Below are 50,835 nucleotides of genomic sequence, written 5' to 3' on the forward strand. Positions count from 1 at the left end.
TACCAAAGTGCTACCTGGCCTTTGGAAAAGCAAAGAAATCACTAATTTGTTTAAATATGTTGCCATTACTGAATATAAATTTATTTTCCACAACTTTCCCCATGGAAGTTGAAAGAAAGAAATCTTACCACTCACAATTGAATATCATTTATGAAAAGTGCGGCCAAGCTATCAGCTGTGGTTGTAATGACCTTGTCACTTTGATTGAGCCCCTGTTTACCTCTCATGTCCTCCCCCAAGATTTCCCAGTCAGTTTTTATTCTTGGGATTCCAGTTTCCACCAGGTCAGATTACTGTGTGAATTGTCACACTATTCTGCCCATGCTATTTGTTTTCCTTCAACGCATCAACTCAAATATTTCAATTTTCTTCCATAATTTTTATACAATTTAGTGGGCATCTACTTGTCTTTTCTGCCAAGAAAAAGTGTCCATGAGTTGGAAATGAGCAAAAGGGATTACTGGGATTACTGTGTGTCCTTACAGAGAAGGCCTGGGCATGGTCCAGTGGACCCTGTGGGGGTTATCTGATTTTATACAGGTGTGGACCGCTGATTATCTTTCTATTAATCAGGCTGCTTTATAACTCTCTCAGGGTTGTCAAAAAACTGGTAGTAACACAAATGATTCTTGTCCAAAGCAAAGGAAATAAAGTTTACCCAGTGAAGATACAATTCAATTCTGCCTTATAGAAAAGATTGATCCCAAACATAAAATGCTATTGCTCTGTAAGAAAAGAACCAGCTTTACATCTATTAGCAAATTAATTTAAGCACTCTCAGCTTCATGTTTATTCTCATTTGAACTAGCTTTAATATCAGACTTTCCTGCATTAATTGATGCGTTGAACAACATCTTTCATTTTATATTCACATGAGTGCCGTATTATTAACTTTTGAAAATTACATTGTAACATTCTGACCATTTGGGAAATGGAGGATATTTACATTGAAGAAACACAAAAGATTTTAAATTGAATATTAAGCATCCTCCTTAAAAACCCTTTCAACTATTTTTAACAACTCAGGCTCCAACCTCTAACCATGTTGTCAGACTCAGATGCTTTTGTTTATCTGCTCTCCCCATCCCAATGCCAGGCATTTTCCTACGTGTACACTGTTCCTCATTAGCAAAGAGACTTACAGAATTACTTTCCAAAACAAATACTGATCTTTCCTAAGAAGAATCCTAGTGCCAACTTTATTTGGAAAATATCTTCATAAGGAAGACTGAAGGAGATTGAAAAAAGAAAATAAACCTTTATACCAACTGGCTTTTCAGAGATGAAAAATCTGAGGCCCAGAATTAATTTGCTCAAATATGTCCAACTATTTAGTTAACTCATTATTAGAGAAACATGTTTTTTCCACCAGTATGTAATACTATTTTACACTGAACTAGACAACTCAAATTAAGCCCATCAGGCGTGGCTAATTGGTTGAGCTTCAACCTATGAACCAGGAGGTCACTGTTTGATTCCCGGTCAGGGCACATGCGTGGGTTGCAGGCTTGATCCCCAATAAGGGGCATGCAGGAAGCAGCCAATCAATGATTCTCTCTCATCATTGATTTTTCTATCTCTCTCTCCCTCTTCCTTCCTCTCTGAAATCAATAAAAATATATTTTTAAAAAATTCAATTAAGTACTAAAATGGAGTGATTTCAGTCTCATTAAAACATTTGTAATAGGATGGAGGGGTTAATCAAGTAACTCATAAATTAAATTTGATCCAATTGTAATTGGTTCTTCAGAACTGGAAATCTTCCTAGGGAAAAAAAATATCATACATGTTCACATTAATAAGATGTATAATTTAAACACTGTGACTTTACTATAAACAATTGTATAAAACATTATTGTTGCAATATTATTTGGGGAGATAAATATCTATACTGGAAGAAACTTCCAAAATTTGTCTTGAATGTATTCCTTTAGAAAAAAAAAAATAGGCTTATTTTCAGGTTGATGGAGAAAATAGAAACAGTTATACTGATTTTGAAAGAAGCTTCTAGTAATTTTCAAAGGCCTTACAAAATAAAATAAATATTAATAATATACCTTATAAAATAATTAGAAGAAAATGCAAATATAACAACTAATTTATTCATTCAATTCCACAAATAGTTGAATGGCTTACTTGTTTTCTTCAGAAATAAAACACAAAATAAAATAGTTGAACATATGGTATATGCAATAATGATAAATGCTAATAGGAAAAATAAAGCTGGAGCCCTAGCTGGTTTGGCTCAGTGGATGGAGCGTTGGCCTGCAGACTGAAGGGTCCCGGGTTTGATTCCAGTCAAGGGCATGTACCTTGGTTGCAAGCACATCCCCAATAGGAGGTGTGCAGGAGGCAGCTGATTGATGTTTCTCTCTCATCGATGTTTCTCTCTATCCCTCTCCCTTCCTCTCTGTAAAAAGTCAATAAAATATATTTTTTAAAAAAACAAAAAACTAAAGAACATATTAATTTAAAAAAAAAGAAAAAAGAAAAATAAAGCTGGAAAAGGGTAAGAGGTACTAGAGGCAAATTTTGATAGCGTTGGTCAAAGATGGTTTCATCTACAACAAAACTTAAACAAGCATGCAAAATACTTAGTGACAAAGACTCCCTTTAAGATCAGGAATAAAAGAAGATGCCTACTATAATCACTGCTAATCAAAATTGTTCTTGAATTCTCCAGAATCTTAGACTATAAAGAGAAGTTGTATATATAAAATAAATATTTTTAAAAATCACGTTTTATATAACAAATGTATAGTAGCAACAAAACATATGCCATACTCATAAATAAATCCAACAGGTGGAAAATCTCTGTAAATAATATTATAAAACATGTTAAGAGACATTAAAGTAAACCTAAATAAAATGGGGGATTAAACCATTTTCCTGGGTAGGAAAACTTTCTATCCTAAGGAAGGCACTTCTTCCTAAATTGATCTAGAGATTCAATGTAATTCTGATCAATATCTCCAAAGGTTATTTTGGGACAATTGTCAACTTCATTCTAAAAATGTGTACAGAAGAGCTTAGGACCAAGATCAAAACATAACTGAAGAAGAAAAGCAAGTTGAAGAAACTTCCCCTACCAGATATGAGGCTTTATTATAAAGTTATAATTGAGACAGTATGGTATTAGAACCAAGAGTCCAGAAATAGACCCACACAGATAATATAATAAAGTTGGCACTGCAGAACTATAGTAAAGGTTCTGCAGGGAATCGTTCCGAAATAATTTCGTATATCCATATGGAAGAAATGAAATTTGGCTCCTAGTTCATACCATATAAAAATTCAATTTCAGATTAATTAAAGATTTATAAGGCAAAATACATAACTTTTGAAAGATTATATAAAAGAATATCTTCGTGACCTCAGGGTAAAAAGTGATTTCTTAAGCAAGACCTAAAAATCAGTAACCTTAAGGAAGATTAAAAAATTAAGAACTTTTGTTCATCAACTGACACCATTAAAAGAGTGAAGAAAATAAGTTACAAATTGAACAAGATATATGGACTATCTTTAACCGATAATGGATTGGCATCCAGAATATATACAGTATCCTATATAATAAAGAGGTAATATGCAAATTGACCCTCACACCCTCACATCACAAGATGGCCACCCCACGTTGTCACAAGATGGCCAGCAGGGGAGAGCAGTTGGGGGGCACCAGGCCTGCAAGGGGGGGGGGAAGTTGGGAGTGATCAGGCCAGTAGGGGAGCAATTAGGTGTCAATCAGGCTGGCAGGGGAGTGGTTAGAGGGTGATCAGGCTGGCAGGCAGGTGAGTGGTTAGGAGCCAGCAGTCCCGGATTGTGAGAGGGATGTCTGACTGCCGGTTTAGGCCCTAACCCTAAACCGGCAGTCAGACATCCCTCAAGGGGTCCCAGATTGGAGAGGGTGCAAGCTGGGCTGAGAGACATCCTCCCCCACCCCCACCCCAAGTGCAAGAATTTCATGCACCGGGCTTCTAGTGAATCAATAAGAAAAAGACAAACAGACCAACTGAAAAATAGTCAAAGGAATGGAAAAGTAAATGAAGAAAGAAGCACAAAAGGCCATTGGACATTAGCTAATAAGTTTGGACATGTGCATATACAATGACATAATACTTCCACTATATATACTCTAAAGCAATATATTACAAACTGTGTGTTGTAATCCCCTCATTTAAAAATAGAATAGAATTGAATAGAAAAGTCAGAATGTATTGCAATTAGTAAGGGTAAGCTTTGTTTTGTGAAATTTTTTTCATACATTACTTATGTGTGTGTTAACTAAACTGTAAAGAAAAATATATTTTTACTGTGTATCTTGGACAAAAATGAATAGCACTGTCTACAGAAAATCTTACATATGTGCACCAGGAGACAAGTAGAAAAATGTTTATTACTGCACTAGTATGTTAGCTTACGATAGTAAAAACCTAGGAGCAGCACAAATATTCATTTCCAGTAAAATTCATTTCCGGATAAATAAAATGTGGTATATTTATGTAACTCAACATAGTACATTAGTGAAAATACATAATCTACTACAAATATCAGCATGCATGAATCTCAAAAATAGAAAGATTTTTTAAAAAGCAAGCCCCAGAAGCATACATACTGTATGGTACCACCTATGTATGATTCAAAAATAAGAAAAAGTAAATGTAGTGTTTAGGATCACCCAGTGTGCTTCTGTAGCAAAACTAGGTGATGAAACTACAAAGAAAACCATAGGAATTATTCAGACAAAAGCCACATGGTGGTAACTTAGGGTCAGGGTGGGGACGGAGGAGATGCAATCAAGGCGGAGCCCTGGAGGTCTTCTAAGGTGCTTATCAAGTTTCATTTCCCAACTTGAGTGGTGAGTACATAAGTATTCATTTTGTTATGATTCTTAAGTTTGTATATATCTGATTTATACAACTATACATACCAACGATGCATACCATATACGTATATAATGTGATGTATATCACAATTAAAATTTGAAAATTTAGAATAAATGTTAGCTACTGTTATTTTACTTAATGTATACCTCGCCCAATTAAAGTTTAATATTAGAAGAAAACCTAGCACCATGACCAATGCATATAATGTTTCAATGACTACATAATTTATTTTTAAAATATTTTAAAACTTAACAAAAAGTGGAAAATAATCAGTATTGCTGAAACTATTAAGCCTCTGTCAGGCCAGCCAATGTCTCCAAAAATTCAGTAATATAGGATCATGCCGGGTTTACTTCAGTATTTAATTAAGGCCAACCCATTGGTATCCAGGCCCACCATCACTCTAAAATATGCTCTCTAGAGAGATACTTGGGAACTTAAAAAAAATAATTAAATGAATAATTTTAAGAATTGGAAAATAATGGAGGCGGGGATCAACCTGAATCCCTGGATTGAGTATTTAAATAATTATACCCAGAATATGGCATACTCTGAAATCACCAAAAAGAACCAGGAAATGTGGGCTGACATGAGAAGATGCTCCTGAAATTATGGTGAAGCAAGAGAAGTTGCAGAGCAGTTTATATGTCATAATACCATTTGTATATGTATATCATATATATATATATATATATATATATATATGTACACACATATGTATGTGTATATATGTATGTATATATAGTGTAATACCAACTGTTAAATAATGACAATAATATGGAGTAATCCATTTTCTAGTATGAAATAAAAGAAAATCAGATGGTGGCAGAGACTTCAGTCTAGTAACAATCATGAACAACTAGCAAAGTACTTTCTGATCATTAAAGAGCTGGTTCTAGTCTGTGAAGAAATAGTTGTTTGTTGTGCCAGGCTTGTAAGTGCTGACCCACATATTTTTCAAAAATAGCAATAGGGACTCTACTGACCATCTTGGAATTCGTTATTAGTAGATAATGAATTGTCCCTCCCTCTCGCCCTCACACAGAGAGGATGCTCTTCTTACATTATTATGTTGACACTTGAATGAACTCTGATTTGATCTGTTTGCCCTAAGGTACCCTGGGTGAGTTTATAGTCCTGAAGATATCAATAAAAATAAGGTTTAGCTGCACCCTATTCCATTTGTACTTTCAATTTAGCTCACATATCTATATATATAAAAGCCTAAGCAACCGTCCGACCGTCCCATCAGTAGCTATGACGCACACTGACCACCAGGGGGCAGATGCTCAATGCAGGAGCTACTGAGCTGCAGTGACTTGGCAGCTGTGGTTCTCAGGTGACGCACCCGGAACCAGAGAGGAGGGAGCCCAGTTCCAGGGTACATCACCGAGAACTGCCCTCTTGCAATCTGGGACCCCTCAGGGGATGTTGGAGAGCTGGTTTCAGTTTTGGCCTGATCCTCACAGGCCAGGTCGAGGGACCCGACCGGTGCAAGGTCTTCTAGTGTTAAAATAATTTACTTGGAAATAAAATGTAGCAAAGTAAAATTATTAAGACTTTTCTCTCCTTCTCTTATACATTCAGCTTTAGGAATCAAAGATAACATTTCAGATACAGTCAATTCCATGATTTTGACATAAAGTTGAAGCACTGAAAAAATGTTTTTAAAACAAAATTCTTATAAGTAAAGTATTTGATGACTAGTCCCAATAAACCAAGATTACATTTGGGATTAGAAGGTTGACTGTTCCAAACTGTTCACCAAATTTATAGGCCTATACTTTTTATATTGAGATTATCACCAGCCTTTCTTCCACCCCTTGCAACTGAGGACAGAAAGTTATACATTAACTATAAAGTCTAGTGGCTTGCTTCTAAATGTCAAAAGGTCTAACTCAAGGCAGACATGGGCATGAACTGCAATTGTCATAAATAGCACCACTGAGCCCTCTCTCTTATTGTTTTTTTCTTGCTTCACTTCACTCTCCATTTTCTAATAGTAATTCTTCTCACCTACTTCTTCTCTAAGGTGGGTAAATAGGCGAAGCTCCAAAAATACCTATGAAATGGATCTAATCTATTCAAATCTTTTTTTCTGTTTTTCCTGCGCTATTATTGGTTTTTCCAACACAGCTTTGAGTGACAGCCTTACCAGCCCTCCACCAGTGTCTCTGAAACTCAAATGTTCCTGCATTCTATTCACACCTTGCAATCCACATGAGCTAATTTTCTAGATTAGACATACCATTAGGGAAGGTACTAATTTAGTGCGCATAATATCCGTGGTGCAATGAGCTCACACCCTGTGTGTGTTGGTGGTGGTAAGGGGAAGCCCCTGGGAAATGATCCCAGTGGAGATGAAGGAACTGAGGCAGAGTAGAGTATTGATGAATGATCAAGATTGTAAGGTAAGATGGAGGCATCACTCTTTTCATAGTCCCTTTTCCTCTGCCAAGAGTTGTAGCATAGGCAATACCCAGATCTTGGTAACAATAGCTGGAAACTATAGTAATACATGCAATAAAGATGGAGTGTATTAGATCAGTAAACAAGTCTCTTACTCAATCTCATAGGCTGGACTAGATAAGTGGTGCAAAGTCAAAATGCTTTGAGATTATTAAGTAAATCTATTTCTGTCTACAAATCCAATAATAAGATACATTTCTAATTCTAATGGCATTATGAATGATAGCACCACATTTCAGTGATTTGTGACAAGATATAGTAAGGAGATCTCAAATTATTCCAGTTTTATATTCCTGTTTATTTTGTCAATTGCATTCATCTTTATCGACATTTTTTAATAATAAAGAGAGCAGGGAGCTGGTTTGATTGACAGCCATTCTTGGTGCAGGATTTCCTCTGTCTGTTAAACATGCATCTCACTCTTTACAATGCATCTCTAGGACAAGGCAGTCAGAAAGCAAGAAAACAACTTTCATCATTAGTGAACTTGCTGGCAACTTTAGCAGATGTTAGAGAGTAAAGGAGCCATTGATATTGAGCCTAACTTTTTAAATGGGAAAGTTTGAAATGTAATGTAGTTTTCTATACAGGTTGCATTAAGGTAATTGGCAGAACGTAAATTAAAAATGCAATGCAGCCCAGCTGGCGTGGCTCAGTGGTTGAGTGTCAACCTATGAACGTGGAGGTCACGGTTCAATTCCTGGTCAGGGCACATGTCCGGGTTGCGGGCTCAATCCCCAATGGGAGGCGTGCAGGAGGCAGCCGATCCATGATTCTCTCTCATCATTGATGTTTCTATCTCTCTCTTTCTCTCCCTTCCTTTCTGAAATCAATAAAAAAAAATCTTTTTAAAAAATGCAGTGCAAAATGGATGCATATCCAATGTCTGCAAGATTGTCTAAACCAAGTGCAAATGCATTGCTTTCAAATATGGTATTAATGGAAACAAAGCACAAAGAAGCCACTATTTTTGTTTTTCAGCAAAGTTGCTTCATTATTATGCAACTGCTTTCTTTTTTTATTAAATGGTGAGTTCATTGAATTCTCCAAAAGATGGATTTTTACTGTTGCATTGAGTGGAAAGCATGATTTTAAATATGCTCACTGGAAACATGCACCAATGTCCAAAATGTTTTTAGTAATCATACAAATAGTGATATTGTGCATCATATTGAACAGGTATTATATTTACTTCTTTAGTTAAAACTAGGGATATCTGGAGAGATTATAAGTCAAGAGCATCCTATGTAATAAAGACGGAATATGCAAATTGACTATAACTCCACAACAAAGATGGTGGTGCTCACAGCCAATAAGGAGGGAATATGCAAATTGACATGACAAGGCGAGAGGCGGAAGGTGACTCCGGGCCAGAGCAAAGGCGGAAAGGCGGCTCTGGGCTGGAGTGAAGGCGGTGCCAGTAGCCAGGGGAAGGATGGCCTATTCTTGCCAAATCTTTGTGCATTGGGCCTCTAGTCTATATATAAAAAGCCAGCGACCGGAATTCTGGAACAACCAGAACAGTCGGTTGCTATGATGCCCACTGCGGCCAGTGAATGGCCCGTCTTGGGTGGGGCTGGCGACCAACTTCCCACAACCCCTCCCCCCAGCTGGCCCCACACCCAATGGGCCCCCACCACCACGATCAGCCCACAGCCCCTTCCCCCAGTCGGCCCTACCCCTGATTGCCCCCTTTACCCCAATAGGGGACAGAGCAGGCTGGCCAACATCCTACAGCCCCTCCCCCAGCCCAGTCCCACCCCAGATTGGCCCTCCCCACCCCGATTAGGGGCAGGGCTGGCTGGACCCCACCCATGCACGAATTCATGCACTGGGCCTCTAGTTTACGTATATAAAAGGCTAAATGACCCACCGTATGTCTGTCTAACTCTCCAACTGACCGACCAGCCAGTACATATAACATGCACTGGCAATCCTATATAATAAAAGGCTAATATGCAAGTAGACTGAATGGCGGAAAAACCCAAACAACTGAACAACTGAACAACCGGTCGCTATGATGTGTGCTGACCACCAGGGGGTGTGTGCAGAACATGGCTGGCATTGCCCGCAGCAGGATGGTAGAGCAGGTGAACAGGGGTGCCAGACCAAGTTGGGGTGCTGGTTGCTGTCATCGGGGCAAGTCTCTGGTGGTTACTGAAAATTCTTTGCTCCCTCGTGCTGCGGTCCTGCCCAGTGCTCACACTTGCTGCTGGCACAGCCCTGCTCGCATCCACTGCCAGCGCCAGAGCCGCCGCTCACACCTACTGCCAGCACTGGCCCCGCTTGCACCCACTGCTGGTGCCCGGCGTCAGTCCCAATCACTCGGCATCATCAGCAGTTGCAAGCAGCGGCTGCCAGCCCTGATTGTCCCTGAGGGCTTCTCCACCTCCCCCTGCAATTGGGGCAGCAGCCACCGCTCACACCCACTGACAGCACCGGCCCAAATCGCTCTGTGCCGCAGGTGCGAGCATGGCCAGCATCATTAGCACGTGGGAGTAGCGGGAGCGAGAATGCCAGCAGACAGGAGACTGGGGGCAGTGGCAGGAGGAGAGAGGCGGGGGCTTGGAGGATGGGCCAAGACCCACCCCTGTGCCTACCGCAGCCTCTCGGCCCACATTTCCTTTCAAGGTGAACGAATTTGTTCACTGGGCCCCTAGTTTAAAAATAAATGTTGACTCTCACATGCACAATACATATAAAGCTCTCTCTGGTACTAATCGCACTCATGTGTTTTGATCTGTCATCGTCAATCGTGAATTTGGTTGTTTTTGTTGACATTCTGAAGCTGAAAGAAAGTGGCATCATCGACAGAATATGTCTGAAGACCATTAATAAATCACAAAGACAAATTCTAGACAGAGTAGGAATATTCCTACCTGAACCCATTTTTGGACATGGTCAGTTATATGTTGCTCTCTCTCGAGTTCGAAGAACGTGTGACATTAAAGTTAAAATTGTAAATACTTCATCACAAGGGAAATTAGTCAAGCACTCTGAAAGTGTTTTCACTCTTAATGTGGTATACAGGGAGATATTAGAATAAGTTAATCAATTTATCAGTCATTGTTTTTATCCATGTTTTTATATCATGTCTTTGTTGTTGTTATATCATGTTGTTATTGTTTATTTATTAATCAATTTATATATTATTTTCATATACATTTTACTAACTTCTTTCATCTCTGACACTTCTATTATAGAAAAAGGGCAAATAGCAATATTAAAATATTTCTTCTAATTAATTTCCTTCAAATCCGTGCACCAGACCACTGTTTCTTCATAAAGTAACTCAGTATTTAAATCAATTGTAAGCATTATTTTTTTTAATTTTATTTTATTGTTTGAAGTATTACAAATAGTAATACATATGTCTCCTTTTTTTCCCCATTGACCTCCCCCTGGCCTCCCCTACACCCCGGCACATGCCCTCACCCCAACTCCCAGTGTCTTGCATCATTGGTTATGCTTATATGCATGCATACAAGTCCTTTAGTTGATCTCTTACCCCCCCAACCCTCATAAGCATTATTTTTTAAAAATTTAGAAGTATAATATATATGTATATACAGTATATACATATACATACACATACACACATTTATACATTTTTTTCTTGTTAACTAAACAACTGTCTATTTTCTTTTTTAGAGAGGGGAGGGAGGGAGAGAGAGAGAGAAAAACATAGATGTGAGAGAGAGACATCTAATGGTTGCCTCCTGTACACAGCCCCGGTTGGGTTCAGTTCTCGGGCCAACGCTCTAACCACTAAACAACCAGCCAGGGCAGTAACTTTCTTAATAAGCAACTTAAGTAAGCCTTAAATGAGCAAATTTCTTCAATGAGCAATTTTCTTAAATGCTTTTGAAGTTAGGTTCAAACCTGGAAGATACTATTTAATTACTTAATTTAATATTTATTGTATTTACCCCAATTATGCATCTGTAGCTCACTGAATGCCAATGATGTGCTACAGAAAACAATGAAAGCCTTGTACCTCTCTGTGGGTTACTCACGTGTGAATTTCCCAAAGTTTATTAAAGACTAACCATGCCTGGCCAGCGTGGCTTAATGATTGAGCGTTGACCTATGAACCAAGAGGTCACAGTTCGATTCCCATTCAGGGCACATGCCCGAGTTGCAGGCTTGATCCCCAGTGTGGGGTGTGCAGGAGGAAGCCGATCAATGATTCTCTTTCATCACTGATGTTTCTAGCTTTTTCTCCCTCTCCCTTCCTCTCTGAAATAAATAAAAATATTTTTTTAAAAAGGACTAGCCACTTACAGACTCAGGTAAGTCATATTTCCTCTCAAAATTAAAAAGGTGCTTTGACTTTTTCAGAACTCCCACTAGCATCACTCATTAAGCTTTTATTACTGCCTTTTTTTTTCTCAATAAAATGAAATTCATTTTACTTTAAGAACTTTTCTTTACTTTGATATTTTCCTTCATAGTTTTTTTTATATTAATATATGTCCTTTCTCTATAAAATGATAATGAAAGTGAATGGTGGTTGGTTATTTTCTCATATCTTTCTTGTATGTAAGTTTCCCCAACATTTTTTTTCTTGGTGTAGACATTTTACTACTCTGGCCAATGGGAAACATTGCTCTGCAGCCTTCCTTGACCTTTGTAGTTCATTTATTGTATTTTCACAAATTTCTGTGACATTGTGATCTTGCCTGAGCCTCCACACTGAACTGCATGCTTTTCGAGAGCCCTGAAGGTCACATTCACCTCCATGTTCTACCTAGAATCCAGCATTACACTTAGAGCGGTCTCCGTGGGTGATAGTTGACTCAAATCCTCATGTAGGACCATTGTGATGATATTTTACAGAAAAGATAGTCTTACAATTTTACTAGAAATGTCTTGTAAAGCAAAGGTCGTGGAAGGTATCTTTTCTGGTTCCTGTGCTAACCACTGAAATTAGGTTTCAAATTATATTGATGGCCATAGATGAATGCTGTTACTAATACTCACAATATCCAAAATTGTTTTATCTAATCTGTATGTGATCCATTTAGTGGATAATAAATATTAGCAGGTGGTGTAGAGCTCTATTTCTGAATTTTTTATTGTAAAAAAATCAAATTTACTGAAAAATTGCACAAGTAGTACAATGAACCAATAGCAAGAAGAGACAATTGCTGACATTCTGTCATATTTTCTTTGTCCGTGTTTCTGTGTGTATACTATATGTTACTTTTTCTGAATATTACTTTTTCTGAATCATTCAAAAGTAATTTGGAGCTTTGTAACCCCTAAATACTTTAGCATCTATCTCCAAAGAATGGGGTGTCCTCTTATAGAACCACAGTAGAAAAATCGAATTCAGGAAATTTTACACTATTACAAGACTGATATACAACACATATTCAAATTCCATCAGTTGTCCCAAGAATGTCTCCTATAGCATTTTTTTTCTGTTTGGATTCAGGATCCATTTCAATACTACATATTGCATTTACTTGTCTTTTTAGTCTCCTTTAACTTATCAGTACCTCAGTCTTCCTTTTTCTTTTGTGACACATCTTTTTAAAAGTATAGGCCAATTCAATTTGGGTTTGTCTATTTACTCATATCTGGATTCAGATTCTGCATCATGGGCTGGCAGAGATGCTAAGTAAGTCATTTGGATCCTTCTCAGATGATCACATTAGGAGGCATGAGACATCAGTTTATGCTAATACTGATGATGCTGACTTGGATCACTTGGTTAACATGGTGTCTGACAGGTCCTGGTACTGTTTTATCTTTTATCTTTTCATATTTTGGAACCTGTAAGGAGAACTTCCAAATGAACCTCCTCCACTCCTAAATAGAAACTAGTCTGTTTGATCCAATCTGTTATTTTCAGAATATACTCTTCAATTCAGTTCAGTTCTATCCTCTGTCCCCATCACTTCCCAAACCACTCTGTCAATGCCAACAGTGATGGTCCGATTGTTCTTTTTTCCATCTTTCTTCACCAGTTCTCAGCAGCTTTGAACATTGTTGAGCGTTCCTTTTTTCTAGAAATACCTCCTCCTTTGATAGCCTCCTGCTTTTCTGCTACTCATTTTCATTATCTGTCTTCTCCACAAACTCTGCCCCCCGCACTTGATCATTAAACATTCATCATAAAGTCTGTATTCTTCTCACTCTATAATCTCTATACAAACTCATTTATGCACATGGCTTTCATTCCCATTTGAACATAGTTAACTCACAGGTTTATATCTCTAACCCTAAGCCCCTTTTCTGCCTACTTCATAGCTCTACTTACAATCATGAAGGTGCCTCAAACTCAAAATATCTAAAACCAAAGTATAATCTCCTCCCTCAAACCTCCCATTTCCCCTACTGTCCCTTGTATCAACTAAGGACATCCTATATAATAAAAGCCTAATCTGCAAATCGACCTAACGATGGAATGACTGGTGGAACGACCAGTTGCTATGACGTGCACTGACCACCAAGGGGCAGACGCTCAATGCAGGAGCTGCCCACAGCCCACAGGATCCTGGCCAACCAAGGCAGTGGGGACCCCCTAATCACCCCACCAGTTGCCCTGAAGAGGGAGACGACCAACGGTGGTGGTGGCACCACAATTGAGGGCAGGGCCAGTCAGCAAGCGGGTCAGCACCACCCCCACCCAATTGCCCTGCCCGACAGGAGGTGGGGCCGGCAAGCCAGTGGCGCCTGGCCAGTCAAGTCAGGTGCCATTAGGAGCTCCCTGATTGCTCCACTGGTCACCCCACAGATTGGCCCTGATTACCAGCCAGGCCTAGGGACCCTAACCATGAACAAATTTCATGCATGGGGCCTCTAGTCTATATTATTAAAAGCCTAACTGACTTAATGACTGAACGACTGAAAGACTGGTCGCTATGACACACACTGACCACCAGGGGGCAGACACTCAATGCAGCAGCTACCCCTTGGTGGTCAGTGCACTCCCACAGTGGGAGTGCTGCTCAGCTGACCAATGGGTGCCAGACGCATGGCTCATGGCTGGTGAGTGCCGCTGCAGCGGCGCAAGCCTCTCCCAATTGGGACTGACCGGGCATGAGCCCCTGGCAGGTGCAGTGGGGCCGGGATGAGCAGGAGCAGCAGGCAGGAGCAGCAGGTGGCATTGGACTGCTGGTTTCAGCCCAATCCCCACAGGCCAGGCCAAGGGACCCCACTGGTGCACGAATCAGTGTATTGGACCTCTAGTCTATACCATAAAAGGCCTGTAGTTGTGACACCATCATGGTGTCATGACCAACTACTGGACTCACCAGGAGGTGCATTGATGGGTCTCGCGGTGGCCGCGGTGGGTGGGACTTTGGAGCATTGTGGAGCACCAGCAGCATCTGAGGAGTGTCGCTGGCTGCCGGCAGCATCCACAGAGCATGTGAGGCTTCACAGGGCAGCAGACATGGAAGGTTAGGCCTAGGGCACCCTACATGCGCATGATTTAATCGTGCGCTGGGCCTCTAGTATTCAATAAAAACCCATGAGCCATTTTGATACTGCTTTCTTCATTACCCACCTAATCCAATTCAGTAAAAACTTCCATTGACATAACTGAGCAAATCTATTTCTCCCTAAAGCCACAGCCACCACTTTAAGTCCATAACTCCAAAACAGCATGATTTATTTCCTGGGCGAGTGTATTAGATGCTTGACTATCTCCCTGCATCGACTCTTGCCACTGCATCCCATTCCCTATTTTCCAAACAGGGCCCAGAATTCTCTTTTCAAATAGTCTCTCCCCTCTCCCACACACACATTCAGATATACACAAACTCAAACAGACACACTCGGTCTGTACTTAAAACCTCTGATGTCCTTCACTGATTTCAGGATGAAGAGCTACATCCCTATTTTAGCATGGTTTAAAAGAGTTGCAAAAATAACACCTACCTACCTTCCCTAATTAACCAAAAGCCCCCTTTGGCCTCATTCTCTTTATATATCAGTCAAATTAACCTGCTTCCATTTTCAGAAAGGTACCATTTTTATTCTTTATCCATAGAATTGACACATGCTCTCTCCTTGACCTAGTCAATTTCTATCCATGACACAGAACTTAGCTTAAATCTTACTTCTTCTCTGAATCCTCCTTGACTCATGAGATTCTATCGTACATTCTCACTGCACCAAGTATTTTTTATTCTCCATTTTATGTCTTTATTTATGTGATTATTTGAGTGTCTAACTTTAATTGTATTTTATTATATTTATTGATTTGAGAGAGAGAGATTTCTTGTTCCACTTACTTACACATTCACTGGTTGATTCTTGTATGTGCCCTGACTGGGGATTGAACTGGCAAACTTAGCGTATTGGGATGATGCTCTAACCAACTGAGTTATTTGACCAGGATGAGTGTCTAACTTTTAAACACTGAGTTCCATGAAGACAAGGATCTACTCTTTTTTGGCTCATTATTTATCCCTAACACTTTGCTCAGTGTCTGCCATATGGTAGATATTCAATAATAAATAAATGTATACAATTTATTGAATTTATTTTTTATCAAACACTTATTTAGTGTTTACTAATAGGACCAGGCACCATTCTAAGTACTTTTAGAATGTTACATTATATAACACACTAGAGGCCCAGTGCATGAAATTCGTGCATGGGGGGTTGTGTCCCTCAGTTCAGCCTGCACCCTCTCCAATCTGGAACCCCTTGAGGGATGTCCGACTGCCGTTTAGGCCCGATCCTACCAGGCAGTCAGACATCCCTCTCACAATACAGGACTGCTGGCTCCCAACTGCTCACCTGTCTGCCTTCCTGATTGCCCCTAACCACTTCTGCCTGCCAGCCTGATCACCCCCTAACCACTCCCCTGCCAGCCTGATTGATGCCTAACTGCTCCCCTGCCAGCCTGGTCATCCCTATCTGCCCTCCCCTGCAGGCCTGGTGACTCCCAACTGCCCTCCCTTGCAGGCCTGGTTCCTCCCAACTGCCCTCCCCTGCTGGCCATCTTGTGGTGGCCATCTTGTGTCCACATGGGGGCAGCCATTTTGTGTGTTGGAGTAATGGTCAATTTGCATATTACTCCTTTATTAGATAGAATAGAGGCCTGGTGTATGGGTGGGGGCCAGCTGGTTTGCCCTGAAGGGTGTCCTGGATCAGGGTGGGGGTTCCCTTGGGTGTGGGGCAGCCTTGGCGAGGGGCCTGTGGTGGTTGCAGGCCGGCCACGCCCCCTGGTGACCCAAGGGTAGCCCCTGGTATCTGGGATTTATTTATCTTCTATAATTGAAACTTTGTAGCCTTGAGTGGAGGCCTTGGCCAGCCAGGGTGTGCAGAAAGCTTGGCTTCCTCCATCGCCAGGGAAACCCAAGCTTCCTGTTTGCTCTGTGGCTGCAGCCATTTTTGTTGGGATTTATTTCTTCTATAATTGAAACTTTGTAGCCTTGAGTGGAGGCCTGGGCTGGCCAGGGTGTGTGGAAAGCTTGGCTTCATCCATCGCCGGGGGCAACCCAAGCCTCCTGTTTGCTCCGTGGCTGCAGCCATCTTGGTTGGGTTGACTTGCATACTCGCTCCTGATTGGCTGGTGGGCGTGGCTTGTGGGTGTAGCAGAGTGATGGTTAATTTGCATATCACTCTTTTATTAGATAGGATGTGTCCTATTAGCCTCCTTTTCAAGCACTTTCAGCTGTGTATTTTGGACTGCATTTTAATCAATACTACATCAAATTTATGATATAAAGTACACATTTTAAATTATCAGGGTTTGTTTCTGAGCCCTTATAAAGGTGAGTCTTCAGGGGGTTTTTTGTGAACTCTATATACCACTCTAAAATGTGTCACCTAATATCCAAATTGTAATGTAGAGAGAGAGATGACATACTCTGCAAAGTTAATGGCAATGTCTTCACCTTGATGTGGACCCATTTGTGAAATGTCCCTTTTAAAATAAATATCTGATAATGCTTTCCAATCTAACTCTTTACTTAGCTGATTGCTATATAAATATATTAAGAATATTAACTATATTCTTTTTCCCCCTTTTATGGTCTTGAGCATTACTTAATCTCTTTTAAAGAGATGGATAGTATCTCTTTTTTTAATATATTTTTATCGATTTCAGAGAGGAAGGGAGAGGGAGAGAGAGATAGAAACATCAATGATGATGAGAGAGAGTCATTGATCGTTTGCCTCCTGCATGCCCCCTATTGGAGATCAAGGCCACAACCCGCAACCTAGGCATGTGCTCTTGACTAGAATCAAACCTGGGACCCTTCAGTTTGCAGGCCAATGCTCTATCCACTGAGCCAAACCAGCTAGGGCAAGAATAGTTTATTTGTTTTTGTTGTGTAAGCAGGTTAGGGAAAATGCTCATTTTGAATATGCTCTGCACACATTAGCAGGTCTGGCAAGAATCTTAAATTATGAAGGGAATTTGTTAATGAATTCATAGCAGCCTAAATTATTTTTGCAAGGTCTTGAAGAACTAAAAAGTTGTTAGGGGACAAAAGAAAACAAATGTAATCGGATATTTTAAAGAGTTGATTGAAGCAATTCACATAAAATAAGTCACAAAAATAGCTTATAACATAGCAGAAAACAATGGAAGAAATGGATAATAGGTAACATGTCTCTACCAAAGAAAGTTCATGAGTCATAAAATGGATTAGATTTTTAAGGGGATATCTAATTTTTTATAAAGTCACCATATCTATAAGATGTGATATATTCTAAGTCCCTCTCTGGTAGAGATTTACCTAAGATGCTGATAGCATATTTATATACTTCCTGTATAAATATCTTTTTAAAATGTGTCTTTTAGGTTGTCTGGAGAGTACCAGTTATACCCGGGGGGGGGGGGGGAGGGCAGGGGGCAATAATAAAGCAAAAATCAATCCTTAAACCCAAGGGTAAATAATCAAGATCTCAACACATGCTGCTAGTAAAACAGCCTACAAATCTATCAATAGCCTGACTGAAGATTAATCAAGTATCAGACCAACTCATTTCATGGCCCATGCGGAGTTATTTTGAATATGCAGACATAAAATAGGTATCATGAAAACTCACAAAAACATTTCTACTGTTGCCCACTGTTTTGCTTTCATAGCAAAATGTTTTTTAAAATTCATTTGTTTTTAGAAATTAAAGAAGAGCATCTTTCAACTACTACTTAAAAGACAAAAGACTTTTGATGGGAGCCCCATTGCCATCTAGAGAAGATCACTAAAATATCCTTTCCAACTTAAAAAAAAAATGACAATTTATAGTAATTCTTTCTTACTCTACATTTTTCCAACTAGATTTAATTTATTGGCAAGTTTGCACTTCCTGAATGGTTTCTGTAATTGACAACATTGACCAGTGAATGGAGACAGCAGAGAGGAAATCATAAGATAAGAAATTAGAGACAGGAAGTGAGGACAGCACTTGGGTAATTTTACTTGTCCCATCACAACAAGAAGCTCCCGCCCTGGATCTGAAGCATCTCTTTCACTGACAAGGATGAAGGACCTCAACAGGCAGATGACTGGCTGTGACTTACACCTGCATTTGGGTGTGGTTTGAAATTACTGAATAATTACTGTGCAATGACTCGCTGGAAGGCTTGAAACTCTTTGCTCTTCAACCTCAACTAACACAGCAATGACTTTAAATCTATGGACAGTCAGTCCTCATAAAAGAAGAGAGGATTGATTGGAATCAAAGGGAAGATTTTGCTGAGATACCAAAAAGAAAAAAGACAATTTTCCTTGTCAGTTTTACTAATCAAACATGAAGGAACTCTCTCTGACCTGGAATTTTGCATCTTTTAACACAGGCTTCTTCTAGTTTAAAAAGACAGTGTTCATTTTGATTTTAAAGCATAATCACTATTTACATTAATTCTAAGAAGGAAATTGGCCGCCTAATTATAATATTGATGTTTTCTTTGTCTAATTGGGTAGGTCAAGGCACTAATTTGATTCCCAGCTGTGGTATGTTTTTATAGACTTTGGTGAACTTTAATTGCTTAAAAATATGGGATTATAAGACCATGAGCCTTCAGTAGAATCCTGTTTAGCCCCATATGCTTTCAAACTTGACAATATGCTGTCCATTTCCTGAGAATCCTTCATTCCAAATGGCCCTGAGGGTGAGAGAGAAGGAAATAACACATATGGCTCACATAGCTCAAGTCCATTAAGATTTTTTGCTGTTGACAGCACCTAATGAATTATTGTCAGGAAAAAATGTTGTCAATAAGCCCATTCTTCCATAATAATAAAATTGAAATACAAAGACATTACAGCTCAATGCCCTGTAGTCTTATTGTGAAAGTTAGATTATTTTTAAATGATGCTCCTGATCCCATAGCCAGCCTTACAATAAGTGTAAATGGAAACTTTAGACGGGGCGGCAGCTGGGAGTGGGGCAGGCTGCAGCTAGCTGATCAAGTTTCCTGAGTGATATGATAAAAGACCAAATTTGCTTCCTGCTGAAGCTGGTAGCAGCCTGTGACTAAATAACCCCTCCCAGAGTCTGTCCTACACTCCCAATGCAAGTGGGGACTGTCACTCTCCTCTTCACTCCTCCAGTGCCATCCTCGGGTTGCAAGGACTGGGGGTGTCAGCCCTTCGTGGTCTAGTTGAAACCATGAAGGGTAATCAGAGCTGGGAAGAGAATCAAATCACACTTTTACTGCTGGATTACAGCTTGGGTTTCTGGAAGTCACTCATCACGACCACCCCTACACAGGCATTCAGATTCCCCCAGCACAGCCATGGTTGTCCTGAAAGTATAACTGTCCTCCTCATCTCAGTTCCTGCAGTTCATCCCCCCAAAACCACCCAGAACCTATAATGACCAGCACTAGGTCAGGTCAATGATTCTGATTCCTTCCTGTTACCCAGGTCAGAACTCTAGCACAAAGTCCTGTTTGATAGTCAAGCATTGGTTCTTTCTTTGGTCATAAAGGCATGGACTCAAATCCTACCTCTGCCACTTGAGATTGGCGGTTACATACCAAATTGAATTTTATTAGAACCAATGCACACATAGCCATTTAAAATTTTTCTTTTAATATGAGGTATTTTGATACAGGTTTTGTAGCTAAATGCTGACACGTGAACAACTTGATAGAAAAAGATTTTTGTCTGTTCTTATGTTCAAGTAATTCCTCTTTTTAGGTGATTGGCACATGTCAACATTACATTTTAACTTTTCAATGGCTCTGGTTGCTGTATGGAAGGAGCAGCCAGTTACAAGGCTACTCCAGGAAAGAGATGGAAGTGCCTTGGATGAGTCTGGTAGATGGAGATAAATACAATAGTGTTATCAATGATTTTGAACCTATTTTCAAGGTGGAGTCAGCAAGACCTGCTGATGGAATAGAAGTGAGAATGACAAAAAAAAGTTACCTACAACAGCCCTCTTGTGGAAGGAATAGAGCCGAGGCCCACACAGCAGCCCATCAGCAGCCTTGGCAGTCGTGGGGGCTGTTAAGAACAGAGCAACTCTGAAAAAGCAGGCAGCAGAATAGCCCTACCAGGAGAATGCCATCACTTGGAGCTTCCCAGAAAGATCTGATGGAGGGGCAGAGAGGTCAGAACGTGGGGCCTGGTGTCTTTATAGTGAATGGGATGGGGGCTCTACTCATTTTCATTGGACCCTGTGGTGTTCAGAAGCTGGCTTGCACACGTGATTATTAAATATTGAAGAATTTTGTGAGTCCCATCAATAGCATGAAATTGCCCAATGTTGGCAATACTTACACCACAGAAGCTAGCAAATACTACATATCAGGGATCGTCTCCCACCCTTTTGCCTTTTTCCCAGCCAATGCTGGCCTTTAAATGCTGACCAGCACACCTCTGCCAGCACCCCACAAGCTGGAAGACCTCAGAACACTGGCAGATATTTCACTGACACAATCAACTCACATTGTTCTCTCTTCCAGGGAAGCACAGAATGTGACTAATTCTCCAAAATTTACAAGCTTTTGGAAAATACTTTGAAATGCAATGTCTACTTGTCCTACCAACCAAAATTCCTAATTCCTAATGATGTTTTCCGGAAGATAATATTAAAATGATCTTTTGTTTGATGGCACATATTGTATAGGAAATATTTGGATCACAAGAAAAGCTGACCCAATATTTAAAACACCACCCAAAACTAGATGATAAAAGAAGGTGCTCAGTATCCAAGTAATCAAAAGAACTACCTTTATTTTAATTTATTCTGCTGATAAATATTTTATAATATTTATGTGACCCAATCCTATTCTAATTGAATTACTAAAATAGCAGTATGTCATTGATAATATAAAAATGGAATATAATTGAATGCTTTAATTATAAAAATTGCCCCTGTGAAAGGCATCCTTCTTGCTCCAGGGGGGCTAAGACAGACACCCTTATTGCTAGAGTTAAAGAATCCAGAAGCAAAAAGTTTATATAAACAAACCTCACTACTCTTTTACTAATTAACTTATACACAAGCCCAAACTGTTTACATTCCTCACTAATGAGCAACCTGAACCTAAATTCCACTGTCCTGTCATTTCTTCACAGATTCATTGTTTCTCTGTCTAAAAAGTATAAAAAGCTGTGTGGTTCATCATTTCAAAGAGCATCATCTATGATTTCCACAATGTGTGCATATTAAATTGATTTTTCTTCTATTAATCTGGCCTTGGGTCAATTCTATTATTAGTCCAGCCATAAGAACTCAAGAAGGGGCGGAAGAAATTTCCTTTCCCCCAAAAAAAGCCAAAAGAAGAAAATTAAATCTAGAATTATAGCTCCTAGAGATAATCACTGTTTACAATGAGAGATCAGGATCAGCAAACTACAGTTCAGGAACTAAATTTAGCTGTACCCACTCGTTAAATGTTGTAGATGGCTGTTTTTGCACTATAGCTACTGAGCTGCGTAGTCACAACAGAAACCAAATGGCCCCCAAAACCTAAAATATTAACTATCTGGCCCTTTACAGAAAAAGATTGCTGACCTCCAGTTTTTTCTCAATATAGAGTTACAATCTGAAATCAAAAGACAGTGATATCTTACATATTCCTAATAACCTGCTTTCTTCTCCCACTTCCATTATATAGCGGATGCCCTTCCATGTCACTGAAATGATATATTGCATTATTTTTGACAGTTGTGTAAGCATCCATTGTCATGATATAACAAAATTTGTTTAGGTTGTTTCCTATTATATTTTAGGTAATAAATATCCTTCAATCTAACCCTCTCCTCTTACCTCTAATTATTTCCTTAGAGTAATTTTATTTTTATTGATTTCAGAGAGGAAGGCAGAGGGAGAGAGAGATAGAAACATCAATAAGAGAAAAACATCGATTGGCTGCCCACCGCATGCCCTGCATTGGGGATCAAGCCCACAACCTAAGCATGTGCCCGTGACCTCCTGGTTCATAGGTTGATGCTCAACCACTAAGCCACACCAGCCGGGTCCTTAGAAGTAATTTTATAATTGTAGAATTGTTGGATCAAAACTAGACATTCTAAAGTTTTAAGATTTGATAAGTTTTGCAAATTTACCCTATGAAGAGGTTTTCTCTATGTATCTCACAACCTTGCTCTGAATTTTACTGTAAATGTTAAGAGGGATGCATATTTTCCAGGTAAAAATTCTCCAAAAGTTCTTCCATAATATTAGGAATAAATGTTCTTTAATATATGTCTTTATAAAGTACCCTTGTGAGATAAAAGCAGATAAGATTGATATTCTTCTCTTAGATATCAAATTTTAGTCATAGATGTACATTTTTAAAGTATGTGAGAGAAAGCTGTAATACTGGCTATTTCAGAAAGCAGCTACAATGACTAATTTTTCTAATCCTCAGCTTTTGCACTTATTATATAGGATAATAAAATAGATTACCTGAGATTATTATAATAATTGAAATAATCAAATAATGTGCATAAGAAGAAGGTATAAAATTCTATAAAATGCAGAGTTATTATTTCAGAAGTAAGACCTGATGTTTAAATTATTTCAACAAGTTGTTTTTTATTACATTTTATTTTTAGGTAGTAAAATTTAATTGATACTAAGATTTTTTAAAAAATAAAGCATATGTGTAACTGAATGGGATAAATTTCCCCTATCTCTGTTTTCCTTCAGAGGAAAATTTCCATGTGTAAGGTTGCAAGGCTACTTGATAATTCTCTGTGGAAAAATGCATGATAATTACAGGGCCTAGAGGTGGAATTCAAGGGGTAGCCACAGCCTCTTCTACCCACTACCTACCCCTTCTTTCTTCATTAGGACACTAGGCTTGCTTGATTGCTTGGCCACCTCACCACTCAGTCCTTTTCTGTCTCCTTTTTTTTTTTTTTTTAATTGATTTCAGAGAGGAAGGGAGAGGGAAAGAGAGAAACATCAATGATGAGAGAGAATCATCGATCAGCTGCCTCCTGCACACTCCCCACTGGGGATCGAGCCTACAACCCAGGCATGTGCACTGACCAGGAATCAAACTGGAGACCTCCTGATTTCATGGGTTGATGCTCAACCACAATGGCTGGGTGGATGAGCTGCTTTCCAACCATCATGTCTTCCAGCTCATCGGCATTAAACTTAGCAAAGCCCCACAGATGTGGGTCTTCTGGCAGCCAGGGAACTTGAACTTAGCTCTGTGTAGGGCCTCCATCTCTTGCTCCTTGGTTTACAGCTTGGTGCAGATGGACACGATGACTTGGCCAAGGTGGACCCTGGCCACTGTGCCCCGGGGCTTTCCAAAGGCACCCTGCATGCCTGTCTGGAGCCTGTCAGCCCCAGGACAGGCCAACATCTTGTTAATGCGGATGATGTGGAAGAGGTGGAACGCACTGGATGTGAAAGCCATCTTAGCCACAGTTTTTCACCACGTGCTGGTTGGCACAAATACGGGCAGCCTCCAGAGCTTTGGAGTAGAGCTGCTCATATTCATTGGACACCATGTGGCTACAGAGTGGGAACTCATCCACTTTTGCCTTCCTCCGCTCCAGGTCAAGATGCGGATCTTGGCATCAGGGACACTTCGGCGGAAGTGAGACTTTGGGTACAGCTGGGTCTCACAATAGCCTAACACCGGGTAGAGTGGCAGCCGATGGTGACACCAGGATCTTCAGTGGCACACCCAAGGGAATTTGTTTTTTAGTTATTCTGTCTGCCTCTTGTCAGACATTCATGGGACCAGCTATCTCACCTCCTTCTCAGGAAGGCCCACCTACTTAAAATTGCAACCCCCACTCCTGACTCTTTATTTTTTTATCTTCTGTTTGTCATTTTCTATAGCACTTATCTTCTAACAAATTATACAATTTACTTATGTTCATTGTTTATTAAGTGCTCCACCTCCACCCCACAGAATGTAAGTTCCATTTGGAGAGGGATCTTTGTTTTGTTCAATAGATTAAAAGAATTAATAAATAGCTACCTCCTCAGTAGATAACTATGAGACATATCAAAATAATTAAAACAAAATTAAAGATTTAGGGAGAAAATGTAGAGTAAAATAAAGAAAATTAGGTAAATGACATTTTTTAAAGACTCCATGCTATAGATTACTTAAATCTCAAAAAGAAACTTATTATAAACAAGTAAAGAAAGAGATGGATAAATAAGTAAAACAGGCTCCTAGCCGGCTAGAAATCAGAAATATAGTATTCCCAAAGAATGAATGTATACAAGGGTTGCATAGATTATGACAAAGCAGTTTTAGTAAGTCTTAGTGAAGAGGCAATTTTTGTGTATGTAAACTTCTAAATCATGTTATTTATTTTTTATTTTTTATTTATTAATTGACCAGCAATTGGTGTCTTAAAAGTTCAGCAATATCTAGATAAGTAGCCAGAATCTAGCTGCAGTGTACTTCATTTATTTAAGGCCTGCTTCGAGTTTTTTTATGAGACTGATAACACTGAAATAATTCGAACATGAAAGTGTTAGGACATATTAGAAGCTCGATGTGGAAATCTGTAAACAGAGATAAATAAATATGTGAAGATCTTGGAAGCAACTCTGGCATTTGTATTCCTTTACTCCAAGACACCATCTCTGTTTTTAGTTGTGTTAGTGCCCTCTAGTGGTCAGAGTGGTATATGCGTTTTGTAAGTCATTCCTGCCTTCAAAACACATCACTGATGACATTCCCAAAAGAGAAAAAAAAAAAAAAGAATAAGCCTAGCAATAGAATCATCAATTTTTTTTAATGCTGCCCTCAGGATAAAAGAACATATAGAAAAAAAAAGAAAATTAATCATGCATCACTATTAACATAAAAGTTTTGTACATTAATGGAATTTCAAAATTTTGAAGAAAGAAGACTTTTCAGGTCAAAGATGGAATTGAGAATGTTGTAAAAGCTATGGACCCACTTACCGAAAAAAATACATGTGCAGGTATAATTCAGGAGTTCATGTAGCACCTGAAACTTGCATTCCAATGTAAAGGCTTGGGGTTTATCTAACTCTATACATGTTCCAAGCTCCTCAAGACAAAATACCTAGCTTAAATGTTGAGTTTAAGTCTCAGGTTGGAGAAAGATATGTACAGTATGACAAAATGAAAAATGAGGCTATATAGTTATTATGTACACAGAGTAAAAATATACAAACTATGGGAATGATGAACATTGATTTCATGGTAGTGGTTACTTCTCAGAGCAAGGGAGATAATTGGATGAGGAGAAAATAAAGATGGTTATAGTTATATCTGTAGGATAACATTTCTTCAGAAATTATTCAAGCATATAAATGGCATAATATTATTTTAATAAAGCTAGGTTAGTATATATTTAGATAATGGATTTCCATAATTTTGTTTTCCTATTCTTTTCTATATATTTGATATACTTCTCAATTTTAAAAAGTTAAGTTTAAAAATTAAAACTATTATATCTTAGTAATAAATTATCTAATTTCACTGTCATGTAAAAAAGGTTGATTTAAAAAAAAAAAAAAAAACATGCCAATGGCCCTAGCTGATTTGGCTCAGTGAATAGAGCATCGGCCTGCAGACTGAAGGGTCTCAGGTTCAATTTTGGTCAAGGGTACATGCCCAGGTTTCGGGCTCGATCCCCATTAGGAGACGTGCAGGAGGCAGCCGATCAATGATTCTCTCTCATCATTGATGTTTCTGCCTCTCTCTCCCTCTCCCTTTCTCTCTGAAACCAAGAAAAATATATTTAAAAAACAAACAAACATGCCAATGTAAGTTCAAATTCTGAGAAACATTTAATTCTACATTGTATAAAATCGACCTGAGTATATTTTAAAATATAAGCTAAATATTAATATTATAAAGGAAACCATTATTCTTTTCACAGAGCCCTTAAGTAGAAAGCCTTTATTTTTATGGTTATAATTTTATTTCTTGATAGAGAACGAGAGAAAAGGGGAAATTCTTCTGAAACTAATGTTATATTGGAACAAAACTTATTATCGATCCATATTCATTCTACTATAAAATATAATGAGAGTTTAGATAAGGTATGATTCTCTTTGGGGATTTCATATATAACAAAGTCAGCATGAAGCCGACTTTGTCATCGCCTGAGAGTCTGAACCTAATAGCCGATTAATTGATTCATGTCTGCAGCTGCACTGCTGCATAGCATCCCAGCGCTCTCAGATGCATCTCATCACAATGCGAGCCTTATGCCTCCCTTGATTTAAATGGAACGCTGGAGGAATGAGGCGGCACAGGCGACATGGAAGGCTGGTAGAGAAGAGCATCAGCGCTGGTGCACCTCTCAATGGATAGAGCTGAAAGGCCCTAGACATGCTTGGGGAGGTCAACCATGGCCTTGGCATGAACCACCTGTTGGACAATATACACCATTGGCCTCTGGGGTCAGATCTAGGCTCCCTGCCCTGCATTCTTAAGGAAAAGCAATGTTAATTTAAGAGGATCTTTGTGGGGCCATGGTGCTGAGGGGGTGGGGGAGAATCTCCAGTGGCAAGGTAAGCAATGGACACAAGACCTTATGCTTCTTTGGCAATGTTCTCCAGCTAGATTTGTTTTCTTAGAGGTCCTGTCCTTTCTGACTTATCTCATTCAAATGACCTCCCCACCAGCTGCTGCTCTAGAAAGAGAGGTAGGCCCTGCTTCCCACCTTCTAATTAACTCCTTCAACCTCTTCTCACCTCCCACCCAAACTCCACTTCCTGTCTTGGGAAAAGAAGACCTGATTTAGGATAAAGCATTAGACCACTTCAGTTTAGGTCTTAGGGAGAAAAATTATCCCACTTGTCCCTCTTTTTTCTTTGGGTTTATTTTATTTATTTATTTATTTATTTATTTATTTGCTTGTTTACCTATTTTTTGCCACTGGAGTAAGAAGATCTGGGGGAACTATTGGCAGTTAGGCCTTTGACAAAAGACACATAGGAATGTTTTCAGCCCTGTGTAGTGCAGCACAATGGAACCAACCCCAAATACTAATCGCCAGTATTCATGGGCTTGGCCTCCTCCTCCGTGCATGTATCCCCTGTGGAGAATACAATAGAGGTGGTGGTGACCACAATAGGTGGCTATTTAGAGATTTGGTGATCTTGAGTATGGCCTAATATCAACTCAGAAATGGCTGACATACACTCTTGGAACAGTTTGGAATGGAGTGAGGGGAAAGTAGAATTAAGGCAAAAAGAAGATGGAGATATCCTGTATGCTACCACCACCTTAAGGCATGGACCCAGCAATGTGGCTTTCCCCAAATCAATGATATTTCTGAAGCATTTACATTACCCTGAATATTTGGATATTTTGAGCTATTTTTTACCTTGTTTACGTTTAAGCTACCCCCCAAAGCAAATGCCATCCATCCTAAATGATTTGTTTTTAAATCAGTCTTGTCTTTAAAATATTTCTACAGACAACGGGGTGGTGAATATCAATATAATAGGTAAATATTCAGCTTTAGACCAGAAGAAGCAGCATATTTCCCCATCAAATTAAGAGAAAAAAAGCAAATAATCTTTTCTCAGTCATGTTGAATGAGATTCATTGTAGAATTTCCTTCTCATGAGGCAAAGCTCGACATTCAACAATTCATAAATTTCAGAGGTAAATGAACATGTTGCAGTTAAATTGGAGGGCATGATCCATGTTGCCATAGAAGATCATTAATGTGGTCAAGGTCCTGATGCCTCATTGATCCTGTACCCTTACGTGGCTACTAAAGATCTACTTGATAGGTGTAGCGCATTAGCCCTGGACTTCTAGAGTTGCCCTTTGATAAATTTGTAAGTTTTCAGGGTGTAACATTTTATTTGGGGTGGATAAAGATGGTTAGTGAGAAGAGTTTGGTCTCTGAATACAGGCAAACCTGAATTTGAATCCTAGTTTTCCTAATCCCTGATTATGTAATCTTGCTCCAGGCCTGGCACATAGCAGACGTTTTTTGTTTCCTCTGAAACAAGTCTGTATTGGTTTCCTACTGTGGTTGTAACAAATTACCACAAGCTTGGGGGCTTAAAACTACAAAAATGTGTTATCATTCTGGAGGTCAGAAGTTCTGAAATCAAGGTGTTAGTGTTAGCAAGCTTGTTTTTCTCCTGAGTCTCTAGAGGTAAATCTGTTTCCTTGCCAGCTCATAACCCGACTACTACTGCATATTAGACACTAAGTAATAAAAAGAAAAATCTCCTAAGGTTCTCCTGGCCAAGCTGTCTCGGCATTTTATTGTAAACACAAATAACCACATTATTCTTCTATTGTGTCTATTTTCAAAGTTTTCGGTCTCAGAACCTTTTTATACTCTTAATAAATATTGAAGACCAGGAACAACGGTAGTTTAAGGAGGAGATACCTATTGGTATTTGTCACATTCAAAATTAAGACTGGGATTACAAAAAATACATGGGAATATAGTATAAGCACATGCTCCATTAGCTGTCAGAACAATGATATCATCACACTCCATGGAGGCACTGGAAACTTTGCTCTTGAAAGAATGAGATTCATAAAAGAAAATAAGCCCTGGCTGGGTAGCTCAGTTAGTGAGAGCGTCATCCCAATATGCCAAGGTTTTGGGTTTGACCCCCAGTCAGGGCACCCACAAGAATCAACCAGTAAATGCACAACTAAGTGGAACAACAAATCAATGTTTCTCTCTAAGTAATTAATTAATTAATTAATTAAAAAGTTGGTTAAAGAAGAAAATAATAGCTTAGTATTATTATGAAAAGAATTTTGCCCTTGCAACCCCCAAAGGAGTCTTAGGGGCTCCCTGCTGTTCTAGAAGATATCCCTTGATATATGCCAATATCCAAGTTCTGACAGAGCAAAATAAAGATTTCAGGAGGCATAAGCAGATATAGTCAAAAGTTTTTCCCTGTCACAGATGAAGAAGTGCAGCATATTATATTAAAAAACAGTGAACCAAAATAGCTAACTATAGACATTTCCAGATTGAGTTCAATAACACTAAAGCAAACAAATACTCAAAAAATGAATACAAATTCTCTCTCATCATTGATGTTTCTATCTCTCTCTCCCTCTCCCTTCCTCTCTGAAATCAATAAAAATATATTTTTTAAAAATGAATACAACTTTTACATAATCATAGCTTTCTGTCATCTGGGGCATCTTCAGGCCAGTGAATGATGGGAGAGAAGCAGCAACAGCTGCAGAAATGCCGGTTCCCCACCTTTTGAAGCAATTGCCATGCTTACTATGCCAAGAATAGCATGGCAGCTAATGTTGCCTTCTTCTGGTTGAAAAGACCAAACAAGTGCCCCTCCCTCTCCCCCCATCTCCTGCAGGCTGTGGGCTGCATCCATTCCCTGGAGTGTCAGAATCAACCAGTGGGGAAGCAAGAAGAAGCTTTGAAATGTTGAATAAATTTTAAATCATGAGGTGACCTTAAGTATCACTGTGTTGACCTGGGAGAAAATGAATTCTATTTAGTTGGCTGCACAAGCCATAGCAAAGTACTGGGTCTCAGCAATTACACTGGGTTCTAACAAGTTTTTTAAACTTCGTTGTTGTGACCATGATAGTCATAGGCAATGCAAGAACTATTAACTGTTTCATCCATATAGGTATAAAACACTCAGAAATATTTTCCCCTGGTAGAGCCCCTGACATTGGTTGAAGTGATCACATGAAATCACAGCCAGCTGAACCTTGGGGACACATGCCTCAGAGTTTATAAATATAGGAATAACATCAGGACACTATGTGGGATAGATCTCGGTGCCACACTGATATAATTATGGCCTGCAGCCCTTCTCAAGGGGAGCTGGAGGTGAGGTAAAGAAGTAAGCCTTTTTCCTCTCCCTAATCAGATTCCTAGCCCAAGCCAAGCACCAGTGTGGGGCTTGAAGATGAGCAGAGGAACCCACAGCAGCGATAAAGTATGGTCTGCACACCCTGCAGTCCTGGGAATTGTTCATTATTGGTTCATGGCAAGATAAGTACAGAAATTGAGAGTAAGGATTTAAAACTTTTAGAAAATTAGACAATTGTCTGTTGGTTAAAACTATTAAAAATCGGTGGTTTTATTTTGTGCCTTTATTTTCACTTTTCCATGATTCTAGTACTTCAATTTTATTGAATTTTATAAAGGTATTAGTCTGCAATAAATCAGTGGTAGAATGGGATAGAAGTCTGGTCTATCATCAAAGACAATTTGTAAAATGTTGATCTAGAAGTTAAGATCTGTTGATTGAAATATAATAAGTAATCTTTTATGCAAAAGTATTGACTCCATATAGATATGATCATTTTAAATTTTTTCTCCAATTTGATTAATCTCAGTAAAGCACTTAAGTTCAAACTTAATGTCATGATTTAGATTTGACAACTTCAGGGCTATATATTAAACTAATTAGAAGTCATAGTGCTCATTGGATACATCTATTTAATACTAGAGGCCCAGTGCACGAAATTCATGCATGGGGGGGGGAGCTTGTCCCTCAGCCCATCCTGCACCCTCTCCAATCTGGGACCCCTTGAGGGATGTCCGACTGCCCGGTGGGATCGGGCCTAAATGGGTGGTCGGACATCTCTCGGGATAGGGCCTAAACGGGCGGTCAGACATCCCTCTCACAATCTAGGACTGCTGGCTCCCAACCGCTCACCTGCCTCTGCCTGAATGCCCTTAACCGCTTCTGCCTGCCAGCCTGATCACCCCCTAACCACTCTCCTGCCAGCCTGATCGGCGCCTAACTGCTCCTCAGCTGGCTTGATTGCCCCTAACTGCCCTCCCCTGCCAGCCTGGTCACTCTTAACTTCCCTCCCCAGCCAGTCTGGTCGCCCTTAACTGCCCTCCCTTGCTGGCCTGATCATCCACAACTGCCCTCTCTTGCAGGCCTTGTCTCCCCCATCTGCCCTCCTCTGCCAGCCTGGTCACCCCCTACTGCCCTCCTCTGCTGGCCTGGTCACCCCTAACTGTCCACAACTGCCCTCCCCTGCTGGCCATCTTGTGGCAGCCATCTTGTGTCCACATGGGGGCAGTCATCTTTGACCACATGGGGGCGGCCATCTTGTGTCTTGAAGTGACGGTCAATTTGCATACTACTCTTTTATTAGATAGGATCATTTCTTCTGCCTGGCTCAATGGTTTCTAGGCTTCCATGAAGCAACACTATTTAATTAAATACCAACAACATACCTGTTTCATGTGATGCTACATTCCATAAGCAATAATAAAAATGCTATTAAAAATCAAGAGAAATGACTCATCGAGGTGTATGAAACAATTTAATTGAGAATATGGGTCAGAAGACTTAATTTTTTTAAAAGCGCTTTTTTCCTTTGGGTTTGTGCTATCTTTATGGTTCTATGCAAGTTTTTAACATCTAATACAGATCTCAGAGTGCTATTATTTGAAGCTCACAGTTGAAAATGCTTGTTTACAAGTGTTTATCTTGCCAAACAGATAAACATTGAGGTGCTCTGTAATGGGCTTTTGTTTTGAGTTTATCCATTGATTTGTAAAATTCAGAGGGAGCAGATCCCCTGTGTAGGTTTTTAAATTTGCAAGCACCAGAGTTCAATCAATTCCAATTGTTGGAGTGGGACCAACATCCTTAGATGAAAGAAAACATTACTTGATAACTCCTTTTATCTTTTTTAAGCTGAGAAAAGCAGCCATCTCATTCAAATGCCAACTTCCCAATGAGAAGCACACATTTTCTGCTTTATCTCCAACATAAGGCAGAAAGAAGATGAGAATACAGCAAGCAGGAGAATATTACATTGTGTCTGAACATCTGATAGCCTTACACATCAGAAACAGATCTCAAATTGAAGGCTTTGCACCTTTTAATGGACTTATTCCTTTAATCATAGAAACCAAGGTTTTATATTGCTTCTCCCATATTGAGAGTATTAAAGATTTTATTATACCCTTTTCCTGATTATAAAAGAAATACATGTTCACTATAGGAATGTGTAATAAGAAAGCAAAAATCATCCATAGGCTTACCACATATAGAGATAAATGTTATTAATACTTATTTGTATTTCTTTCCTTTTTTTTCCCTATGGATATTCATACATTTTTTTCCTATATAGCTGAGATCATTATATGTATATCATATCATATCAGTGTGTATTTTATTCTTTCATGTACTATTAAAATATAAATATTTTCCAAAGTCAATACAAATTATTTGGGTACATAATTTCTAGTGATTGCATAATATTATATTGTATTGAATTTATAATGCATATGAGCATTCTTCTATTGTTGAACATTTAATTTTTTACAGAGGTTAGAAGATGGTTTCAAATTTGTTTCAATTCCTGGCTGGCTCTGCCCTTATTAGCTACATGACCTTAATCAAGTTACTTAATCTCTCTCAACAGCAATTTTCTCATCTATACAAATTAGGACAATAATACAAGCTACTTTATAGGGTTGCAATAGTAAACAAGATGATGCATATAAAAGAGCTAACCACAATGCCTGGCTTTCCTCAAGAATTGTTAATTATTTTAATACTGGAGGCCCAGTGCACGAAATTCATGCGCTTGGGGGTCCCTCAGCCAGGCCTGTGCCCTCTGGCAGTCTGGGAGCCCTTGCGGAATGTCCAACTGACGGCTTACACCCACCACAGGGAGCGGGCCTAAGGCATCAGTCAGACATCCTTAGCGCTGCCGTGGAGGCAGGAGAGGCTCCTGCCACCACTGTTGCACTCATCAGCCGTGAGCCTGGCTTCTGGCTGAGCGGTGCTCCCCCTGTGGGAGTGTACTGACCACCAGGGGCAGCTCCTGCATTGAGCGTCTTCCCTCTGGTGGTCAGTGTGTGTCATAGCGACTGGTCATTCCGCCGTTTGGTCTATTTGCATATTAGCCTTTTATTACATAGGATTGTGATGAACATTTTAAGTCATATAGCTTTGATCTAGCATGTTTTAGTTAATTTAGACATATGCCAAGTACACTAAGCATAGACTATGAGTATATTTTAAAGAGTATTTTTCAGTTTTGAATACAACCAAGAGAAATAAGTGAACAGTGACTGCACTTTATCATAACATGTTAGATAACTGTAAACAACCTAGTAAGACAATGTGGTTAAGTTAATGGATTTAAATGCTGCAAGAGCGAAAATGCCTCCTTCACTTGTAATTATTCGCATGTTCCTCAGGTGAATAATAGAAAGATGACCAAGGGTTAAAAATGGAAAGATGACTATTTGGTTCACTTGGTAAAAGAATTTTATGTCCATTAAAAAGGGGGTTATGGATTTAAAAGGATTATAAAATATTCCTTTAAGAAATTGTTCAGTATTAAAAGCCTCATGGCTAGAAGGATGATGCCATGAGGTTAATATTCTTTTTATTATTTCTCTTACTTTTAAATTTTACAAATAAACCAAATGTTGTGCTTGTCGTTTAAGGTTTTATATTTGCTGTACCATAAATAATCATTTCTTAAGTTTACTGTTACTTGTGACCAATTAGCTCAGCCTGTTAGTTACTGTGCTAACGAGGCCAAGGCCTCAGATCTGATCCCCAAATGATAAAGCTGGTCTTACAAACTCATGCTGTGTCATTCATCACAAGAGAAATCTAATGGTTAGTAAGAAGCTGGGTGAAGCAGCACAAATCCATCAGCTTCAAAATAACTCCAGTTATACCCCCCAAATTTCATAGGTTGATAGCATTCTTTATCATGCATTGGGGGCTATAGAAACATGTCAAACCCAGAGCTAACTATAGCCAATGACTTTTTTTGTAGCTAATGAAAGATAAAAAGAAGGTTGATCATAAATTTCACAGAATGCTTTAGTTTTAATAAACCATTCACCAAAATGTGAACAACTAGGCTTCTCTTATACAGAAAAATTATTTTTGCTCTATCAATACTTATAAATTGGAGTGCTATCTGATGCTGATGCTGAGCAACCCTTGGCTTATATTTAATTCACTCTGACTTATTTGGCTTATCCGGGGACTGTCAATTCCCTGTCATTAAAACAGTTCTAAGAGTGTTAAAGCCCTTCTTCTTTGCCATAAGCTTTCAATGTCTTTAAAAGATCATAGTCTCTTTTTTAATTTTTTGAGGTAACTCCATACTGCTTTCCAGATCTAGTGTTTCCACTTCTTGGAATTTATCCCAAGAAACCCAAAATACTAATTTGAAAGTGTAGCCTGGCCAGCATGGTTCAGTGGCTGAGTTTTGACCCATGAACCAGGAGGTCTGTTTGATTCCTGGTCAGCGGACATGTCCAGATTGAGGGCTCAGTCCCTAGTGTGGGGCATGCAGGAGGTAGCCAATCAATGACTCTCTCTCATCATTGATGTTTCTATCTCTCTCTCCCTCTCCCTTCCTCTCTGAAATAAATTTTTAAAAAAAGAAAGAAAGAATACATATACATATACCCTTATGTTCATTGCAGCATTATTTACAATAGTCAAGATTTAGAAGCAGCCCAAGTGTCCATCAGAAAATGAGTGGATAAAAAAAACGGCAGTACATTTACACAACGGAATACTACTGTACCATAAAAAGGAAGAAAAATTCACCCTTTGCCACAGCAGGGATGGACCTGAAATGTTCACGTAACATTACACTAAGTGAAATAAGCCAGTCAGAGGAAGTTAAGAACCATATGATTTCACCCATATGTGGAATCTAATGAACAAACTGAACTACCAAGCAAAATAGAGAGCAGGCAGACAGCTCTGGTGGGGGAAGGGGTATGTGATGGGTGGGATGAAGGGATTGAGCAGAAAAGGAAAAAAAGAGAGGGAACTCATGGACATGGACAACAGTGTGGTGACTGAATGTGGGAAAGGGTTGTTGGAGGTGGAAGAGGGCATAGGGCAGTGGTTCTCAACCTTTCTAATGCCGCGACCCTTTAATACAGTTCCTCATGTTGTGGTGACCCCCAACCATAAAATTATTTTCGTTGCTACTTCATAACTGTAATTTTGCTACTGTTATGAATCGTAATGTAAATATCTGTGTTTTCCGACGGTCATAGGCGACCCACAGGTTGAGAACCCCTGCTGTAGAGCCTAAGACCATCGGAAAACACAGATATTTACATTACGATTCATTAACAGTAGCAAAATTACAGTTATGAAGTAGCAACGAAAATAATTTTATGGTTGGGGGTCACCACAACATGAGGAACTGTATTAAAGGGTCGCGGCATTAGAAAGGTTGAGAACCACTGGCATAGGAGGAATAAGTGGTGATAGAAAAAAAATTTTAAACACACAAAAAACATATCCCCTCTCAGTACTTAAGAAGTCAGAATTTGTGTTTTATCTGATAAAGGCAGAGAAAGGAAAGAGAGAGAAATTATTTGTTTAATGTCATCAAATATTCTTATCCCCTTACCTCCTATCAAGTATTGTTATTGATTGATGTCCTATATAAAATTCAACAGGATTCCATATCAAAAGCAGCAGGTCCTCTAGAGTCTATTCGTTACTTAGTTTTTGCCAAAATCTATTCTCTCTTAAAAAGATTTTTTTCTTTAAAGCAACATTTTGCATGCATTCAAATGAGAAAGACTTCTCTCAGAGGCTTTACGGCTACTTATTCCATTATTTCATTATGGGAGATAAAATAAGCTAATAAAATCATCTCGTTATAAATAAAATTTACAGTACATTAAATGGCAAAAAGGCTATATATAGAGGAAATTGTGCAAAAAGGGGACAGAAAGTATGAGAGGATGTGAAGGGGATTTGTAAACATCTGAGTAACTAACTCCTTCTTCTCCCTCAAGTCTTTCCTTAAATATCATCCTCTTAGCCCTAACTGGTTTGGCTCGGTGGATAGAGCGCTGGCCTGCAGACCAAAGGGTCCCAGGTTTTATTCCAGTCAAGGCCATGTACCTTGGTTGCAGGCTCCTCCCAGATCCGGGCCCTGGCTGGGGCTCATATAAGAGGCAACCAATCAATGTGTTTCTCTCACATCAGTATTTCTGTCTGTCTTTCCCTCTTTCTTCCACTCTCTCTAAAAATCAATGGAAAAATATCCTCAGGTGAGGATTAAAAAACGTATGTATTTACATATTCCTCTCAGTGAGGCCTGCCCCGATCACTGAAATGCATCATTTTGACCCTCTGTCATGTGTTCTACTTTCTTCATAAGATTTAGGGTCAAATTTATGTCTTTATTAAATGTATCCCTTATTACCTGCCTCCCCTTACTTCATGAGGGCAGGATTTTTTTTCCTGGTTAATCCACTATTACACCCCAAGATTCTAGAGCAGTGTGTGGCACAGTGACTGCTCAGTAAACATATACTGAGTGAATGAAAAGTGAGTCAGGGATGGCCTCTATGAAAAGCTGACAATGAGGAAAGATGAGGTTGTTAAGGGAGGAAGGCTTGCAGGTGGAGGCATGCCCAGGAGGTTGAAGAAGCAGCCAAGAGCCCACCAGGGTTGCAATGAAACAAACAAGAGGGGGAACAGTGGAAGAGGACAGGGAAGAAGGGGCAGATGGCATAGGGTCTGTAGGTCATTACAAGTACTTCGACTTTTACTCAGAGTAAGAGAAAATGCCACTGGAAGTTTTAGAGCGGAGTTGAATCATGATTGTAATCATGATTGTATATGTTTTAAAAGGACTTTTCTGTCTGGCCCCTCCGTTGAGAATAGACTGCAGGGACAAGAGCAGAAATGGAAAAAAAAAAAAAAGAAGAAGAAGAAGAAGTCAGAAGGCTGTTGTAATAACCCAGGAGGCAGGTGACAATTACTTGGCGAGATTGGTGGTCATAAAAAGATAAAAAGTGGTTAGATTCTTTGGGGGAGGGGGGATGATGGGGGATGTTGAGTCCCACTATGATTTTGATGGTCAAAACAGTTCAAATTTTTTACCTTCATTTATTTCCCAAATTCCCAGCAGTTTATGCTGCAGACTTACCTTGAGGCTTTGTGAGTCTCCTAACAGCTACACTCTCAGTATAACTACCCCAGAACCTTTCTGAAAAAAGGGTTCAATATATATACATTATAATATATGCATATTATATGTTACACACATATATTTTTTTTAGGTAAAGTTTGTTTGTCTTGGAGAGCTGCATATATTGGAGCAGATCTCAAATCCGAGAGTGACTTACCCACAGCCCTTGGGAACCGTGACAGGAAGAGTGAACGCCAAGGGTTTGCCTGAAGCTGTAGGTCTAGTTATCCACTCAGCCATTAGTAGTCAGCTTCAAATCCCATTCCTTGTCATCAAAAGCTGTTTAAAAAAAAAATGATTTTTCAAAGGCAATTTAGGTGACATACAAACTTTAACACGTCATGAAACGGGCAGTCTCCTTTTGGAGAACTGCACAGGGGGCAGGATGCAGGGAGCTTCTATAGGCTAGAGAATAAAGAACAAGGAAAAGACAAATAGGCTCTGCAGTGGTCGGCAAACTGCGGCTCGCAAGCCACATGTGGCTCTTTGGCCCCTTGAGTGTGGCTCTTCCACAAAATACCACGTGCGGGCGCGCATGTACAGTGCGATTGAAACTTCGTGGCCCATCGGGGGCATAGGCTACCAAGGAGACAGACTGAACCTCACATCACCCTGCTTGGCCCCAGAGGATAACTGGTTAGCCAGAGACGGGTAAGATTCCTCAGGGAAGGAACAACCTAAGACAGGCACAGTCACAGAGGGGCCATCAGGAGAGAACTTGGGGGGTCAACAGTGGTGGGGTACAGACCCTCACCCCCCCCAACCTTGCAGGGGCCTGAACCCTCACCCCGTCTGAGGGAGGTCTCCGGCCCCCATGGCTGCTTTGCTTCCCACGCCCAGCTCAGATCGGGACACAGGTGACAGACAGTGACTTGGCCCAGCTCAGATTGGGACCCAGGTACAGACAGAGACTTGGCTGACAGCAGCTGCCCTATATCTAATCCAGCCTAGCACCAGGAATTCTCAGGGCCTACTCAAGAATGCAAATAATCCTTTCCACTAATATTTACAGGATAAACTAAGATTGTTGGTAGAGTATTAAATTTGACAGTAAAATAATAATCAAGTTTTCAGATTAATTTAAATAGGCTATTTGAAATAAGTGAATATTCAAGAAAATTTAATTGTACTGGACAAAAAGCTGTTCCTAAAGTGGTAACTAAAATTTCTATTGGTAGTTCATCTCATGGTAAAACTCCTGAACATGCAAAGAACCTAAAGCAGTCATATTTTTGTGCAAAAAAATTAAAATTTAAAGTTATCAAGACTGCATTATAAAATTTACAAATGCCTCCATTAATCAAAAAAAGGGGGGATAGAAGGGTAATATCATGTAAGGAAAATATCCTATAAGTAAATTACATCTAGAAAATTTTTACTTTACAAAATTAATTTTCATTTGTAATGCTAACAGCAAGACACCCATGAAAAACACACATGGTGTCTAAATAAGACAAAGGAAAATCGTTTGGGCAAAAATAAAAAGGATCCCAAATCAATTATATAGAAAAGATTCCTTTATTAACTTTTGGTCGAGAATATGTTTGTATATTTTCAGAAAACAACTCCAAGACCATGTGGATTCCTGCAACAGAGAGGAATCCACAGGTCCGATCCAACTACGAAAACAAGAGGAGAAACAGTCCAGAGATGGAAGACGCTGAAGACACCCTGCCACGCTAGCAGTCAGCAGCTGTGTGATGCAGCAGGTTGCCTACGACCAAACCAGAGAGAGTCGGACCTGCATTGCCACCATGTGCCCACCATCCAGATATCATTGCTGACATGTACACATAAGGAACTGTTTGACATTGAAACGGGGACTCAGAACTGCTGGACATTGAAATTGAGACTCAAACATTTTTTGTTATTATATGTTTATTTCTAGTCTGCAGAAGCAAGATTTTTTAAAGGAAAGAAATGGGGAAAAAATAGATACAGAGGCAAAGAAGCATTGAACAGACTGTCAAACTACAGCGGGAAGGCAGGGGATGTTGCGGGGGGAGGGGACCATAAGAGATCAACCGAAGGACTTGTAAGCATGCATATAAGCATAACCAATGGATACAAGACACTGGGGGTCCTGGGGGCAGGTAAAGGCATGTACTGGGAGGTAGAGGAGGCCAGGGGGAGGTCAATGGGGAAAATAAAAAGGAGACATATGTACTACTATTTGTAATACTTCAAACAATTAAAAAAATTAATTAAATTTAATTTAAAAAAAAAAGAAAAGAAACTTCGTGGCCCATGTGCAAAAGTCGGTTTTCGACTCTCAAAAGAAATTTCAATCATTGTACTATTGATATTTGGCTTTGTTGACTGAGTTTGCTGACCACTGCTCTAAGGGATTGGCCGAGGCCTCAGAGTCAACCTTGTTTGAGGCAGAAAAAGAATGAGAAGTCCTCACCGTCCATAGATTCTTGAAAACAGCAATGTAAGGAAACCAATTATTCCAACTGATGTAAACAAGAGTTAAGGTCCCACAACACATTCCTGGTCACAAAAACATCAGCCAACTTCTAAATAAAGACCCTAAACACTTCTAATATTAAACATTGAAGTAAACGTGAGTTATGCATACATGTAAGAAAGATTAATTAAAACAAGTCGGATAAATCTCTTCCAGTACACTTATTTCAATTCAGAGTTTTTGGGACACCCCACCCCCCTCACATGATGTCCTCTACACACACACTTCTCCTCTCTCTGTCTGTCTCTCTCAGGCAGGGACAATGTAGACAGTCATTCACCTCACAGGCACTTCTTTGGGACATGGAGGAATCCCAAGGCCCTGGAGAAAACCAACACCGACGTGAGGGGAATGTGCAAACTCCACAGATAATGACCCGCCAGAAATCAATTTGTTTTTCTCATCAATGTTATGAAAAATTGTTACAGACAGACAGACATGAGCAGAGCAAGGACGATACCACGTACAGAAACTCACCAAGGCAGAAAATCCCGGATGCCTAGCAAGGGGCAACCTGGGAAAACAAGAACCTCGCCTCCAAGGACCAGCTGCATTGACTAATGACCTGCCCAATACCAACCAATCAGTGGAGACCAGACCCTGAAAGAGCACACCTGGAAAGCTGCTGAGTATCCTATGGAGACCCTCCCCTGAGACCTCCCCTAAGATTCCCACCTGCAAGAGAGAGATAAATATTCACAGGATGAAGGACCCAGTGCAGACTCTCTGTCAGGGGAGCACACCAGGCCATTCCCTTCCCCCTTCTTCCCTCTAAGAGACCCCACAAGACTTACAACCAGGGAAGCAATGGGCAGCTCATCAGGGGCCTGGACCTGTCTCCAAGGCTCCCTGTTCCCTGACTTCCCAGTGAGCTAGGGCAGCCCAGCCTGGGCTCTCCTGTGGCTTCTTCTATGCCCTTCCTTGTTTCACTGCCCTAAGTACATTTTTGCTGTGGCCAATAAATTCGTACTTACTTTGCTACACTTTGTCTCTTGATTGAAATCTTTCCTTCAAGAAGATAAGAACCGAGGTTTCATCGTCTCCCTGATAACAAAATGACACTATTCAAGGAGCCCAGCATTGCCAAGTCGGCTGACTGGCTATATTGTGTTTCTGGTTAAGCAGGGCCTTTACGGGGACAGAGGACACGAACATTATCTGACTTTCAATGTTCTGACTTGGCACTCTGGGCAGGGCAGCTCCATCTTGGGCCTAGGAAGGTATTGCCACACAGAATAGCACATTATACCCAGAAATGGCAGCTTAAAACCATAAACACCTATTACCTCACAGCTTCCAGCAGCAGGGTACCTGGGTGCTGGCTCAGGGTGTCTGGGAAGTTATAGTCAGACTGTCTGTCCGCTGAGGCTGTGGACCTCTGAAGGCAGCACTGCGGCTGGAGAAGGAGACCCCACTTCAGTGCCTGGCCACTCAGCCTCACCATAGGGCTGCTCCCGACATGGCTGCTCGCCTCCCGATCTAGTGACCAAGAGGCAGGAAAAGCAAGGGTCCGAGGTGGAAGCTGTCCTGTCACCTCTGCAGTTTGTGTGGGTCACAGAGACCAGCCCTGCTACAGTGTGAGATGGGACCACACAAAGGTGGGAAGATTGGAAGGTAGGCATCATTGGGGACTATTTTGGAGGCTGAGTACCACAAATCTTTTTGTCAATTTCCAAGATTTTCTGCACAGTAACTTCCTGTGTACCACCAAGAGGGTTGATAAGGGAGGAAGGATTTTCTGCCAAGTTACTGACACATTTTGCATTTAATGTTGGCACTATCTTGACTTTACTAGGTGTCATTGAAAAGCTTTTGAGTGTTTTGTTTTTTTTTGCCTGAAAAATATTTGCTTATCTTATGTTCCCAATGCCAACCCAGTGCAAGTTACATAGTGGGTATTCTATAAATGCTTGTTGCATGAGTAAATCTTTCAAATGATCTAATCAAGTTCCTTCATTTTGATATTAGCCCATGGTTTCTCAGCCCCACAAAAGCCCTAGTGCCAAAGCGATCATACTTCCTATGTGTGGCAAATTGGCAGGGGGGAAATACATTAAGACAAGAAAGAGGTGGTCCTTCTTAACACATTAAGCACCCTGTCAGTCACCCATGACTGACACTATACTTTTAGTCCAGAAGACAAAACAGGCTGGGCACTTAACGTGTTAAGGATGCAGCATAAGGGTGGAGAGTATATCACCTCCACAGTGCTACTGAGCAATGTTGCAAATTCCTGTTCCAGCAAAATATCTTCTCCTTTAACACTAATCACCACTATTACCTGATCAGAAATGGGGTATTGTTTTTTGTTGTTGTTTTTGGGGGTTTTTTTTTAAAGGAAAAAAAAAATGCTTTAGAAAAGGGAAGGAAACCATAGGGTCCTTCCTTAACTTTGCTAATGAATTAGGGATCATCTGGTAAACATCACTTTAAGATTTCAAATGAGAACTGGCCCTAAGGCAATAAGGTACAAGAAAAACGCACTTTAGTATGAAATACGAGGAGGGAGAATTAGGAAGACAAGACCAAGACTAAGAAGAGTATAGACCACTGTACTGCTTTCTTTAAGACTATCAACGCATACATAAATATGAACACATACCCACATATAAACTTGGATTATTTATATACAATATTTCCTGAAGTGTATAATACACTTTCTTTTTCATATTATCATTTTCTAAAATTGGAATCCAACTTAAAATTAATGTGGCGTGTTATCCCTCTCCTACTCAACAATAAAAAACGATTTCGGTCAAGGGCACGTACCTTGGTTGCAGGTTCCTCCTCTCCAGCCCGGGTCCTGGTTGGGGCTCATACAGGAGGCAACCAATCTATGTGTTTCTCTCATTTCGATGTTTCTCTCTGTCTTTCCCTCTCTCTTCTACTCTCCTAAAAATGAATGGAAAAATATCCTCAGATGAGGAAATAAATAAATAAATAAAACCAATGGTTTACTTTAGAGTTGAAAAAATTCAGACATTGCTCCTTTTAGGCTGCAACTTATGCTCCCAGAAGAGTATCTTTTATTCTTAGCTCTCTCAGTATGTATTAGACTGAGCACAGACTTTAGAGTGGGGAAACACAATTCCAACTCTACCGCGTGCTAGCACTGTGACCTTGAGCTTCTACAGGTCATCACATTCTGCATCTGAAAAATGGGGTTAAGAATAGAATTTCCCTCATCTTATCTAATAAAAGAGTAATATGCAAATTAACCATCACTCCGCTACACCCATAAGCCACACTCACCAGCCAATCAGGAGCGAGTATGGAAATTAACCCAACCAAGATGGCTGCGGCCACAGAGAGAGAGCAGGAGGCTTGGGTTTCCCCAGCAATAGAGGAGGCCAAGCTTTCTGCCTGCCCTGGCCTGCCTTGGCCTCCACTCAAGGCTACAAAGTTTCAATTATAGAAGATAAATAAATCCCAGATACCAGGGCCTCCTCTTGGGTCGCCGGGGGCGTGGCCAGCCTGCAAACCACCACAGGCCCCTCACCCAAGCTGTCCCATACCCCAAGGGAACCCCCACCCTGATCCGGGACACCCTTCAGGACAAACCAGCTGGCCCCCAACCATGCACCAGGCCTCTATCCTATCTAATCCTATATAATAAAAGAATAATATGCAAAATGACCATCACTCCAACATACAAGATAGCTGCCCCCATGTGGTCAAAGATGACTGCCCCCATGTGGACACAAGATGGCCACCACAAGATGGCCAGCAGGGGAGGACAGTTGGGAGGGACCAGATATGCAAGGGAGGGCAGTTGTGGGCAATCAGGTCAGCAGGGGAGGGCAGTTTGGAGGGACCAGGCCTGCCAGGGAGGGCAGTTGGGGATGATCAAGCCTGCAGGGGAGGGCAGTTAGGGGTGACCAGGCTGGCAGAGAAGGGAAGCTGGGAGCAACCGGGCCTGCAGGGAAGGGCAGTTGGGGGGGACCAGGCCTGCAGGGGAGGGCAGTTAGGGGTGACCAGGCCTGCAGGGGAGGGCAGTTAGGGGCAAACAGGCTGGCAGGGGAGCAATTAGGCATCAATCAGGCTGGCAGGGGAGTGGTTAGGGAGTGATCAGGCTGGCAGGCAGAAGCAGTTAGGGGCAATCAGGAAGGCAGGCAAGCGAGCAGTTGGGAGCCAGCAGTCCTGGATTGTGAGAGGGATGTTCAACTGCCCGTTTAGGCCCGATCCCGGTAGGATCAGGCCTAAATGGGCAGTCGGACATCCCTCGAGGGGTCCCAGATTGGAGAGGGTGCAGGCTGTGCTGAGGGACACACCCCCCATGCATGAATTTTGTGCACCAGGCCTCTAGTTGCATCATAATGAAAATAAATGAGAAGAGCAACTCATTAAGTGAAAAGCATAACTAGTTGGTTATCTACAAATGTAGATGGTTATCTTTGAGATTCTGCCTGGATGCTGATGACCCAAGGAACAACCTCTGCTGCTCCCTAGTGGTGGCATCTTCTCCTGGAGCACTGTCTAGAAATAAATTGTCTTTGCTTTCCTCACTCTTTGAAGAGATGCTTTTCCTTGGATATACTTAATGTTTTATATGGAACAACTGCATGAACTCATTGAATAATGAATATTTATAGAGAATAATCTAAAGAGAAAATGGTTTAAGTATTCTTCTGCAATTGCACTTCCTTGAACTTCTCTGCCCTCATTAAGCTTAAATGTCCTGAGTGCCCTCCTTTTATTCATTCCTGTCCCTTGCCCTTCCCACCTTTGCAAGTATGAATTTGGGGAGGGGGAGGGGAGAAGCAAGCCTATACATGAGTTTATGCCATGAGCACTTTGTTCACTCACATTTATATTGTTACACATAATTTCTCTGAGCCCTTTCTAGTTTGCATTATCCTTAAAAATGAAAACTAATAATTTTACTTAAAGATAGCTTTATCTAGATTATTTTCACTTTTAGACAAGTTAAAAAAATTTTTTGAGAACAAAAATTATGCTTTTTTTAAATGTTATTTCAAGGACATATCTGTGCCCTGTACTCTCTTTGCTATTATATCCATGTTGAATCAATGGTGCTTCCAAAAAAAGCAAATAAAGGAGGTTTTCTTAAATGTTCATTGAAAACCCAGCATCAAAAAGCCCAAATAGATTATGTTTTGGGTTTCATAAAATTTAAACTGAAAAATTACATTTATTTATAGTTGATATTTAATGACAAAAAAAGTGATAATAAATTATAACAATGCTTTTCTGAAATAATTCTGCTGCTTGGAAATCTTTTGTTATGCAGATTCAATAATAAATAGATGCAGTGTATGGTCTCTTGGGTCTGACATTTAATCTTAATCCTAAACTAGATTTTTCTGGGGGAAGGAGACATATGACAGATGACAACTGTGCTTCATCTTCTAACTGAACATATGGAGAGTTTTTGCCTACTCTTCAAGAGATACACATGTTTTGCTTCAAGAAAGCTTTGAAGTATTTCATTATACTCTTACTAGTGACCCAGTGCATGAAATTCGTGCACATTAAAAGGGGATTAATTAGAGGAAATAATTTAATATTGCTATTTGCCCTTTCTCTATAATAGAAGTGTCAGAGATGAAAGAAAATTAGTAAAATGTATATGAAAACCTTCCTCCTCCTGTCAGTGTCTGGGACACACCACAGGACCCAGAGTCAAGTCCCCGCCCACCCACATGCACCTCAAAATTGTGTGAAACCCAGACCCGGCCGGCCCCCCCCCCCCCATTGGGCTAGATCCAGACCTGGCCAGTCCCACCCTTGCCAAGCCCTGCTGGGCAGGGGGTGTAGCCTCAGGTCCCCTGGCCTGGTGCCAGGATGGAGGGCTTGGCCTGAGGTCCCCCAGCCCAGACCGGGGCAGGGGGGTGTGCCTTGAGGTCCTCCATCAAGCCCCACCAGGTGGGGCACATGACCTGAGATCCCCCGTCAAGCACTGCTGGGTGGGGGGCATGGCCTGAGGTCCCCTGTCAAGCCCTGCTGGGTGAGAGGTGCGGCCTGAGGTCCTCTGTCAAGCCCCACGGGGGCAAGGGAGGGTGTAGCCCAGCCATGGGCAAACTACGGCCCGCGGGCCGGATCCGGCTGTTCTATCCGGTTCTCTTGCTCTCCCCTCCGCTCCTTTACTTTGAATTTATATTAGTTCACACAAAAACTCCATCCATGCTTTTGTTCTGGCCCTCCGGTCCAGGTTAAGAACCCATTGTGGCCCTCGAGTCAAAAACTTTGCCCACCCCTGGTGTAGCCTCAGGTCCCTGCTGATTGCTTGTTAAGGCTCGTTATGGGAACTTGACCTCAGCTGTGGGTGCAGCCATCTTTGTGATGGAGTGATGGTCAATTAGCATATTCCCTCTTTATTAGATAGGATTGTTCTAAGTGATCAAAAATATTTTTCTTTTGCTATTGATTTTTATATGGAACTCTTCTCAGTGTTAACTGAAGATTTTAGTTTAACCTTGTACACTGACCTTTTATCTCCAAACACTTAAGGTATTGTTTCAAGTTCTGAAAATACAGTTAGATAATATTAAAGATTTGATTTTTTTGTATAAATTCTGAGAAACTACACCTGATTAAATCATCTTCATAAAGTGTAGAGAACAGTGTGCAGCATGTAGTGATATATAATTGTTAGCTATCCTATCTAATAAAAGAGTAATATGCAAATTGACCGTACCTCCACTACATCCACAAGCCACACCCACCAGCCAATCAGGAGCGAGTATGGAAATTAACCCAACCAAGATGGCTGCGGCCACAGAGAGAGCAGGAGGCTTGGGTTTCCCCCAGCAATGGAGGAAACCAAGCTTTCTGCCTTCCCTGGTGGGCCCAGGCCTCCACTCAAGGCTACAAAGTTTCAATTATAGAAGATAAATAAGTCCCAACAAAAATGGCTGTGGCCATGGAGAGAGCAGGAGGCTTGGCTCCGCTCAAGGTTACAAAGTTTCAATTATAGAAGATAAATAAATCCCAGATACCAGGGCCTCCTCTTGGGTTGCCGGGGGCGTGGCCAGCCTGCAAACCACCACAGACCCCTCACCCAAGCTGTCCCATACCCCAAGGGAACCCCCACCCTGATCCGGGACACCCTTCAGGGCAAACCAGCTGGCCCCCACCCATGCACCAGGCCTCTATCCTATCTAATCCTATATAATAAAAGGATAATATGCAAATTGACCATCACTCCAACACACAAGATGGCTGCCTCCATGTGGTCAAAGATGGCTGCCCCCATGTAGACACAAGATGGCCGCCACAAGATGGCCAGCAGGGGAGGACAGTTGGGAGGGACCAGGCCTGCCAGGGAGGGCAGTTGGGGATGATCAAGCCTGCAGGGGAGGGCAGTTAGGGGTGACCAGGCCGGCAGAGGAGGGAAGTTGGGAGTGACCAGGCCTGCAGGGGAGAGCAGTTGGGGGTTGGGGGGAACCAGGTCTGCAGGGGAGGGCAGTTAGGGGTGACCAGGCCTGCAGGGGAGGGCAGTTAGGCGTGACCAGGCCTGCAGGGGAGGGCAGTTAGGGGCAAACAGGCTGGCAGAGGAGCAGTTAGGCATCAATCAGGCTGGCAGGGGAGTGGTTAGGGGGTGATCAGGCTGGCAGGCAGAAGCAGTTAGGGGCAATCAGGAAGGCAGGCAGGCGAGCAGTTGGGAGCCAGCAGTCCTGGATTGTGAGAGGGATATCCGACTGCCCGTTTAGGCCCGATCCTACCTGGATCAGGCCTAAACAGCAGTCCGACATCCCTCGAGGGGTCCCGGATTGGAGAGGGTGCAGGCTGGGCTGAGAGACACACACACCCCCGTGCTCAAATTTCGTGCACCGGACCTCTAGTATATTTATAATGGTACATGGGCATTGCTAGAGCTATATATTTGTAATGACTATTATACATTGGTAGAAGTCAGTCTAACATATTTTATTTTAAAACTTATAAAAAGAAATATAAGTCCATATGATATGGGATTTTTTGGATTGGAATACACAGTGTTCCCTGGAATTCTTTGTCTGTAGGAGTTGAAGAATGAAACCACAATGAAACTACAGATGGAAGATGGTATAGCAAAGTGGAAATTTATTGAAGAACTAGAGGCCCGATGCATGAAATTCGTGAAAGAGTAGGCCTTCCCCTGGCTGCTGGCACCGGCTTCCCTCTGGCACTGGGACGCAGACTTCCCTCCAGCTGCTGGAAGCCACCCGGGACCCAGGCTTCCCTTGCAGCCCCAGCTTCTTCTGGAAGGACATGTGGTCTAATTAGCATATTAGGCTTTTATTATTATAGACACGTACAGACTCCCACATGGGGAGGAGGAAAGAGTCCCACCGAGTTCCTTTGTCCCCGGTTTAGAAAGGCTACAGTTTTTGTGCCTCGGCATCCCCTCTGATTGGCCACTAATCCCCTTTGATTTGGTCACTATAGCAACTCCTGAGCTCAAAGGTCAAACCTCACAGGGGACATGTGAGGCTCTCCTTCTTTATTTTGTAAATATAGACCTTTGACTACTCCCAGTTCCCTTGTCTTATGGAAATGTAACTTCTGCCTCCCACAATTCCCCTGTCTTATCCTATCTAATAAAAGAGTAAGATGAAAATTAACCATCACTCCATTACGCTACCAGCCAATAGGAGTGAGTATGCAAATTACCCAACAAAGATGGCCACGCCCATAGTGGCCAAGCAGCTTCAAGCCCCGTCATGGCAGTGCTGGAGCTGCGGGGGGCCTGAGGGGGACACAAACCTGCAGGGAGGCCAGCACTCTGCAGCCCCAAGCCCTGCCATGGCGGCACTGTGGCTGGGGGGAGCCAGATTGGGGACACAGACCCACAGGGAGTCCAGCACCCCACAGCCCCAAGCCCTGCCATGGCGGCGCTGAGACTGCGGGGGGTCGGATAGGGGACACAAACCCAGATCGGGGACACAGACCCGCAGGGAGTCCGGCACCCTGCAGCCCCAAGCCCCACCATGGCGGCGCTGGGGCTCCCGGGGGCCAGATCCGGAAACAAACCCTCAGGGAGGCTGGCACCCAGCAGCCCCAAGGCCCACCACTGTGGTGCTGGGGCTGCTGGGGGTGGGGGGTAGGGATGGGCAGCGGAGACACAAACCCGCAAGAAACCTGTGGAAAGGGAGATAAACTATCATAACTTTATCTCCCTTTCCACAAGATGAGAAAACTGCCCCTGGTTTATTTAGTGATGTGGCCCACACCTTTCTACAAGCACAGGGTATGTTATGACCACTCCCAGGAAGGTCTGGTCAGAATACCATCTCCAGGGAATAATGCTACTGTGGCAAATCATCTAAGAGAGGAAATAAGCTTTTGTTGGGTTTATTCTGAAGGTCAGAGAACATGCCACCCCAACATATGCTGTGTTGTTATATTGATGATCTTGACCTGCAGATGCTTGAAAAACAGCAAATGCATGCAGAGGCTTTCACTAAAGTCTCCTGATCTGCCTAAAATTGGACCCCCCAAAAGGAGCTCAAATGTCATAGGACCCCTTCACGGGAGAAGTGTCATCAGGCAGAGAAGACTGACTCCTGTCACAGGACAGGAGAGTAGAAGTTGACATCATATCCAAACTTTGTTACAAACTATTTCCCCCCACCCCCATTCATCTTTCCTAAATATCATTTACTCTCCTCTAAGAGGCCTACATCTCCCGTCCCGTTTCCCTAGGAAGAAGGTATTTAAACCTGCATTCTAAGCCACCTTGGGGAGTTACTCATTTTTCCCTGGGATCTCCCACATATACACGAAGTACACATGTTAATGAACTTTTGTTTTTCTCTTGGTGGTTTGTCTTTCATTACAAGGGCCTCCACTAAGAACTCAGAAAGGTAGAGGAAAACTATTTTTCCTCCTCCATAATTCTATCTCGGGAAATCAAGGCCCCAGCTGAACATGGTTGGCTCAAGTACCAAGCAATCCCAGCTGACGGGAGGGAAGCTTCTAGGGAGAAATCAATGATATTGGCATCAAAGTGGGATGCAGGGCACACGCATGGTTGCTGGTGGGAGTTTAAAGTGGTTCAACATTTTTGGAGGATGATTTGGCCAATTCGACAGAAATGTTCAGGGTACATCCAAGAGTCTTAGACTAGGAATTGCATCTGCTGAGATGAAGCACAAGTGCATAAGCCCTGGTCAGAACCCAGGATGCTACTGCAGGCTCCCCTTCCACGATAGGAAAACCTGGGAACAACCTGCATTTTTAGGACAAGGTGGCATCTATACTAATAAAAGGGTAATACGCTAATTAGACTGAACATCTTCTGGATGACCTTTCAGATGTCCTTCCGGATGTCCTTCCCGACAAAGCCATGTTGGCAGGGCCAAGGCAGAGGAGGTTAGAGGTGATCAGGCAGGCAGCGGAGAGCAGTTAGGGGGATCAGGCCAGCAGGGGAGAGCAGTTAGGGCAAACAGGCTGTCAGGGGAGAGTACTTGGGGGATCAGGCCAGCAGGGGAGAGCAGTTAGGGGGATCAGGCTGGCAGGCAGGTAAGAAGTTAGGAGCCAGGAGTCCTGAGGGGTCCCAGATTGGAGAGAGTGCAGGCTGAGTTCAGGGGACCCCCTTCCCATGCACAAATTCCGTGCACCGGGCCTGTAGTGGAAATATAACTTTTTTGCAGCTCCATAGCCTGTGCTTTTTCCATGGACCCTTTTAATTTTTAAAAATTCCCTAAACCTGCCTATTTTACCCCAAACATTTCTATTTCA

General features: G+C 41.1%; 1 pseudogene across 1 annotated transcript; it reads right to left on the reverse strand.

Moving 5' to 3' along the window:
- Positions 1-1,697: 1,697 nt before the first annotated feature.
- Positions 1,698-37,919, reverse strand: LOC308249596 (large ribosomal subunit protein uL16-like; annotated as a pseudogene). Its single transcript has 3 exons — positions 37,837-37,919; positions 23,781-24,418; positions 1,698-1,764 (listed from the first exon to the last, which is right to left on the reverse strand). The product of its transcript is annotated as a large ribosomal subunit protein uL16-like (transcript).
- Between the last annotated feature and the right edge of the window lie 12,916 nt (positions 37,920-50,835).

The sequence above is a fragment of the Plecotus auritus genome (assembly GCF_963455305.1).
Source record: "Plecotus auritus genome assembly, chromosome: 5".
In the NCBI taxonomy this organism is placed as follows: Eukaryota; Metazoa; Chordata; class Mammalia; order Chiroptera; family Vespertilionidae; genus Plecotus; species Plecotus auritus.